Consider the following 71,006-nt stretch of genomic DNA (forward strand, 5'->3'; position numbering starts at 1 on the left):
AATGTTTATGTATGTGAGTACACTGTAGCTGTGAGCCCTCATGTGGCTGTTGGGAATTGAATTTTTAGGACCTCTGCTTGCTCCGGTCAACCCTGCTTGCTCTGGTCAGCTCCACTCACTCAGACCCAAAGATTTATTTATTATTATACATAAGTACACTGTAGTTGACTTCAGACTCACCAGAAGAGGGCATCAGATCTCATTATGGGTGGTTGAGAGCCACCATGTAGTTGCTGGGATTTGAACTCTGGACCTTCGGAAGAGTAGTCAGTGCTCTTACCCACTGAGCCATTTTGCCAGCCCTATTTTCATCTTTGAAGACAGGTTTTTTTTTTTTTTTAAGAAATGACACCACAGGGTGGACTTTATTTTAAAGCTCACGAGGTGTTCACAATGATCACATGATCCACACGTGTGTCTCCCATGTCACACCTCCACAGGACAATGCACTGTGTGGTGATAGTTCACAGCCCTGCTTCGCATGCTGCTACGGTTCACTAGCTCTGTTGTACTCTTGATTTGGTAATAATGAAAGCAAAATCACTCTACTGGACAGACTTAATTTTTGAAAGCCCTTATGCAAATCAGACTTAGTCTCATTTATAAACAACCACAGCCACACACATGCGGAAATGAAGAGCAAAATGCAAAACAAAACAAAAAACCCTTGGCAAGAATAACTGCTTAAGATTCTGATCCCAGCTTGTGACCAAGCAGTGTAGTTCATATCCTCAGAAGAAGACCCCACCTCCTCAGCGTATGAGCAGAAATACTGTACAGAGCTCAGTGTGGGGCACAACTCCACAGAACCCTGTCACCAAAGTCATTCTCATTTAGGGTCAGAAACTACAGACTCAAGCTTTTCCTTTTTTCCCCTCATAATACACAAAATTTCTAGACAGTCTTAAAAAAAAAGGAAAATATAAATAGACTCAGTCTGTTATACAGAATCACATACTATGGCAAACACATTTCATGAATTGGAGGAGGAAGCCAGCGCAGAGCCTAGTCCAGGTCCATGTTGTCAGAGCCCTTCTCATTAGGGTGGCATTTGCCATTCTGATTCGGAGCTTCAGCACCAAGATTATTTTTGCCTTCTAAATCTTCTTTCTTGAAGACAGGGTTTTTCTGTATAGTCCTGGTTGACCTAGATCTAGCTGTGTAGACCAGGTTGTCTTCAGACTTGGCCTTGCAAATATTTTAAACTCCCACAACCACCAAAACTTTCCTTAAAGATCCTAGTGCTAAGAATGGTGGCACATGCCTTTAATCCCAGTATTCCAGAGGTAGAGGCAGGTGGGGCTCTCTGAGTTCAAGGACAGCTTGATCTACAGAGTTCCAGGACAGCCATGGCTGTGTAGAGAAACCCAGTCTCATAAAGAAACAACAACAACAACAACAAAACAAAACAAAACATACAAAGAGGGAAAGGGAGGAAGACACTTCTTCACACATCTTTCTGAATTAGCCAATAAAAACGATACTGTTTTAACCTGAGCCAGTTAGGGATAGCCTAGGTACCTCTTGCATTAGGGATAAAAAAGATAGAGGCCATCTTGGCTACATATCACAGGGTAACTCAGTTTGGTATATGTAGTACCTTTTTTTTATTTTTAAAGAAAAAAAACTTACCTCTCCAATTATCTTTTGTTCTGGTATTTCTTTGTGCAACACCAAGAATATTCTTTTCTAAGACACCCCAAGTGAGATACAATTTGATACTAGGGTTCATTCTATCTTAACTGATCTAACAAAACTGATTGCCCCCAACCCATATCCTGTCCTAGGGATTGAACAAAAGTTTTCATACATGCTAAGTATGAGCTCCAAAAAGGGGTTTGGTGTTTTTGTTTTCCTTCTGTTTTGTTTTAATGTGCTGGCAATCAAATCCAGGGTCCTCTACCACGGAGCTCACTCTTAGCCTTTTTGCTTTGTTTTACATCTTAAACTCCCAATCCTCCGGTATCAGCCCTCAATGTAGCTACACATGATTTTGTTGATTTTATTTTAGACAAGTTTAGGCTAGCCTTGAACCTCAAGGATGACCTTGAATTCTTAGTTCTTCAATGTTGGTGTTACAAGCATGGACTACTCACCACACCCAGTTGATTTTAGACTAAGGGCTGAATCCAGAGATCCTAGCCCCGTGTTTTGTTTTGCTTATTTATTTATTTATTTATTTACTTACTTATTTGTGAGACAGGGTCTCACTTTGTAGCCTAAGTTGGAATAAAACTATGTAGAATACACTGGCCTGGTACTCAGAGACTTGCTAGAATTTTCCTCTCAAGTCATGGAACAAAAGGTCTATGGTACCACATCCAGCCCTTGCTTGTTTGTTGTTAGTTTTTTGTCGTGCCTCCCCCTGACCCCCCAGATCAAACAGGGTACTCTGCATACTAGTAACGAGCTGTACTACATTGATCATATCTGGTTGTTTTTATTCAACAGTATTGTTGGGGGCCAGGAGTTGTCCCACAAACCACACCAACACCGATCTCAGCCAAATAGGGAGAGTTTACTGAGCATTTGCCCAAGGACTGATCCAGCTGCAAACCAGACTCGGGAACTGACTGACCACAAACCAGAATCCAGCAGAACTTTTAAACCTGAAATCTACAAACATCTGTGCCAAGTTATTTCACCAATCAGGATTTAGGGATAGGAGACTTCTTAGGAACATGTCTTTCTTGCACATTTATCCTGTTTCCATTGATTGGAGTATGGTGGGGGACTTGCCTTGCCTAACATTCATGTCTAATTTGCCAACTAGGATATCAATTACCCAGGGAAGTCTTGGGAACTTAAAACTTCATTCAATGACTACTCAAAATGTAATTTTTTTTCTCTTATGTTGGGGTCCATCCTAGGGGTGAGAGGCCAAACCTACTCCGTTTTGAGACCAGCCTCAGTTTTAAAAGAAAAAAAGAAAAAAGCCTGAGAACTTGACCTGCAGCTGAACCCAAGTTGCACATAAGTACCAGCAAGGACCCCATGGCTTGGCCCATACCCCAGAATTACTCCCTAGCAACAGTAAATCAAAGATTAGTCCCATTGTTGTAGATGTGCTTTCAGACTGTTTGTGATTGTGCATGGCTTTGCTTCAGAGCACTTACAACAGTCATTTTATTAGATGCTTGCCAGGCTGGACACCCCCTCGCTCACTTCCATTTCCTATAAAACCTTGTCCTGCTGAGGGTTTAAGGCTGCTCCGCCTTCCTGTCCTGCTGTGTCAAGGTTGGATTGGAGAGCCCTGATGCAATTGCACCGGAAATGGCTCCTTGGTGGTCTTCTGGGGTTCAGGAGTGCTTCCTCGCACACCAGAACAGCCTATAGGTGCAGGAAGTGGCTGCCTGGCAGTTGGTTCAGGGCCAAGTTTACTGTGGCTAACTGTTATATGAAGCAGTTCTGTATGACCTCTAATTGAGATTGGTTTCCAAGAACACCAAAGCAGAGAACATATCAGAATATACAATCAACTCGGGCACGAGAAAGTCTTAGGTGAGCCACTTAGTAATAGCATGTGAGAAAATTTTCTTGTAACAGTAGCAACAGCATAAAATGGCTATCTGAAGGTATAGTTTATTCTTTGTCTTTGCTACATAGGGTTCTGTTCTAACCAGTACACAATTAACTGGTTATTTTACATATTTGAAATGAATGTGACAAAATCTGTTTATTCCGTTTTGTTTTACTAACTTGTGTGGACCCCTTCCCTCTCTAAGCTGTAAGGTTAATCTCTTGTGTACTGTGTGGAAGCCTCACCTGTCCATAAAAAGCTGATGGCCAATAAGCTGAGGCAGGACTAAAAGGTGGGCTGTCAATCTCTGGACTCCGAGGAGTTGTGGCAGATACAGATTAGTATGAATGGGATAACTGCATCACCGGCTAGTCAGGGAGCAAGCTTAGCTCAAGGCCTAGGCATTTACTAATAAAATATAAGCCTGAGTTTATGTGGGAACTGAGGCATGGGTGGAAAAGCCATGGTTACACCAACCTCTTCCTCCTTTATAAATGGGGCTTCACTATGTTCATTCTGCTGCCTAATCGTTTGCCAAGTTCCATCCTCCTACCTCAGTCTTCCAAATCGCTAGTTACAGGCCGCACTGACTATCTAGGTTCCCTGTTCTAAATCTAGAGATTCAAGGGCTGTTCATTTGCTTACTTGACTTTAGTTTGTCCTATTTTTTTGGAAGAGGGGTATAGGTTGAGGCAAGGTCTTTGTAGGTAGCTCTGGCTGGCCTCAAACTCTTCTCTCTCTGTGCATGTGTGTGTGTGTGTGTGTGTTTGCGCACACGTGTGCATGTGTGCACATTTGAGTAGAGATCAGAGGTTAACTTCTAGTGTCTTTTTCTATCAGTCTATTCTACTACCAAGACATGATAACACGGCAAAGACAACTTATAGGAGTTTATTGGAGGCATACATGGGATTGCCATGAACATCAGGGCAAGGAGCATGGTATCAGGCAGGCAGGCAGGCAGTAGTTGATCTAGCCATGATCTAGGAGCCTGCCTCTACTGACACACCTCCTAATCCTTCCCAAGCAGTTCCACAAACTGAGGACGAAATGTTCAAATATATGAACCTATAGGGATCATTATTACTCAAACCACCACACATACTAACCCTCCATAACATCATTATACAACGTTTTCATAAGTGGATATAAGATACTTATATGATCCCAGCACTCAGGAAGCTGAGGTCGGAACTGCCTTAAGTTTGAGGTCAGTTTCAGACAATGAGTTGCAGGTTAGCCTGGGCTGTAGTGTGAGACACTAGTCCTGTCTCTAGAAACAAACAACCTAGGCTTGGTGGTGTATTGTCTTTTATCCCAGCACTCTGAAGAATCAAGCCAGAGTTTTGGGTCAGGCTGATCTACATAGTAAATTCCAAGTCAGTTAAGGCTACAGGGGAAAACCCTATCTCAAAGAAACAAATATAGGAGCAGGGTGTGGTGGCTCACCTTTAATCCCAACACTGGGAGGCAGAGGCAGGCAGATCTTAGTTGCAGGACAGCCAGGGCTGTCCAGAGAAAACAATCAACCAAGTAACCAAACAACAACAACAAAACAACAACAACCTAAAAAACAAATTCAGGTGGCTAGAGAGGTGTCTTAGCAGTTACTGCCCTTTCAGTTCAGTTCCCAGCACCAACGTGGGGGCTAACATCTACCTTTTCTAGTTCTAAAGGGATCTGACATCCTCTTCTTGGCTCTGTGTGCACTGCATGCACATGGTACACACACATACACCAAGATAGAACACTCATACACACAAAATAAGAATAAATGTATAAATGTTTTTAAAAGCCAAATAAGTGAATAAGTAACAAAAACCCAATCTAACAAGGCTGGATCTGGAATTATATCAGTGATTCCAGAGTGAACTCATGGAGTCATGACAGTATACTTTTAGCTAACTTTCAAGTAAGAAATTATAGAAAGGCAAACATCTGGGTGGTAACTAGGAAGGCCATGTCACAACAGATTAGGGCTGCAGGTATAAAGCTGGTACCACCCAGCCCCGCTGAATGAGATGACATTGAAGTGTAGTTGGTTGGTTTGTTTTTCTCTTTTTCTCTAAGGTATAGAGCTGGTACCACCCAGCTTTTGGGCATCTTCCCTCTTTCATTACAGTGGATTTAGATTATATTAGATTTCTGTATTAAGTAGCTGGGCAGTGGTGGCAAACATCTTTAAGCCCAGCACTTGGGAGGCAGAAGTAGGCAGATTCTGAATTCAAGACCAGCCTGGTCTATAGAGTCCAGGGCAACCAGGGCTGCACAGAGTAGCTCTTTCCGGGTGAGGGATTTCTGAATTTAATGCAGAAAACCAGAAACATCACCACTCTTTGCATACTGAAGGCATTGTCTCAGGTTTTTCCTCCTGATCATAATTCCAACCTGTTTTCCTTTTTCCTGTGGTAGTAGTGGGGTAGTACAAACTTGTACTGCATGCATGCAAGGCAATGCCGTACTACACAGAGACATCATCAGCCCTATTTTGTCTCACATTTTCATCAGTTCTGTTTATTGCTTGTGGAGATGACATTGAAGTGTAGTTGGGTTTTTTTTTTTTTTCTTTTCTCTTTTTCTTTAAGTTCTGTTCCCTGCCTTTCAGCATCAGTTAAAGACAACATCTGGACCCTCCTTCTCAAGAAAATTCCTTTGACCATCTCAAAGCAACAACTGTGTTTTTAATTTGAGGGCATTTTAAGTCCAGCTTAGTTCTAATATTTACCTCTTGGCAGCTTGATAACCGGGGAGCAATAATAACTCCCTTAGCTCTGGGCTGTTTAATGACTGTATAGTACTACCCTGGGAGCAATAGACTGAGGCCATTTCCCAAATGTCGTGTTTTAAAACATTCAGCCAGAAAAGAACTTCATTGTGTGAAATTTATTTTGATTAAAACTGGAATTTGCCTCTTCATTCAGAAGAAAAAGAAAACACAAAAACATGATCTCAGGTTTTCTGCCTCCTGCGATTCTGGCTCTAAGTCATGATCATACAGTTTTCAGTTCTTCAGGCACCAGGGAAAGTCAGACACTTAACAGAAGCAAGCACTTCAAGCCTGTGATAGGAACTGTGAAGACTACTGTAGGGATTACATTTAAGTTACCCCCCTTTCTTTAAAGCATAGGGGTGATATCTTTGGCTCTAAAAGACGCTGAATATTCTGTTTCCTTGGGTTTTGTTTCCTACAGGTAATTAATGTACTATTAAATTTTATTTCAAGCATCAAGTAGACGTAGTTTGTTGGAAAGCTTCACTGTTAAATGATTTATATTTTAAAGCACCGTTCTTTGGTCTTTTGAAGATAAACACATTAAGCATGCCTTCATACTATTTTAGAAAAGCAAAACGTGCTTGAGCCACTTGAAAAAAAGACTTAAAAAATGTGTATGTTTATGTTTATATGCAGCTCATGTGTGTGTGCAGTGCCCGGGAGGCCAGAGGAAGGTGGTCGAGCTATTGACACTGGAGTTATAGGCAGTTGGGAGCTACCTTGTGGGTGCTGGGAACCTGTCTTACTCAGTCTGTGGAGTTGCTTAGTCCTTTTTTTTTTTTTTTTTTAAGCCGAATCCTTTATAGTGGGTATTCTGCTGATGTCATCTGGGGCTTCTGGTGATGCTGAACTACAGACGGGAGTAGGTGTTGCCTGGGCCATCCCTAAAGCTGAGTCAGCCTGCCTTTCTCCAGTGCAGTGGGAAGCTAAGGAGGCCAGGTGCCAATGTCTGACATTCAGCCCGGCACACTCCACATGGGCCTGGTTCTGGCAATCTTTGGCTTGATCTAAGCTGTGCACTTCCACGCCGCTTTCGAAGGCGGAACTCGGTCAGGCAGAGTAATGGGAGCGTGGGCACATGGGGAGAAAAGCCGTTGGCAGCTCCGATTGGCATCGCTAACGTGGGCGACTGCTTGGGGCAAGGCCGTAGCTCCCTAGGCGGCAGCTTGAAGTGCCACCTGCAGCCTCCCGGACAATGCCGTTGCGCGACCAGAACTACAACTCCCGGCGTGCTCTGCGCTGCGGCCTGGCTCCGGCGGCCAGGCAAATTTGCAGCGGCCGGCCTGACATCGGGTGAGCCGAACTGGTTGGGCTCCTCACCCTCAAGGGGAGCCCAGTAGATTTCAGGTTTTCCCGGAGAGACTCGCTCACTGCCATCTGCGTGAGCCTCGGCCCCCCACAAATGAAAACAGTTGCCTATACGCTAAGCAGCGCCAATCACAAAAATGTGCGGACTAGTGTCACGTGACCAGTGGGCGGTCCTCCCAGAGCTTCGGGATCTCTATGGTTCTCACCGACTCGCTAGAGGACGTTTGGTCCACTGGAGGACTCCCTACATTCTTCCTCCATTACCTCACTGCCTCCGGTGGCTGCTGGGATAGAGGAGGACTCGGGTCCCGACTCGACTCGGTCCTCCGCCCGCCCCGGGAATACCTCTAGCTCTCCCCGGCCGCCACCGCCCCGCCGCTTCCTCCTGTGCCCTCCCGCCGGCCTCCTTCGGGTGTCCTCACCCGTCTTGGGACTCTGCTTTTCTCGGGAGCCTCCACCTAGGCGCATGGCTCCATGAAGCAAGAGGAAGAGAAGGCAGAGCGCGAGAGGTCCCGTCCGCCCCGGCTGTGTCTGGGTCAGGAGAGAAGGTGGGGAATTCTAGGGGGCTGTGCCGGGCTTTCTCTTGCCAGGCCTTCTCGAGGCCTGCTCAGTTCCGAGGCGGACAGTACCCTGGAGAGTGGGGTCTCGAGGTGCCCGGCAAGGGGGTCCCGGGGCACAACGAGGGGGAGGGGCTCATGGAGGCGGCCACCGCGGGTAGGCAAGGCCTCCCCGGGGCTGCCTGTCCCCGCCGAGGACCAGCGGGATCCTGAAGCCGTGTGCCCGAGTTCTGGGTGGCAGCGGTCGCCCCTGGCCAAGGAGGCGAGGCAGCAGTTGTAGCCTCAGTGCCTGAAGTCCCTCCAGGAAACAGTCGGAGGAAAGTTTGGTGGTCTCCTGCGCCGCCTGCTGGCCCCCCACCCAGAGTCCCCTCCCCCGCCCGGCGTCTGGATTCCACCCCCGCGGCCCAGACCCAGTTGCTCTACCCGTCGCCCTGTCGTTTCCCCAACTCCCACTGCGCCCTGTACTCTCCTGTCCCACATCCTCCTTTTCACCTTTTCCTTCTGCCTGTTAAACCCCTTCCGGCTCCAGCCTCTTCTTTCCCTCTTGTCTCAACGTTTTCTTGCTTAACTCTATTCTCTCACTTTTCTTTTTTCCTCCTGCTCCATCTTCCGCATCTACTTGTACCCCCCTCCCCCGACCCCTTGCCTACTAACAACCCTCCATCTTAAACTTTGGGTCTTATGCCTGTCCTCGAAGCTGTGTGTTTTGCCCTTCATTCCTTGCCCTGATCTGACTCCTGTCTTTGCTCCCTTATCCCTCTGGGCCTATCTGCTTTCAGTGCCCTCTCTTAGCATTGAGTGGGTGGGGCCTGGAGTTTCTGCTTTGCATAAATTCTGTAGTACTGGGGAAGTAGGAGAGGTGGAAAAGATTGTGAAGAGATTGGTGCAAAGCTGAGTAAGGATGAATGGCTCCACCGACACTTACCATCGCCTCCTGGCACAAGGTGCCTTGTCCTCAGGGGCCTAGCATGTTGTCCGGTAATTTTTAAGATTTGGGAGTATGCTTGTATACAGAAACCTGTGGAGAGCTCGAAGTGATAGATCCTGGCTAGAGAGCAAGTTTTGGCCTTTGTGTGTGTGTGTTGGGGGTGGGTGATTAATAATGTATGTAGAATACAGCCTTTGATCCCTGGTGGGACTTCTGTTACTTGTCTTGAAATCAAGAGAGTTTATTTCCAGATGGTTTTGCTTGTTTGCCTCAGAGATAGCTCTGTTAAATTGTAACTTGATCCTGGCGCATACCTTTAATCCCAGCCATCTGAAAATCTTCTCAGTGGTAAAGTCTCTTGGCTCTTTGTTTGCCCTAAAATATAAGCCTGATTGTAAGGCTGGCTTTACACCCATCTTGAATCTCACCACTTGTGAGGCAGAGGCAGAGGCAGAGGCAGGCAGCTTTCTAGAGTTTAACCCCAGATTGACTGGTCTAGCTATAGTGTGAGCTGCCGGTCAGAGAAACTGTGTCTGGAAAAACAAGCAAACAAAAACTTTGTAACTTTTGCAAAGACTCCCATACTGCCTAAACATTGTTCACTGCACCTGCATTTCTGTCTTAGGCATTGGAAGAAGGAATGGAATTGGAAGAAAGAAGATTCATTCCAGAGACAAAATAGCTTCCCTTTCCTATTGTAGCTGTTTCCTCTGGGACTATAACCTTTCTGCTTTCAGTGAGTATTTCCTCGAGCATACTTGAAGTGGGGTTTCTGTTGGCTTGAGTCTAAATTTCAGGTGTAAGTGTACTTCATTTCTATTTCTCAGAGTCAATGCTCCTAATGTTATTTAAGTTTTAATTACTTAGTGTGTTTGTCCACATGTGTGTGGATGTTACCACAGTGCATGTGCTGAGGAAGTTAGAAGACAACCTGAGGGAGTCAGTTCCATCCTTCATGTGGGCCATGGGTGGAGGCTTCAGGCTGGCTGGCAAGTGCCTTATCCTGCTGGGCAATATTGCTGGCCCTCCACTTGAAATTTTGTGTTTCTTTTCTTTTCTTTCTTTCTTTTTTTTTTGGGGGGGGGGGGGCGTTGGTTTCAAGACAGGGTTTCTCTGTGTAGCCCTGGCTGTCCTGGAACTCATTTTGTAGACCAGGCTAGCCTCGAACTCAGACATCCGCTAGCCTCTGCGTCTCGAGTGCTGGGATTAAAGGCCACCACGCCTGGCTTTTGTGTTTGTTTTTAAGATGGGTTTTCTCAGTGTAGCCTTCCTCACACTGTAGACTTGGCTGGTCTGGAACTCAGTGTTGAGCCTGCCTCTGCTTCCCGAGTCCTGGGATTAAGCCCAGTTTTCAATTACTCACTTTTTAAAGACAACCAAAGAGGCCTTTTCCTCCCTGGGCCTCTTAATGATTAAGATCATTAGGTTAATTGATTCATGGACTTAGGATAGTGGCTCACCTTGTATGAAAGTGCATGCATATTATATTTTCATTTGAGAAATGAATCTGAAAGATGGGAAATAGAGGTCAACTTGGGCTACATAATGAACTTAGGCACACAAATTAACCAGTTCCCAAGTTAACTAACGCAGTTCCTGAACAGTTCTCATTTTGACCTAATCTGCTGTGGTGCCTTTTATTAAATCCCATCACACATTTGAAAAACAAATTCTACATGTAAACCTTGAACGTAGTTCTTGTATAAAAGTCAGTGCCTCATCCTTTTGAGTTAAGTAATGATGCCATGCTTTGGTTGAGGACATAGCCCTGTGAGGAATACTTAGCTAGAATGCTCAGGTACCTATGATGTATCTTGTACAGTACGGTACCTGAAAAATCATTCTACTTTATTACCAAGCCTTTTGTGAGGGAAACAGAAGAGCAAATGTCTTAATTTTATAAATGAAAAAGACGGAGGCCCACAAAAATATGGCTCCATGCTGTAGGTCATAGAAATGGGGATGGTCAGGAGCAACACAAACTATTAGCTGGAAGAAGTGGGAGCCCTGTAGGCAAATCACACACACACACACACACACACACACACACACACACACACACACACAGAGTTACACAGAAAAACCTAGTCTTAGAACTGCTATAAGGATATAGACTTTGTTTTTCATTGTTACTGAGACAGGGTTTCAGTAATCCTGGCTTTCCTAGAACTTGCTATGTAAACCAACCAGACTGGCCTTGAATTTAGGGATTCTTTGCCTTACGTGGGGATGTGTTAAGGGAAAGGTGTGTGCCACCAAGCCCGGTGAGGCTTTATTTACTTGTTTTTGAGACAAAGTCTCTATGTAGCTCAGGCTGGCCTTGAACTCACTGCAGTTCAACTTAATACACATACCCACCCCCTCTCCAGTTCTGGGATTACAAGAGCCATATGCCTACCTCAGGTTGTAAGCATTTTGCTGCTTGTTTGTTGTTTTAAGTTTCAGGTATTTATAAATAGGTTGTAAAATGATTGCATAGCTTTGTATTCTGTGAGGAAACTGTCCATGTATCACATGCTCAGTGTGTTTATATGGCAGATGCATTTTTAGTGTTAGAGTTGAGACAATGAGGCAGACCCTCTTGGAGCCCATACTGGCCTCAGACTCTGTGCGGTTAAGGGTGTGTGTGAGCTTGTGAAACTCCTAACTTTTGCCCCTGACTCTTGAGTTTTGGGACTATAGGCATGTGCCACCACTCAATGCTGGACACCAGAATACAGCATCTCTCATCTGACTTTCTTGGAACAATACCATAAATAGCCAGGATTGCAGCTCCTGCACCACACCAGTACTGTACTCATGATATAATTATTCATGAGTATATAGTGAAACATTGGGTTTCACTTCAACTATTCAGGGTTGGGAGAAACACCAGCCTGTTCCTGTATAAGGAAGGCTTTCTTTGAGGACACTCAATAGTGACAGAAGCTTTTCCTCTCTGTCCCAGGACTTTATAAGGTCTTGCATGTCCTCTTCAAACATAAACCCAGATAAGTTTTCTCTGAAGACCAGGTTGGCCTGGAACTCAGAGATCTGCCTGCCACATGAGTGCTGGGATTAAAGGTGTGTTCTACCACACCTGGGTAGACTTATTCTTTATATCTAGATTTATGATTACTGTTTGAAATGGAAACCATTGACAAAAATTTCTAGCTTCCCATTTGTATCAAGATGTTTATGGTAATAACTATTAGCAAGTAGCATTTTTGTTTTTTTCTTTTAATGGTCCCTGCTTTTTTGGGTTTATTTCTACAAAGTTACAGGAATAGAATAATTTCAGTATTTACCCAGGATTCATCCCCCCCCCCCCCCTCCCCAGACATGCTTTCTATGTAGCCCTGGCTGGTATAACTGCATGTAGAATAGGCCAAGCCTGAACTCTTCCTGCCTCCTGAGTGCTGGGATTAAAGGTGTAAGATAAAAAACCAGTTTCATTCTATTTTTTTAAGATAGGGACTCACTTTGTAACTAGCTTCAAATTCTTTCTTCCCCTTCCTTAGTCTTCCTGAGAGACCTCCAATGTTCTTTATGGCTTCTGCCATCACAGAATGAAAAGAAAGCAGAAATGGTTTCTTAGAGGCCATTACATTTTAAAGTAGAAAAGTATCAAGGTAGCTGTTAGAGAATTAATAGTAATTATGTGCCAAAGAACTGCTAGGTTCCTTTCATGTCTTTGGATTCAAATAGCTCTGTGAGGCTGGGCATGATGGCCACACCTTTCTGGAATCCCAGCACTCAGTAGAGTTGAATGCTGTACCTTCTGGTGACGCCTATAAAAGGACATGAAAGGAAGCCTTTGCATTTTGCCTGCTTGCCTTCATTCTCACTGGCGAGTTTATTTATCCTATTGCTGAGGCATTCCCTTACTGACCTTAGACTCTCCTTCAGGATTCAATGTAGACTGAATTCCAGTAGCTCTCTGGGAATTCCCTAGTACCCTGAACCAGGTTGAGACTCCTGAGACATCAAGTCTCATAGCCTGAACAATGACCAGAGTCTTAATCTTTCTGTCAAACCCAGACCAGAGCCTGTGAACTGCTCTAATGAATCATATGTATATATGGCCTTGAGTTCCACCTACCTCTGCCTCCCAGTGCAGGCATTAAAAGTGTGTGCCACCAACTTCCAGCCATCGAGCATAGTTAAAATAGAGTTCTAGGACAGTTAGAGCTATGTAGAGAGACCCTGTCTCAGAACAAACAAACCCCACAAGACCATAAAATAGTCCTTTGTGGTAGCAGGTACACAAAAGATGTTACTGCTTGCCTGAGTTTGCAGTCAGACTTTGGATCTCAGAGTTGGAATTTGAGCCAGAGTTGGCAGCTAGATCGTTACCTCTAAGCCAAGATTCTGTCCTCAGAAGGTGGGGGCGTTTCTGGTTGTTTTGTAATGGGCTTTTTTTTTTGAAAGAGACACACAGGGAAAAAGGAAGGCCATTTTGCTTGTCCATGTCAGTCAGTACAGCCTTGTGTTCTTGAACTAATACTGGCTTTGATACTTAATTATGAATGATACTTAATTATGAATTATGAGAAATTATTTGTTAATTCCTGAAATCATCAGTTTCCACCCAGGCAAATAAATACTATAATGGACCACTAAAAGTTCCAGCATTTAAAGCTTTTTTTTTTTTTTTTTTTTGAGACAGGGTTTGTCAGTATAGCTCTGGCTGTTCTGCTTACTCTGTGACCAAGAGGGCCTCAGAGATCCACTTGCTTCTGCCTCCTCAGTGCTGGGATTAAAGGGGTATGTGTCCATATCTGGCTTTATATCAGGCTTATTTAAAATAAGTCAAACAAGAGCCAAATGACTTTACAGCTGAAGCATCCAAATTACTGGGATAAGCACTTCTACTAAAGGCACGGACAACCATTGGCTGAACCAATGTTCTTAACTGCTGAGACAAGACCACCTGAGTACTGGGACTAAAGGTTTGAGCCACCAGTACTCACGTTATTTTCCCCAAGTTAGGTTGTATCATCTATGCAAAGTAAGCCTTTGGGTCATCTCAATAAAGTGGCACCTGTGGCTAAGTCCAGGACTGAGTGGTCATTCCAGGATAAATTGGATCAAGATGAGAATTTACAAGATAAGATAATTGGCCTAATTTTTAGAATGAATGTTCAAATTGTCCCCTTTTGTTTCCTTTAGCTTTTTCTTCCTTTTCTTCCTCCTCCTCTTCTTCCTCCTCTCCTTCTTCCTCCTTCTCTGTATACATTGCAGGTATGAGCATGTATATGTGTGTGTGTATTATAATGTGAGTGCTAGAGAACCATGTTTCCAGTCCCTCATTTGGTTTGAGTCATGGCCCCACCATATAACTTTGACTCTTCTGGGACTTATAGATCATGCTAGCTTGAACTTGAAGAGACATTGAAAAGGTGTGGGCCATCAAGTGTGATGTATATGCCTGGGTGTTATAGAAAATGTTTAGGTTATGTCAACCATGTAAGCCTATATACTTCTGAAAACTCTGAGTTCAGTTTCCCCAGTAAGGTGTGAATCATTATTTTGTTCATGTTTGTTTATGTATGTCCACATTTGTCTCATCTGGTGTACAGGAGATTGGACGGGAAGCTGATACTTCAGCAGCCTATAGGGGAAGGGACAGGGTCTTTGAACACTGAGGGCAGGCCTAACTATTTGATATTTGCAATAAGAGAAATGTATGAGAAATCATTTCTATTCCTGAAATCATAAATTGCCTACTACTACTTCCCTTACTTCATGTTGAAGCGTGGGCAGTGTCTCCATCTGGTGGATCTCCGTGTTAACTACTGTGTTCATGTTGATGTGGAAGCTGTGTAGCAAACGATGACAACTGCTGACTTCTGAACTTGGTCCAGGGACTTTACAAGGCATCAGCCAAGGCCTCTGGGTCACAGTGTTGCATGCTTTGTTCAAGAGACTGCTTCTGTACCCAAGGCCACAGACCTACTGTGGTTACAGCATTGGTAGTTGTTGTGAGGCTGCAGACCTACTGTGGTTACAGCATTGGTAGTTGTTGTGAGGCCACAGACCTACTGTGGTTACAGCATTGGTAGTTGTTGTGAGGCCACAGACCTACTGTGGTTATAGCATTGGTAGTTGTTGTGAGGCCACAGACCTACTGTGGTTACAGCATTGGTAGTTGTTGTGAGGTTTGGGAAGAGCAGCAGATTCACACAGATGGCAGAACATTTCTTAAAGGATTTGTTTGGGGGGCTTCTCTTGTTTCTGTGGTACTAGGAAAGGATCCCAGAGTCTACAGTGGGCTGATCCCCACTTTCTCTTACTTTGAAGTGTCTTAAGCTTTATGTAGAATTCCATGCTTCAGGAGTGCAGATGAATTGGTCCCTGTAGACTGAGGTACCTGCTGAGTATGGTTAGAACTACATCTTAAACAGAAAGATATTTTGTTTTGTGTATGTTTATGGTTATTGCTTTTTAAGGCCTATGTTAAAATTCTATTGTGAGGAGACATAATCAAAGCAACTCCTTTAAAAGAAAGTATTTGTCTGGGATTTGCTTACAGTTGTAGAGGGTTAATTCATGATCATCATGACACAGGAAGGCAGGCATCCCACTGGAACAATAGCTGAGAGCTTTCCCTCCTGATCCATAGTCAAGGGACAGAAAGAGAAAGACATTAGGCCAAGTGTCTTTTGAAACCACAAAGTCCATCCCCACCTCCCAGAGACACACCTCCAACGAGACCACATCTCCAAATAGTTCTACTAACTGGGGCACAAGCATTGAAACCTGAGCGTATGGCTATTGTCATTCAAACACTAGAATGTGTTGAGTGTACTTGCAGGCGCTTTCAAAGGCCAGGGTCCTACTGAAATTGAACTTACAGGTGGTTGATGTGAGAGCTGGAAACCAAACCTGGGTCCTGAAAGACCAACCAGTGCTGTTAATTACTGAGCTGTCCCTACAGTCCCTAAGAAAGAGGAAGTTTAATACAATTGGCAGGTAATTGTTAATGTTCTTTGTATTGATGCTGATAACAGTTGGTGGCTGAGATGTTTTCTGTCGGTACTCTGATTCATTTTACCTTTTAAAAAAAATATTTTTGTTTATACGAGTACACTGTGTCTGTCTTCAGACACACCAGAAGAGGGCATTGGATCCCATTTACAGATGGTTGTGAGCCACCGTGTGATTGCTGAGAATTGAACTCAGGACCTCAGGAAGAGGAGTCAGTGCTCTTAACCACTAAGCCATCTCTCCAGCCCTCATTTTATGTTTTTTACCTTCTAGCTTAATATTTGCTTATTTTGGCAGATAAATAAAGGTAGGCTCCTTAAATTGTTTAAAAGAAGGAAGTAAGCAATACATCCTAAGTAAAGTGACTATGCATTAAATGTTGTCACATGGCCAAGCATAGGAGCAGAGGCCTGGAATCCTAGCATGGGAGGTTGAGACAAGAGGACAGGAGTTCAAGGCTGGGTTGGAAGCATAAACTTTGTACCAACAAACAAAACCAAAGGCTGGGAGGGGTATATACTGTTCTCACAGACTACCCAGGTTCAAAACTACCTCTAACTTCAGATTCAGGGCCTCTGATGCCCACCATTAGCTGACCTCTGCAAACATTTAACCTCACTTGCACTGCTTTCTCCACATAACACAGTTAAAAACAAGCAAAACAAAATCTTTGCAGTGGCGGGGTTGGGGGGGGGGGGACTCAACAAAACCAAGACAATAAAAAAACCTGTTAGCAATCAGTTTCAGTATAGGCTCATTTGACTCCTTAGTCACCAGGGAGTGGAGCGCTCAGAAAGAATTAAGAATTGTCTTGGTCATGGTGGCTTTTCACAGCAATAGAACAAAGAGTACAGTTTATTTTTATTTATTTATTTATTTATTTTTGTTTTGTTTTTTGAGACAGGGTCTCACTGTGTAGCCCTGGCTGTTCTGAAACTCACTATGTAGACCAGGCTGGCCTTTGCCTGTCTATGCCATCTGCCCGTCTCTGCCTTCCAAGTGCTAGGATTAAAGGCATGAACCACCATGCCATGCCTTAAAAACTCTTTTGAATGAAATAATTCCTAGGTTTGAGGCCAACAACAGACAGAAGTTACCCAGGGAGTTTTTTGGGACTTACTGGCTTGCTTGCGTGCCAGTCCTGACATCCTTTGATCAACAGCAATGTGGAAGTGTAAACCGAATAAACCCTTTCCTCCCCAACTTGCTTCTTGGTCATGATGTTTGTGCAGGAATAGAAACCCTGACTAAGCCGGGCGGTGGTGGCGCACATCTTTACCCCAGCACTTGGGAGGCAGAGGCAGGCGGATTTCTGAGTTCGAGGCCAGCCTGGTCTGCAAAGTGAGTTCCACAGCCAGGGCTACACAGAGAAACCCTGTCTCAAAAAAAAAAAAAAGAAAGAAACCCTGACTAAAACAAATTGGTACCAGCAGAGTGGGGTATTCCTGCGACAACCTGACCATGTTTTGGGGAGGCCTGTGGAAGGACTTTGGAACTTTGGGACAGAAGATCCATTTGGTGTTAAGAGCTCTGTGAGATGTTGTGTAGGAGCTTGGAAGATAATGTTGAGACCAGTGCAGAAAAATGGAGGCCTGGCTTGTGAAACTTCAGAGGGAAAATTAAAGACTTTTCAGGGCCATTGCTATTTTGGATTGTGAAGATTCTGTGGTTCTGGTTAGCTGGGGCTGAAGAATCAGCTGTGATTAACAAGATACCAGAACTACTAAAGTGAAAACTTGGCATTATTGGGACTATTGATGCTGGTTAGCTGGAGCTAAGAAATTAGCAGTGATTAAGAAGAGACCTGCATCATTGAGGTGACATCTTCAGGGAAGTGTTTTCTGAGAGCACAGAGGCTGTGTTCCAGAGATAGCCAAGGTTGTACCTTCTGCTGTGGCTGGAGTTAGTAATGTGTAAGAGTTACCCAGGTGGTGCTGGTTCTGAAGGCATGAAGGGGTTACGCAGAGAAATGGAAAGCAATTGGAAGCCTCAGTTGCAATTGATGGCCCAGGACTGAAGGGGTCATGCAAAGAAGTTGAGGCTTGGCACCATGAAGAGAGCCTATGAGAGGTTGTTGGTGAAGCCTAGTTACAGCGGAAGACAACAGTGTTTTGGAGATGCCAGTACCATGAGATGACCACCAAGAGCAGCAGCAGCAGCAGCAGTTGGAGTACAGGCAACTGGAGCCTAGAAGACAACGTGTGTGCTACAAAGGGCAATGTTGGAGAAGTGACCCAAGCCTTTGGAGAAGCCCAGAAGATCCCGAGTTGGATCCCAGATATTGGACATTTGGGAGTTTGATTTTGCTTTTCATTGTGACTGTGCCCTGATGCTTTTTCCTCTTGAAGTATTTTAGTGGAACCCACAGTTAAGAGACTTTTAATTGTAAAGACTTTGAATTTTAAGAGAGATTGAAATTTTAAGAATTTGCAGACTGTGAGATTTTTAGTTATTTACATCTTGGGGATGAATAAGAAACTAAAGGTTGAGGCTTAATAGTGATGTGTTTGTGTGTCAAGTTGACACAGGCTGGAGTTATCACAAAGAAAGGAGCTTCAGTTGAGGAAATGCCTCCATGAGATCCAGCTGTAAGGCATTTCCTCAATTAGTGATCAAGTGGGGAGGTCCCCTTGTGGGTTGTGCCATCTCTGGGCTGGCAGTCTTGGTTCTATAAGCTAGCAGGCTTAGTAAGCCAGGGGAAGCAAGCCATGGGAAGCAAGCCAGTAAAGAACATCCCTCCATGGCCCCTGCATCAGCTTCTGCTTCCTGATCTACTTGAGTTCTAGTCCTGACTTCCTTGGTGATGAATGGCAGTATGGAATTATAGGCCGAATAAACCCTTTCCTCCCCAACTGCTTCTTGGTCATGATGTTTGTGCAGGAATAGAAACCCTGACTAAGAACCAAACAAGTGAAAAGTCCATTGTGAGTGAAGCTCAGTTTTAGAATGGCTATTCTAAGTAGAAGAAGTTTGTTAAAACGTATACACTGGGGATCTATCTAATCTTGCTGAGTAATGATTTTTATTTGCAAATGCTTTACAATAAAGGCTTGTTTATTTTGGGTCTCACTGTGTAGCTTAGTCTGCCCTGGGACATATTATGTAGACCAGGCTGGCTTTGAACTCAGATCTGCCTGCTTCTGCCTCTTCTTTACAGGTACTGGAATTAAAAGCTTGCATCACTTTGCCTAACTTGTAAAGATGGTATTGTCCTCATCTAGTTGCATCCTATCTCTGCCCACTTGCCTTGATAGTATTTTGGGATAGACAGCTACTCATTGCCTGCCTCTCTCCATGGTGGCTATAAACTTTATAGAAATTCATTAGGAAAATTTAGGACAGGTCAGATTCCTGTCTAGAACTTTTTTCTGGTTGAAAAATTGACAGCTTGAAAAAAATTCTTTTAATTGCAGTTCATTTCTGCTAGGGGGACTGGAGCAAAGACTGTTGTGCTGTGAGTGTCAAGGTCAGAGGATAACTTGTAGCCAGTTCTGTCCTTCCACTAAACAAGTCATAGGGGTTCAACATAGGCCATCAGGATTGATTGGCAGGCAGCCATCTTACTGGTCCTTGACAGCTTTTAACTGATCCATACAAACAATTTGTGTTTGATTTGTTTTGTTTGTGATTCATTCCATTAGTACTTACCTGTTCTCTTTTGTAGGGTTCTGCAGCATTCCAGATCACGAACACCAAATCAGGATGGGAAAAAGACGTTGTGTTCCTCCCCTTGAGCCCAAGTTGGCAGCAGGCTGTTGTGGGGTCAAGAAGCCCAAACTATCTGGAAGTGGAACACACAGTCACGGGAACCAGTCTACAACTGTTCCTGGCTCAAGTTCAGGACCTCTTCAAAACCACCAGCATGTGGACAACAGCAGTGGTCGGGAAAATGTATCGGACTTAACTCTGGGACCTGGAAATTCTCCTATTACACGAATGAATCCTGCATCTGGAGCCCTGAGCCCTCTCCCCCGGCCCAATGGAACTGCCAATACCACTAAGAACCTGGTGGTGACTGCAGAAATGTGCTGCTACTGCTTTGATGTACTCTACTGTCACCTCTATGGCTTTCCACAGCCACGACTTCCTAGATTCACCAATGACCCCTAGTGAGTAAATTAGACATGGGACTATGTGGGGGGCATGGTAACATCTTTCTGGAGTTACTCTCTAAATAGGGTCTGCTTAAATGGTTCTGGAAACACATTTTTGTTGTTGGTGGTTGTGGTTATGCAACACAGCATAGGTTAGGTAGAGAAGTCACTGGGAACCTCAATGTTGTCCAAGTGAAATCCAAGTGAATGTGAATCGGTGTTTGAGGGTCAAGCAAGCTAGAGACTGGGAACTCTCATTCATTGGGAGCTTTTAAGAAAGATTGCTTCTTTCTTGTCCATTTTCCTGTATATGCATGTGTGGGGGTAGCATGCATGTGTTTGTGCAAGTGGCTCAAGGTTGACGTTTGCTTTTCCAGCTTAATTCAGAGTTGACCTCACTCTAACCCAGAACTGGTGGGTATGGCTAGTCTGTTAGCCAGCTTGGCCAGGATATACTGTCTCTACCTCTGAAGCCTGAATTACAGGTGGGCCACCACACCCACTGTCATTTATGTGGATCCAGATGCTAGTCTTCACACTTGAACCACAAAGCTCTTTGAACCACTGAGCCATCCTCTTCTTATTTAAGGAGTACTTTTATAAAATATCTTCTATGAAGAAAGGCATGCCAATGTTTTCTTCAAATTGGAGCTACTTCTGCACTGCTGCCAGGTAGTGGTGGTGCACACCTTTAATCCCAGCACTTGAGACAGACTCAGGTATCTGGAGCTTTGAGTTCAATGCAGCCTGGTGAGTTCCAGGACAGGCTAGAGCTACACAGAGAAACCCTGTCGGGGCGGGGGGGGGGGGGGGGGAGTACTCTGCGTTTGGGTGTTTGTTTCCAGGGCATGCTTTGGTGTTCATTCCCTGGGTTGATGCTGTGCTGAGGGTTCTTCAGAGCCTTGAGCAAAGCTGGAGTAGAAAGCAAAGGCCCTTGTCTTTGGGAGACACATTTGAGTTGGCAAGCAGCTACACACCGAAATGTAAGGGAAGTTACCCCGTAAGTGTTCTTGGAGGAAATGTGGGGGAAAATGACTTTTCAGGGAATTTTATTTATTTTGAGACACAGTCACACTATGCAGCTCTGACTGTCCTGGAATTCACTGTGTAGATCAGGTTGGCTTTGAAAAACTCAGAGGCGTGCTTCTGCCTCCCAGTGCTAGGACTAAAGGCATATGCCACCACACCTGGCTTCCAGGGAATTTTTGATGTGGGGTGCTATGATCAGATACAACAGAGAAGAGGAGATTCAAGCCTGGGAAGATATATATATATATATATATATATATGGATGGGGTTGTATTCAGAGCCTTGAATTTTTAACCTGGGGGTGGCTGAACTAGACTTTGAGTAGGTTTGGCACAGTAGCTCTGATATGGTGCAAGTATGTTATTGAAAGGAAATGAGAGTAGGTGAGAGATCTGTCTGAGATAAAGATAATAGGTAAGGGCTGGTAAGATGGCACCTTGCTTAAAGTGTTTACAAGTGGGAGGATCTGACTTCAGAATCTCAGAACCCACAGAGAAACAGACAGTTGCTTGTCTGTATTCTTAGTACTCCAGTGAGGTGGGACGGGAGAGTGTATAGAGTTTGGAGTATGCAGCAAAGAACAGGAGACCCTATTCCTATTCCTAATAGAAAGTCTATTAGCCAGAGCTATTTGTAGATTGCCAGTAGTTACAATTGTGAGAAAAATGACAGAGAATGTTGTAGCTAAGGGTTGTACAGTATGGGCCAGGTGTGTCATCATGAATGAGAGAGCTGCTCAGTGAAACAGTAAAGGAGGAGAGGATATGAACAGTTGGAGAGGGGAGATTGTTGGGTGCTGCAGAGCATGCTTGTAATTCCAGTAGAGAATTGGGCAGCTTTGAGTGATAGTTGAGTTCAAGGCAGGAAAAGCTTATACCTATGTGAGGACATAGCATAGGAAATGGGACACAGCTTCTCCTGCCACCTCTTGATGCTTTCTGTGTTTTTAGCCAGGGCTGAGCAACTTTCAGAAAGAGCAGAAATGAAAGGAAATGTATCTAGAATTAATCTAGGGCTGGGGAATATGTTTTATGTTTTGTTTTTGTTTTCTGTTTGTTTTGTTTTGTTTTGTTTTTTAGTCCTCTCTTTGTGACCTGGAAGACAGGGCGAGACAAGCGGCTTCGTGGCTGCATTGGGACCTTCTCAGCCATGAATCTTCATTCAGGACTCAGGGAATACACATTAACCAGGTAATGCCACAAATACAAGAAAATGTGCACAAATTGACTAGAATTGAAAATAGCTGTGTACCCTCATTTCTTCAAAATGTTTAATAGAGTCTCGACATTCCCTTTTTGAAGGGGAGAAATGTAAGAATTACCCCCAAGTTCCTGCAAAGACAGTTCATACTGACATTAGTGTTAGATGCTGGGAGATGCTGTCAGAGGACCTCGGGACTCAGCTATGTGGGCTCTGTGGCATGCAATGTTGTCTAACTGGAGGCAGCCTCACTTATATTTTCTGTTCCCTCTAGTGCACTTAAGGACAGCCGATTCCCTCCCCTGACCCGAGAGGAGCTGCCCAAACTTTTCTGTTCTGTCTCTCTCCTTACTAACTTTGAAGATGCCAGTGACTACCTGGACTGGGAGGTGAGAACAGCTGCATTTGGAACTCTGCATTTGGGTTCGGGTCAGTACATGGTAATGTATCTCCTTCATTGAGAGAGGCCTCAGAATGACAGAAAAGCTCTCACACTTTGCTACGAGCTGGGTGTGGTGATAAACATCTTTAATCCTAGCACACAGTGGATCTGTTAGTTTAAAACCAGCTTGGGCGAGTCAGGACTGCATAGTATGACCATGTCTGTCCCCTACCCCAGAAAAAAAAAAAACCTCTCTGCTATTTTTTTCAAGTCTGATCTATTCTAGATTAAATAAGATCCATCTGATCTTTCTCCTATGTTTAGTTAAGAAATAATGAGATACCAGGTATGGTGGTGCTTGCCTCATCACTCAGGAGGCAAAGGCAGATGATCTCTATGAGACCAAAGCGAGATCAGAGAAACCCTGTCTTAAAGAGGAAAGAAAGAATGAGAACAAGACACTCTAGGTGTCTCTGGAGAAAAGTTTATTAGAATTGAGATGATTTAGGAATGATGGTGTACACCTTTAATCTAGTACTTGGGAGACTTGAGTTTGAGGACAGCCTGATCTACACAAAGAAACCCTGTCTTGAAAAGCAAAAAAATAAAAATAAAAATAAGAAAAAGAAAAAGAAAGAGAAAAAGAGGAAAAAGAAAAAGGAAAGGAAGAAAGAAAGAAAAGAAGAAAGAAAATGCCTCTAATGTATCAGTCAAGAGGTGGAAGGAAGGGGATTGCAAGTTCTAGACCAGTTTGGACTATATAGTAAGAGACACACACACACACACACACACACCCCACACACAAAATCCAAAGGGAAACAAATTTGAAGAAAAAACCAGTTTGATATGTTCATATAGTAGAGTTGGGCTAGAAGTAAAATATTTAAGCTGTTTAGGTATGCTATTTCAAGAATTTTATTTTGCAACCTTCATATTCTCAGAGGTACAACTACATATATATTTTGACTGTCCCTTTGGTTTCTATGCTTTAGAATTAATTATTCATGTAAAAAAATGTCGTCTTTTCCCAGACTTGGGTCAAGCAGCTCAGGAGACAATGTGATTATTATGATTATTGTGACTATTATGTGGGTGATATAAGTGTTGTTAGAGTCAGAAAATGCCATGTACTTGGTCATATTTTTCTGTAGGTAGGGGTCCATGGAATTCGGATTGAATTCATCAACGAAAAAGGCATCAAACGCACAGCCACATATTTACCTGAGGTTGCTAAGGAACAAGGTGAGTTGGACAGATGGCCACTGAACTGTGTAGCTCACAGCCATGCCAGTTAAAGGGCAGGAGAGAGAAGTACTCAGCTCAACTGCCACCAAGTATGGATGTCCTTCTTCCTCTTAACTCTTCCCAGATTCCTGTAGGACAAAGGCAAACTGACATAGACATTAGGAACTGGGGATGGGAGTGAGTGGGGTGCAAAGGAGGAAAATAGCTTTCTTACTTGATTATGGCTTCAAATGGTTCCTTCCAATGAATAGTTCTATTTCTTTGTTCCCTTAAGCTTCAGTGAAATCACAGAAACTAGCTTGACAGTGTTTTATCTTTCATTATAAAGAAAAGTGCTGTATTTCTAACTGAAATCTGTACATGGTGTTTTATTTGGTAAAGTATAAACAAACATCTTCTATTGCTTCTATTGCTTTTTAAGAGCTCAGTAGTTGCGAGATGTGGTGGCACATGACTTTAATCCCATCATCAGGGAGGCACACACAGGGAATTTCTATGAATTCAACACCAGCCTGGTCTACGTAGGACTGGAAAGCCAGTCAGGGTTACATAGAGAGACTCCAGCAAACAAAAGCTCAGGAGTTAGTGAGTTCTAATGATGGGGACAGTAAAGGTAGGAAGTGGGTTGGGCACATTTTCTCTTTGAAAGAGTATCTAGAATTCCTTTCTTGTACTTTCTGTGATATGTAACCCCATTTTCTTTCTTTCTTGGAATTAGTCTGGTTTTGAAAATAATATGTGAAACACAGTAATTGTTGGGTGTGAACCTGGAATAGAGAAAAATATCCAGTTAAGTATATTAATGAACTACTTATGTGGAAAGCGATCGCCTTGTTGGTTTTCATTGTGGTTGTGTTTAAACTTGTTCAAAAAGCAGTGTGTATGTAGCATAAAAAGGATGAATTTTAAGATATTTTGGTTAGGTCATAAATCCAATATGTTCCTGTTTAAAGAATATCAAACATAGTTTTTAGTAGTTAGATATGAATTTTAGCTCAGTTAAATAATCAAATTGTTTCTCCCATTTTAAATTTGAGAAAATTTAAAATTGGGAAGGGAGTTTCTATAGTAATTGGGAGGATGGGGCTCAATTTGCTGCACTTTATTTGTTTGTTTGTTTAGCTTAAACTGTGTAAGGCTGGGGGCTGGAGAGATGGTCCAGGGTTAAGAATGTGTGCTGCTCTTGCAGAGGACCACATTTTGGTTCCTAGCAACCACCTCAGGTAGCTTACAATTGCCACCTAACCCCACTGCCTTCCTTGGGCTCCTGGATACATACCCACATACACACACACACTGTGTGAGAGACATAAACTAAAAACAAATGTGAAGACTGAGGTGCGCCCAGTGGTACACATTCAAGTCCTGATACTCAGGAGACTGAAGTAAAAGGATCTCCTTTTTTTTTTTTTTAATTTTTTTTTTTAAAAGATTTATTTATTTATATGTATGTACATTGTAGCTGTCTTCAGACACTCCAGAAGAGGGAGTCAGATCTCGTTACGGATGGTTGTGAGCCACCATGTGGTTGCTGGGATTTGAACTCTGGACCTTCGGAAGAGCAGTCGGGTGCTCTTACCCACTGAGCCATCTCTCCAGCCCAAGGATCTCCTTTTTAAGTTTGAGCATAAATTGGGGTATACATTACAAGACCATGTATCCAAAACAAACAAACTAAAACAAAACCCAAAACCAACCAAACAAACAAACAAACAGTAAAGGACATTACTACAGATGTGAAGAACTTTTCTCTCTTCACTAAGGAAATAATTTTCTTATTGCTATCAGTTCTGTCATACCAAGTATCAACCTGAAGGAAGGCTGTTCAAGGCAGTAAAAGCCACATAATTTAATTCTTCCTCTTGGCTGGTGAATGGCTCAGCAAGAGAGTCCTTACTGCTCTTCCAGAGAACTGAAGTTTGATTTCTGGTTCCCAAGTGTGCTTCCATGGGGATCCTTTGTTTCTGGCATCTGGGGTCTATGCACTCTGGTTCACATAGCCAAACACATACAAACACAATTTAAAATAATTTTAAAAACCCTCTACTGTAGTGACACATGATGCCTGCAGTGTTTCATCTGCATAGGAGGCCGAGAAATTTCTTGGAGCTGAAAGTTCAAGGTCATCCTAGGTGTGGCTCAGTGGTTGAGAACACTGGCTGCTCTTCCAAAGGACTCAGGTTCAGTTCCCAGCACCCACGTGGCAGCTCACAACTGTCCATAACTCCAGATTCTAGGGAATCTGATGCCCTCAGACATACATGCAGGGAAAACACCAATGCACATTAAAAAAAATAGTAATAACAAAATGAAAACAAAAAATAAAACCCAGATAATAGTAGTAGTGCATGCCTTTAATCCCAGCATTTAGAAGGCAGAATGATCTCTGGGTTAGAGGCCAGCCTGGTCTACAGAGTTCCAAGACAGCCAAGGCTACACAGAAAAACCTCGTCTTGACAAACTGAAAATAAAATACAAAGAGTAATTCTTACTGCTTTGCAGTGGACCTAGATTTGCTTCCCATCACCCATGATGGGCTGCTCACCACCTATAACTCCACTTTCAGGGGACCCTACATCATCTTCTGTCATGTGTACATACCACCAACATACACATACCCAGAGATAAAAAGTAAAATAAAGTCTTAAAAAAAAAAAAATCTAGGCAATGTAGTGAGACCCTGTCTTTCTAATCTGCCTTTTTATAGAGCAGCCCTGGGTAAAACATGATCTTCAGTAATATCTGGTAAGAAAGAGAGGAGACTTGGACAGAATCATGGCACAATGAGTTATAATGTACATGTCAGGGTCTTTGCTGGACTGTTAGTGAGGCTGATTGGCTTCCAGTGTGTGGGACCATGGCCCAGTGCTTTCTTTTCCCCAGCACACTCTGTTTCTTGAATCCCATTTGTCTTCCTACACTGGTCATATTGGAGCATGTTCCCCCCATGTTTTGACTGTGTACTGACCCTATTTTGGCTTGTTTTCCTCAGACTGGGATCAGATCCAGACAATAGATTCCTTGCTCAGGAAAGGTGGTTTTAAGGCTCCAATTACCAGTGAATTCAGAAAATCAATCAAACTCACAAGGTAAGCAGCTGCCCTGTTCTCCTTGTTAGGTGTTCTTAAATGGGGGTTGAATACAGGATCTGTGGTGGGAAGGAGAAGAAAACAGTAATTTATACCCCTAAGCCAAAGGAGTTTGTGTAAGATAGAGCTCAGAGGATATATATAGTGGCTGCAAAAGTGGAGACTCCCCAGCTATTCTTGGTTTCCATAGCCAGTCTAACAGGATTGAAACAGAGTTCAACCTGCCAAGGAGATTTAGGGGGAGGATGGATTTAAAATGTGAGGCCTCCAGCAGTGTAAATCCAGGGTCACTTAAAGGTGGTCTTCCTAGTCACCACAGTCAGATGGCAGAGAATAAAGCAGAGGCATATTTACAAGGAGCCAAAAGGATCCGATCCATTTGGGGAATAGTACTTCTAGGGCAAGCTGACTATAGTTTTATAGAACACATACTAACTTGGGTCTATATCCTAGGCTTAGTTATTTATTAGCTATGTAACCTGGGAAGTTAGTCCATCTCCCTGAACTGTTTCCTGTCTGTAGGATGCAAGTTGTAATTCTTTCAGGTTTTAAGGTAAGGTATAGTGTTTTCAGCCAAGGGTAACACTGGAGGTGTTCAGTGGGTGTCAGTGTTCTACCCCTTTGTGCTGATGTTGGGAACAGAGAAGTTAGCTTTGGTGGGCCTTTGCTATGACCCTCATCTACAAAATGCTGAGTCATCGTATGCTAGCTTCACAGGTTTGTTTGGAAGATAACCCAGTGTTTTTGAATGCATTAAATTCCAAAAAAATCAAGGGGCTGGGACTGCGGCGGCTCAGTGGTAGAGCTTAATATATAGCATGCTCAAGGCCCTGGGCTTTTTCTCCAGCACCAAAATATAACAATAGTAATAATAGTAATAATAAACACTGCAAATACAAAGCATTATTACTATTACAATTTATTTGAACAGCCATTTCCCTGTCAAAATTCAGGAATAATCACCTTGCAGTGGAGAAGTGATTACAGTGGGAAAGAGATGGCTCTGGGTAAGGATTGTCACCCAGCTCCTGTGGTCTGTAGTAGGCTCCATAGGTTTGTAACACCCATGCTTTGCATCCTGACTCATGGCTCTTTCCAGAGCAAAGCCAAAGTGCTATGAATTCTGTTCTGATGGCCCCGTGATGTGGCATATTCACCTGGGGATTGAGACCTTCCTATAGCCAAGGATCCATTAACCTGCTTCATCAGAGTTTGACCCAGAATTAGGTATCTATGCCCCTTTTAGTTATAACTTGTTTGTTGCTCTTCTACAAATTGAGGTTGCATTTCTGTCAAATTTATCTCATTTTTAACCTGAACGTAGATAACGCAGTTTACACTGGGTTTTGGTGAAGCCATCTTCCAATCTATCACCCATGTAATTTGACTTTGAAATTCCTCATCCAGATCCTGGTAGCAGATTGCTTACCAGCAGCCTGTTGATAAGCATATGTAGCGTTTTGAGGTGGGATGTGCTGAGATACATTCTCAGGGGTGAACTGTGACTGTGCTTTCTCATCTTGTTCATTTGTAATAACAGCATCATTTTCTTGTGCCGTCTTTTCATTTTCTGTAAGTAAGATTGCTCTTGGTCTTCCATTTTATTCTTTGGAACTATGGGATAAGCTTTTAGTTTTCTCTACTGAGTGACTCTTGACACTGAGATATTTGGGGTTCTTAACACTTTGCCTGTTTCCTCATACAGGTATCGAAGTGAGAAGGTGACAATCAGTTATGCAGAGTATATTGCTTCTCGACAGCACTGTTTCCAGAATGGCACTCTTCATGCCCCGCCCCTCTACAATCATTACTCCTGACACACGGCTACATGACCAGTCCCACCCCCCTGTGGCCACCAATGGCTATGACATCATTGGAGCAGATGCCTCCTCTTCCTGGTCCAGTTACTTCTATTACTGCACCATTTTATGATGCTAGCTTCCGTTGCCAAGTCTGCCTCCTGCTGACTGGAGGGTGTGGGGATACATTGAATGCAACAGAACATGAGGGGCCCAAGCCTTATATCAGCCTTTCCTCAATCTGGGGTTCTGTTGGATCAGGGCTCCCCAATAACCAGTGAGAATGGCTGTGTGGGTTCAGAAGACGTCTGGTGATTTCCCACAAATATTGGCCACACACTGAAAACTGGAATTGACTGTGATCCATGGAGGCTTCTTCCCCAATCCCCCACAGCCCACCACATCAATTAGGTGTACTCCCTGGCAGTCTGGGCAACGGAGACCAACATGAACCACTTTTAGGTTGTTTTAAATTCCTTTTTTTAAACTTCCAGTTTATTGTGTACCAAGAGTTGATCGATCCACAACCTCCATGCTTCAGAAGTGAACACCATGTTAGGGTTGAACGTGGGCACCATGAGCCCCTGTGAGTCCTGGATAAGATTCTCAAACCAAGATCAGAAGTCCTGTGATGGCATTTCATCGTACAGTAAGCTGTGAAGGTTTTCATGCTTACCTGACTCTCAGTGGACATTCTGGTACTCTTCCTGCATTGAGTCTCCTGGTGTGAGCTCTGTGGCATAGCCTGCTGAGGAATGGAATGGAGATGCCTATAGAGGTCCCAATGTCATCGTCGTAAGCAGGTGTGAAAGGAGAGATCTCTTCCTCACCACCCGGCTACCTCAACTCTTTTCTGGTAGCAGTGCCTATGTAGCTGCATCTAGGTTCTCAGAAGCACAGACATGTAAACAGGTGGTTGGGTTGGGCTTTAGGACATACTGTCACAGGAGAGCTTCCAGGGTCTCTGAGCTGGTTTTCTTCACAGGCAGACATCCCGAGGGACCTTTAAGTAGGGGAGATCTTTATTCTGATTTGCCTGCAGAAGTAGGAAGACTTGCTACATCAGTCCTCAGTAGGACTAGAACAATGCTGTGTAATAAAACAAGGTGAACCTTTAACTTGCCTACCATACTGGGACTCCTCACCTCACCAGTGCAAATGTCCAAACTGTTTGTGTTGCTCATTTAAACTCTTGACATTCCCGCTCCCATCTTTACTCATTCCAAAATAGCTGATAGCAAATTCTTTTCATTCACTTGGTGGCAAAACATGTAGTACTAGGAAACTAGGGAGGTGCTTTGACAGCTCTGTCTCAAAGGCACTGCTCAGGCAACTCAAAGGAAACGGCCGGCTGGAAGAAAGGCTCCTGAGGATGGCGCACTGGTTTTCAGCAACGTTCATAGAGACTCGGGAGGCAGATGTGGCCTCAACTTGGTGAACATCTGTTTTGATTTCTTTTTTAGGATTGATGTGGTGATGGTGTGGCTTTCCAAAATGGGCAAATATTCAAGTCGTAGCTCATCAGTTTCTTGTGCCAGGAATGGAGGAAGGGAAGTAGGTCTACTTCCATATGTGCTATTCTAGGCATCACTTCAAAGTTCCTGTGGTTTTTGTTTTGTTTTGTTTTAAAACTGGGCAGAGAGGTTGTACCAGGAGTGATGACAGACCTGGAATGGATGAGGGAAGTGCTGATAACATTGGAATGCCCAGGATGCATGGCCCTTACTGCCAGGGTGGGTTCCTTCACATACCTAGGATGAAGGGGTCTCATGCTGCCTGCCGAGGAGAATGAAGGCTATGTTATCGACATGTGACAGCAGGTGCTCTCAGGTGCCATGGATTGATGCAGGGTGCTCAGCTCTGGACTGAGGTACCCACTTCCAATTTGTAAAACAGTATTGATACATAGGGCTACACTCATTACTGTTCAAGTGTTCTATGTTAAGAGTTGTTTAATTTCTAAAGATTTAAAGCAAAATGCAAAAAAAAAAAAAAAAAAAATGGTGCTAAACTTCACCCCTGAGCACTCAGTGAGACTGGTCATGCAAGCATCTACAGTGCCATGCTCCTCAAGCCTGTTTTTCTTGTAGAAATGTTGCCCTATCTTGTCTTTCCCAATGTATAGTGTGTATTTTGTTTTATTGAGGGTGGGGTAGAATACTTGCCATTTAAGAAAATGAACAAAAAGACCCAGAAAGGTGGGGTTGTGGAATCCAGCTGGCAAGGCCCAGCATCACACTGAAGTGGGCTCAGTGGTTTCAGAGGGAAGAAGCCTTACTCCTGCACATTCCCTCCTGTTCCCAAAGCAGTTCTGCAGTGCAAATGCTCAAGTTCCTCCTGCCTTGTCAAGGAGACCCGGAAATCAGGCAAGGGAAATTATTTGCCCCAAAAGACATGGGCTCTATTGGTGTCAGTCCTGACTTGAGCATAGGCATTCACAAGTTGAAGTACACAGTCTTGGTCACCTCATGGGAACATGTGGCAGATAGCTCTCAGGAAAAAGCAGTTGTGGATTGTCCACTTGGGAGCTTTGCATAGGGAGGTAAAGCTCTGAATTAGAACTGAGCTGCCTTTCATACATTGACCAAAGCAGTGATAAGGGTGGCCAGTTAGTGGTGGTAGTGGAAAGGGACTGTTTCCTGCCCTGGGTTTCCTTTAGCTATAGGCTGCAAGATCCCCACTGCTCTCAGAGAACCAGCTAAACTGCTGGCTTGGTTTGGAATTTGTTTCATCCCTAGCTGTGAGTGCCTTTTGGTCTGGAAAGTTGGCTTGTCTCATCATACCCACAGCTAGGACATATACTCTGTAATTATGAATTGTCCTTGTTTTCCTGAGCTAAAAGCGAATGTCTTTGATCATTAGAGTTTGTTAGTGTTGGGTTGTTTCCACTGTGAGGTTCTTAAAATGTTTTTGCTTCCTAATGTTAAAATAACTCATGTTAGAAACCCTGTACACATGAAAAAGGGTTTGTAGTTGAGACATATTTTACTGTTTATAATAAATCATCTATACAAAAGTCTTGGGTGTTAATTTTAATATTTTGAGCAAAATCTGTTTTCCATGCTATGTTAACATCTACAATTCACTAATGGTGTTACTTTCCATTGATTTCTGAAGCCTAGAAAACTATGTTTTTTGTGTGTTTATTTTTTTGTTTCCCCGAAGAGATTGTATGGCCTTCACTGCAAAGACTTCAGACCAATTACTTGTATTACACTTGGTTGCCTCATGGCTATATAACTTCTGAGTACATGTCATCAAGAGTCCTGAATGAAGTATTGTAGAGAATAAATCATAATGGACAAAAACTGTCTTCTGCCTCTGTGTAACCAGCTGACTTGAGTTATTGGAAACAGATTTTCTGTTATTTTGGTCCTCATAAGAGATCTGTCTGCCTCTGCCTCACAACTGATGGGAATAAAGAGATGGGAAATAAACCAATAAACCAATCCCAGTGAGATTACTTGTTAAAAAGATTCCTATGAGCTAGGTATGATAGAGCCCATCCTTCAATCCCAACATGGGAGGGCTACACAGTGGGAGACTGTTTCTTAAAAAGCAAAACATCAAAAATTATAGGTGAGATGGCTCAGCCCATGAAGGACATTGCCACCAAACCACCTGAGTCAGTTGGAGAACCACGCTGTCCTCTGCCTCTATATATGTGGTCTGGCACAGACACAGACAAAATAAGTGGTGTGATAAAACCTTAAAGATTCCTATCATTTGAGATTAGAGGTGCTTAAATATGTGGTACAAAGATGTCCTTTATTCTCTGAGGTTAATGGTGCTAATTCTTGGTGAAAGAGGGGTGGTTAGATACTTTTAAAGCTCTTTCCAAAACTAGGCATGGTAGCTCAGGTCTGTAACCCCATGATTTGGGGGACAGGAAGATGGACAAGAGTTCAAAGCCAGGATGAACTGCAAAATGAAATCTTATGCCGCACCCCCATCCCTGCTCCCCCCACCCCCCCCCCCAAAAAACGTTGATTTGTGGCACATGCCTGTAATCTCAGGCAGAATGACTGCTGTGAATTTGGCTATAGAGTAAAGCAATCATCATCTACACTGGAGAAATGAATGGCTCAATGGTTAGGAGCATTTGTTCTTACTGAGGACCTGGATTTGGTTTTCAGCACCCACATAGCCATCTGTAATTCTAGTCCAGGGGATCTGACACTCTTGTAGCTTTCTTAGAGACTGCACACAATATACTGATAGACATGCAAACACCAGGACAGGTGTCCCAAGATGCACAGGCAGGCAGAACTTTGAAAGCTCAAGGCCAGCCTGGTTTACAAAGTTGTAGGAGTGTCAGCTAGGGCTACAGAGTGAGAACCTATCTCAAAAACACAATTCCAGCCGGGCGTGGTGGCGCATGCCTTTAATCCCAGCACTCGGGAGGCAGAGGCAGGTGGATTTCTGAGTTCGAGGCCAGCCTGGTCTACAGAGTGAGTTCCAGGACAGCCAGGGCTATACCAAAAAAAAAAAAAAAACAAACACAATTCCACTCCAGACTCCTGGCATGTTAAATGGAATTCAAACTCCAGGTTTATGATTGTATAGTAAGGGTTCCTGACTATCTTGCTGTCTCTTGTTCACAGAAGACATTGGGAGAAATGGCAGAAAAGCATGGGGACAGGCATCTGAACAGGACCACCCATAGTGGGAAGAGGAGACCCCAGAACAGTGTGGAGAGAGAGCCATGTCTTTAACCCTAGCCTGTTGGAAGTTCTTTAGCCAAGGTCCAGTACATAATGCCAGGGCTGGATGGCTCTCTAGCCGTCTGGATTGTCATAATGTTGTATATAAAGTGGGATTGTGGGAAAATGGCAAACCCTTTATCACAGTAGTTCTCAACCTTCCTAATGTTGTGACCCTTTAATACAGTTCCTCCGAACCATAAAATTATTTTCAGTGCTACTTAATAACTAATTTTGCTGTTACGTCTGTAGTGGCTATTCCTGATTGTCAACTTGACTATATCTGGAGTGAACTACAATCCAGAACTACAAGGCTCACCTGTGATTCAGATCTTGAGGCTGGAAGACACAAGTTTCTGACCTGAATCTTGGCATAGAGCACAGTGGCCATGAAAAGCTTAGGCCCAGGCAAAGTAAGAGGCATGGAGGTCTCTAAGTTCAGGTCAGCTTGGGACAAAGCAAGTCCCAGATCCAGGTGTGGTGGTACACACCTTTAATCTGGGTCACACCTTCTGCTGGAGACCTACATAAGGACATTGGAAGAAGGAAGATTAGCTCTCCGTCTGCTTGCCTTGTGGGACTGAGCAACTGCTAGATCCTTGGACCTTCCATTCACAGCTGCTGCTGACCATTGTTGGGGAGCTGGACAACAGACTAAGTCAACAAATTCCTTTACTATACAGACTACCCATAAGTTCTGTGGCTCTATAGAGAACCCTGACTAATACAGAGTCTTAATGTAAATATGTTTGGAGATAGAATCATTATCCCAAACTTATGGGGTCCAGTCATAACTTGAGAACTGGTGCTTTACAACCTGGGCATGTACAGGGAGGCAGTGTTTATGTTTCAAGTCAAGAAAAGCTGTCAGAAGTTGCAGACAATGAAACTCTGGGCAAGTCCAGTTTGGCAAAAACTAGTTTATTAGGGTTACTGACTAGAGTATGGCCAACTCACAGCTACACTACTGAAAACTGCCCACACTTGTGGGGTGGTGAGTTGTGACAGGCAGCCTGGCCCCTGGTCGAGCAGTGTTCAGAAGTGTAACAAGGGTACTGGTGGCCATCTAGGAGACCATCAAGCTCACTCCCTGATGCTGGCCACCAGGGAAAGACAGAGGACCAAGCCCTGGAGAATGGGAAAGTGACACAATTATCCCTAGGGATAAAAGCCTACAGCTTGGAAACCCTGATGGACTCTGGTTTGATAATTTTCTAGAGCCCCTGGGGTCTCCTCTTCCCACTATGGGTGGTCCTGTTCAGATCTGTCCCCATGCTTTTCTGCCATTTCTCCCAATGTCTTCTGTGAACAAGAGACAGCAATCTACGGGAGCCTGCTTTTTCTTTTCTTGTCCACCTCTTACCCTCAAACTGTCTCCCAGATGGAATTTGGGTCCTCATGCGTATAAGGACAAGCACTGTGGTAACTAAACCATCTCTCCAGTTCTACTCCCTACCTTTCTTTCTTTCTTTCTTTCTTTCTTTCTTTCTTTCTTTCTTTCTTTCTTTCTTTCGAGACAGGGTTTCTCTGTGTAGCCCTGGCTGTCCTGGAACTCACTTTGTAGACCAGGCTGGCCTCAAACTCAGAAATCTGCCTGCCTCTGCCTCCCAAGTGCTGGGATTAAAGGCATGCGCTACCACGCCTGGCTACTCTTCTTTTTTCTCTCTATGCCTGGTGACTTCTCTCCTCACCCCTCCCTCCTCCATCTCTTTCCCTATGTGTGTATGTGTGTGTGTGTGTATACACTGAATCTCAAGCCCATTTCTACTACCTAGATGTAGTATGATATAAACTATTGTCCTGAATCTCTCTGCAGGAGTTCTGATAAGCAGAGCATATCTGTTATAAAGGTTTTTGTTTTGCTTTGCTTTGCTTTACAGTTTATTTATGTGTATGGGTATTTTGTCTACATGTATGTCTACACACTACAACCCCATGGGACTATAGTTATAGACCGTGTGAGACACCATGTGGAAGCTAGGAATTGAATCCATGACCTGTGTAAAAGCAGCGAATGCTGGGAGATCTCTCCAGTCCCTGTTGTGACTTCTTACATGCTGTTCAGGAAAGCATTGTGAAATGGTTAAAAAGCCCCATCAATACTATATAACCATTTATTTTAATCAATGCATTCCTTCTACAAATACAGATACACAGCAGTTTTGTAAAACTCACTTTATTTACAAATCCAAAGACTACCTATTCTTGGGTCAGTGCGACCATGCAGCAGATAAAGGCCCTTGACATTCAGTACTGATGCCCTGATTTCTATCCCCGGAACCCATGTCAGGGTGGAAACAGAGGACAAATTCCACAGAATCACCATCTAATCTTTTTTGTGCACCACAGTATATTTGGCCCCACATAATAAAAATATATATTTTTGTCTTGTAATAAATACTTCTACCAGTTTTTAAAAATTTACTTTCTGTGTATGTGAAGATTGTGTATGGTGTGTGTGTGTCCTTCAAAAGAGACCAGAAAGTGCTTTAGATCCCGTGTAGCTGAAGTCACAGGTGTTTGTGAGCCATCTAGAGTGGGTGCTGGGAAACGAACCCACGCCCTCTGAAAGCATCAAGTGTTAATCACAGAGCACTCTCTCTAGCTCCTTCAATCCATTTTTTTTATTAAGTTAGCAGAATTTACCAGTATTCACTACTAAGCCAAGCACTATAGAGTTTCCCCCTTATTGTACAGATATTTGTTTCTCTTTACGTTGAAAATAGCGTCACTTCTTCATTTAGTTTCCTACTTGCTATTCAATGTCCACCAACAAGATGAGTTCTCAGTATTAAGTTCACCTGCTCAGAATTGTCTTTTCAACAGGATGGTCTATAACCTAAACTAAGTTAGCATGGATTCAGGGAATTTGCTAAATAGCCACGCCTCTCTGTGAACATTTTTAGAGACAAGGTCTCACTATGTAAACCGGGCTTATCCTGAAACTATCACTTTGTAGACCAAGCTAGCCTCGAACTCAAAAAAGATCGGCCTGCCACTGCTTGCCTCAGGTATGCTGGAATGAAAGGCGTACACCACTACAAACCGATCTCCTTCAACTCTTTATCCTCGCGCCCAGTGGTTTACTTCATGACCACCACACCAGGGTTATTTTTTTGCTTTTTTTTTTTTTTTAACATAATCAAATCATTGAAAGAGATTTCAGTATGTTTCTGTAGTCACCTACCCAGCTTTTCATCACAGGCCATTCCTTGGATCAGGCACTTAGTTCACTCCTACCTCACTTTCTTCTGAAATGGCTTACTTGACTCTCTGTGGCCCCATGTCAAGCGGGTGTTGCCGGAGATAAAAAAAAAAAAAACAATCTCCAAGCCGGCACTACAGAACCCCCACCTCCAACGACCAGAAGCCGCTAGGACAGCACCGCGACTGCTCCCCTCGCGGGCAGTCTCGCGGGTTCCACGCAGTGTAGTCCTTGTCCGACCTGCCCTCCTCCGCCCTCTCCGCTTCCTCGGCCCCGCCCATTCACTTGGCCCCGCCTCCGAGCTGGATTGGTTCTTCTCCTTGTAGGAGCCCACCCTCGCGGCTTCCGTCTCCGGCGGTGGCTGTGGCGGCACGTCCTAAAGTAATGGCGGCAGGTGGAAGCGATCCTCGGGCTGGCGACGTAGAAGAAGACGCTTCCCAGCTCATCTTTCCCAAAGGTAGGATCCGGGACAGTTCGACTCTGAGGTGACATAGTCTTTGAGTTATAGACCTTATCCGCTCCCTGGCCACAGGGAGCATTCGGGTCTGGCTCTGGCACGGCGCAGGCTAGCGAAGGGCTATGCACAGGGGATTGATTGGTTAGCATGGCACAAGTGAGAATGAACCCTTGCAAGGTTTAGTTAAATCCACTACACCCAGCAGGTTTTGTTTGTTTGTTTGTTTGTTTCTTGCGGGTGTCTTATTAGGTATTCTAAGCTAGTCTCCACCGTATCACATTCCTGTCCCATCCTCTTAGAGCTTTAAAATGAAAGGCATGAACCATCACGCTTGATTTTTAGGGGAATTTAAGTTCTGTCCTTTGCCTGTCATTCAAAAGACAGATCTGGAGCAGAGGTCTCATTTCCAAATTGGCAGCTAATAGAGGCAGAGTTGTGGTCCTCTCACAGTGCTGGTCAAAGCATTTCAAGAGCTGTGGCTCAGAAGTGGACCCTGCCCTGGCCTCTTTGGAGAAATGCTGTTGCCGTTGGTTTCTGGACCCTCAGTAGCTTTTCAAGTTAGGAAGAACGGATGGAAGCAAGATGGGTTCCAGTTTGGGATGTCTGGTACCTCCTTTTGCTGGATGTGTGCCAGCCTCTGGGCATAGTGCTCTCTGTACCTGCTACTTGGAGCCTTCGGTAAGAGAATAAGTTTGACCCCAAAAGTTCAAGGCTAGTTTGGGCATTACAGTAAGACCCCCAAGATTCATGCTGTGCTGTTGTGAGTTTTGTTTTGAGACAGGGTCTCAAGTAGCCCGGACTGGCCTGGAACTAGATAGGAAGGCACCTTGGACTTCGCTTTCTCTACTTCCACAGAGCTAGGTTTACAGAGGTGAGCCACTCTGGCTTAGAGGCTATTTTAAGGGTTGTAGCATTTGGTTGAGAATCACTGGTTTAGAGGGAAGAAAGGAAGGTGGAGATGACGTAATCATAATCTCAGAAATGAAAGAGATAAGCCAGGTGGTGGTGGCCTTTAATTCCAGGGCTCTGGAGTCAGACGCAGGCTGATCTCCATGAGTTTGAGGCCAACCTGGAATTAAAAAAAAATCACAATAAACCTGGCAGTGTTGGCACACCCTTTTCATCCCAGTACCTGGGGCAGTTGCCAGGTGGATCTCTTGAGTTCAAGGCCAGCATGGTCTACAGGAGTTCCAGGATAGCCAGAACTCCACAGAGAAACCCTATCTCAAAAAAGCCAAAAACACACTAAGAAAAATAATTGTGGGCATGAGCATGTGTGTGTAAGGCCCAAGGTATCCCATTCCCTAGCGCCTTGGTTATGGGCAGTTCTGAGCTATTTGAATTGGATGCCTGGAACTGAATTTGGGTTTTTGCCCTCTCAATTACAGTCGTTGTCATCATCCATGTCTCCCTCCACCCTTTCATTCTTTGAGACAGAGTCTCATGCAGCACTGGCTAGCCTCTTTCTCTGCCCCCAAGTTAAGGGATTACAGGCATATGCCCAGTGTATGTGGTGCTGTGGATGGAATTTGTTGCTTTGTGCATACTGGGGAAACGTTCTACCTACTCGCTACACTGCCAGCCTGTGACATGTACTTATTTGTGTGTGTTTATTGTGCGGTGTGTGGGGCATATGTTCGTGCACAGGTGCTTATAGGGGTGTAGAGTTGCTGTTGAGTAACTTCCTTGATTCTTTTCCACTTACGGAGGCAAAACCTCTTGCTGCACGCAGAGTTCATCAGTTTACCTAGTCTAACGAGTCACCTTGCCCCAGGAAACCAATCCCCGTCTCCTCCTACCAACTGCTGGGTTATCGGAGCCCTCTACACCTATTTTGTGGCTTCTGAGCATCCTGACTCTGCGTCTCACACTGGAGTGGCGAGCACTTTATCCATTTAATCACCTGCCCAGCCCCAGAAAGTGATGCTACCTTTTGTCTTTTGTGTCTTTTTTTAATTGAGATGGAGAATCTCTTGTTTTACAATTTTTATATATACAGATTATTTTGCTTCCATGTATGTCTGCATGCATGTGTAGTGCCCATAGAAGCCATGAGTATATGTCGGATCCCCTGGAACTAATGAATGCGAGCCACCTTGTTGGTGCTGGGAACAGAACCCTATCCTCTGGAAGATTAGCCAGTGTTGCTAGGGGCTGAGCTGTCTCTCTAGCCCGATATTACTGCTTTAAAATTAATTTCTTTTTAATTGTGCAGGCACCCGAAGAGGCTAGCAGTACTATGAGGTGTCTGATGTGGGTGCTGGGAATTGCTTTCTAAGAGTAAGACATGCTCGTATCTCCAGCCTTCTGACTGTCCTGGAACTCACTTTGTAGACCAGGCTGGCCTCGAACTCAGAAATCCGCCTGCCTCTGCCTCCCAAGTGCTGGGATCAAAGGCGTTCGCCACCACACCTGGCTGGTGTTTGTTTTTTAATCTCTATATATTTCTGGCCGTTCTGCAGCTCACTAATAATAGACCAGGCTGGCCTCAAACACAGAGATCATCCTGGCTCTGCCTCCCAAGTGCTGGGACTTTCTCAGTTCACACTTCCTCTTCTTGCAGAGTTTGAGACAGCTGAGACTCTGCTGAACTCTGAAGTTCACATGCTCCTGGAGCATCGAAAGCAGCAGAACGAGAGCGCAGAGGACGAGCAGGAGCTGTCGGAGGTGTTCATGAAAACCCTCAACTACACAGCCCGCTTCAGCCGGTTCAAAAACAGAGAGACTATTGCCAGTGTGCGGAGGTGGGTACTAAACACATTCAAAACCACAGTCTACTTATGGATTGTGGGTGTTTTAGATGCTTGTATGTCTGTGCATCATGTGTGTACAATACCCACAGAGGCCAAAATAGGGTGTTAGATCCCCAGAACTGGAATTACAGACAGTTGTGAGGACTGTGTAGGTGCTGGGACTCAGAACCCAGGTCCTCTCCGGCCCTACAAAACAGTTTTACTATTATAGACTCTCTTGAAAGATAGAGGCTATAGGATCCAGGAGTCCAAGGTCATCCTTAGCTACATAGTAGGTTCAAAACCAGCCTTGACTACGTGAGGCTCTGTTTTTAAAAATGCTGTTTTAAAACAAAATAGGGGCCAATGAGATGACTCAATAAGTAAAACATGCTTTAGCCAGGAGGTGGTGGTACACCCCTTTAATCCAGCACTCAGGAGGCAGAGGCAAGCATATATCTGAGTTTGATGCCCGCCGAGCCTATAGAACAAGTCCCAGGACAGCCAGGGCTACACAGAGAAACTCCGTCTAGAAACAAATGCAAACAAACAGTGCTTTCTGTGTAAGCCTTATGACCTGAGCTTATATAGAAACCCAGATGCACCCAGAAGCTCTGAGAATGAATTCCCAAAAGTTGCCTTCTAAGCATTAATGCTTACACACATACACATACAAACACACAAATACTGAAAAACACTCTAACTGGGGTGCTGCATGCCTTTAATCCCAGAATTTGGTTGACAGATAGGAGAGTCTCTGTTTCAGTCCAGCCTGCTTTACATAGCAAGTTCCGGGACTACATAGATAGAACCTATTTTTATTTATTTATTTATTTTTGGTTTTTTTGAGACAGGGTTTCTCTGTGTAGCCCTGGCTGTCCTGGAACTCACTTTGTAGACCAGGCTAGCCTCGAACTCAGAAATCTGCCTGCCTCTGCCTTCCAAGTGCTGGGATTAAAGGTGTGCACCACCACCACCCGGCTTGTTTTTTTTTTGTTGTTTTTTTTTAAAGTTGGGATGGCTCAGCGGTTACCAGCACTGTCTGCTCTTCCAGAGGTCCTGAGTTCAAATCCCAGCAACCACATGGTGGCTCCCAACCATCTCTAATGAGATTGCAGATGCCCTCTTCTGGTGTGTCTGAGGACAGCTACAGTGTACTTATATATAATAAATAAATAAGTCTTTTTTAAAAAAAGTAATCTGGAGCTTGAAGCTGCCCCCACCCCACCCCCAAATTTTGCCTACAACAAAAAAGCTCTCAAAAAAAAAAAAAAAAAAAAAATTAAAAAAAGCCGGGCGTGGTGGCGCACGCCTTTAATCCCAGCACTCGGGAGGCAGAGGCAGGCGGATTTCTGAGTTCGAGGCCAGCCTGGTCTACAAAGTGAGTGCCAGGACAGCCAGGGCTACACAGAGAAACCCTGTCTCGAAAAACCAACAAAAAAAAAAAAAAAAAAAAAAAAAGCTCTCAGCCTTGATTCAAAATCAAAATTTTTTCCTTTGCATCACAAATTCTGGGGTCACTAGTATATGCCATCATGCACTCTCTACACAGGTAGAATTTTTTTGTATCTATTTTTTTTTTTTTTTTTTTTTTTTTTTTGGTTTTTCGAGACAGGGTTTCTCTGTCTGTCCTGGCTGTCCTGGCACTCACTTTGTAGACCAGGCTGGCCTCGAACTCAGAAATCCGCCTGCCTCTGCCTCCCGAGTGCTGGGATTAAAGGCGTGCGCCACCACGCCCGGCTTGTATCTATTTTTATTTTATATACATATATATATGTAAATGTATACACACACACACACAGATTATTTCTTTGTATAGCTTGGCTGTATATATATAAGTTTTTGAGCAGTGTCTCACTATCTAGCCCTGGCTGGTTTAGAACTTGATATTAGACCAGGTTGTTTTCTGTCTCACAGAGAACCACCTCCTTTGAGATTAAAGGTATCCAGCACCTTTGTTTGTTTGTCTGTCTGTTTGTTTATTTTAGAAAAAATTATATTATCATCATCATCATTTTGTTTTTAAATATTTATTTATTCTATGTATATGGGTACACTGTAGCTGAACAGATGGTTGTGAGCCATCATGTGGTTATTGGGTAATGAATTTTTAGGACCTCTGCTTGCTCTGGTCAACCCTGCCCTCTCTGGTTGGCCCCACTCACTTCGATCAACTCCACTTGCTCAGTCCTTGCTTGCTCTGGCCCAAAGATTTATTTATTATTATACATAAGTACACTGTAGCTGTCTTCAGATGCGCTGGAAGAGGGCATCAGATCTCATTATGGATGGTTGTGAGACACTTTGTGGATTTGAACTCAAGGCCTTTGGAAGAGCAGTCAGTGCTCTTACCCGCTAAGCCATCTCGCCAGCCTTATTATTTATTTATTTATTTATTTATTTATTTATTTATTGGTTTTTCGAGACAGGGTTTCTTTGTGTAGCCCTGTCGCCAGCCTTATTATTATTATTATTATTATTAACTACTACTACTTCTACTTCTACTACTGAGACTGATTTGTATCTCTGTGTAGACCAGGCTGGCGTGAGCGTGTGCCATCAGGCACAGCAATTCTTTTTCTTTCTTTTTTTTTTTTTTTTCTTATTTTAGTTTTTGGGTTTTTTTGTTTTGTTTTGTTTTCCGAGACAGGGTTTCTCTGTGTAGCCCTGGCTGTCCTGGAACTCACTCTATAGACCAGGCTGGCCTTGAACTCAGAAATCTGCCTGCGTCTGCCTCCCAAGCACTGGGATTAAAGGTGTGCGCCAACACGCCTGGCTAGCAATTCATTTTTTATGTTATGTTGTTTATATGTATATAGATGCTTGTCTATATGTGCACCATGTGTATTCAGTGCCAGCACTAGCAGAGGCCAGAGAGGAGTTGTAGACGTGTGGAGCCACCCAGTGTAGATGCTAGGAACCTAACTCGGGTCCTCAGGACGTTAGCAGATGCGTTCCTGCTGAGCCATCTCACCAGTCCTCTAGAGTATATAAGTTCTTACTACATACGTTTTGAGACCAAACTTATTCTAGTAAGCTTTATCTTATAGTGTAGGTTATGGAAATCCTGAAGATACATCTTATACACAGATTTGCTCTAAGAAGAGTTTGGTATATTTATTTTCAAAGTTAAAGGAGAGGTGTTTCCACATCAACATACTTAATAGACTAGCCAATCGGATCTCTTGTATTGTTTGACTTTAATTTATCAAAGGTACAGACTCAGTCACTTCGTGGAAGCAGACGTTTTAATATTTATTAAATTGTTCAATTTTTATTTTATGGGTACGAGTGTTTTGCCTCTGTACCACACGAGTGCCCAGTACACACAGAGTCCAGAGTCCTTTGGATCTGGAATTTCAGACTGTTGTAAGCCATCGTGTGGATACTGTGAACTGACCCTGTGACCTCTAAAGAGAGCATCTCTTAACTCCCGGGTCCCCTCTCCAATGCAGCATGTATACGCCGCCTTACCCTGCTGGGCTCTCTTCAGGGTTCTTGGCTCTGCCTGCTGTTTTTCCTTTGTTTTTTTTTTTTTTTTTTCTGGAACTTGTTGATTTTCTGGGGTAGGAACAGGAAGTGATTTCAAAGGAGGATTCTGATGCCCACATAACCATAATCAACTATTATAATCTCCTTTTTGCTATTGATGAATGATTAGCGTTTGACCAACACTGAATGAGAACATAATTTTTTTTTGTTTTCTTCGAGACAGGGTTTCTCTGTATAGCCCTGGCTGTCCTCAAACTCAGAAATCCGTCTGCCTCTGCCTCCCGAGTGCTGATATTAAAGGCGTACGACACCATGCCCGGCCTAATTTTTGTTTTTTATTAGCATATAACTACACATAGTAATGGTTTCCACTGTGACATTTTTATTCAAGTATATAATATATTTTGATCATACTTATTTCCCCCCATTACTGCACACTTCATCACAGTCTTTCTGTGTTTTTATTTTCCCCTACAATCAGCTTGCTTCTCCAGAAAAAGCTACATAAGTTTGAGTTGGCCTGTTTAGCCAATCTTTGCCCGGAGACTGCTGAAGAGTCCAAAGCTCTGATTCCAAGGTTAGTACCGGATGGGATAGATTTCTGTCTATTTTATATAGATTTCTATAAGTCAAATTGCTAGAACTAAAAGTTGTATGCATTTAACATTTGGGTTGATGACATGCCAGCATTGAATAGGAATGTAATTGAATGGTGTTTGAGATAGGATTTAGGTGTTGGTTTTGTGGTTTGTTGGTGGTAGTCTCAGCTAACCAAGGCTTTCCTTGAACTCTTGATTGTCTTGCTTTCACCTGTCAAGGGCTGGGATTACAGGTGTGAATGGTCATGCTGGTTTAAGAATAGTTTGAGTTGCTGGGCTGTGGTGGCGCACGCCTTTAATCCCAGCACTTGGGAGGCAGAGGCAGGCAGATTTCTGAGTTCGAGGCCAGCCTGGTCTACAGAGTGAGTTCCAAGACAGCCAGGGCTACACAGAGAAACCCTGTCTCGAAAAACCAAAGAATCCTTTGAGTTTTTCCCATTAATTGTTTGTGTACGTGTGTGTATACATGCATGCCTATGAATGTCTCACTAAACAGGTGAGGGTCGGTGGACAATTTCCATTTACTAGGTAGGTTCCCAGATCAAACTCAGGTGGTTAGATTTGGTGGCAAACAACCTTATCAGCTGAACCATCTTCAAGCCTGAGAATAATAGTCTTAATACCATAGCCCAGGAAGAAAATGGAACAGAAGAGGGTACTAGGCATATGTATCTCAGTAGTAGAAGTTTTGCCTCTTGTGTGTGAGGCTCTGAGTTTGATCTCCTAAGACCTCACAGAGAAGCATTAGAAACAGGCAGAATTCTCCTACAGTACAGGCAGTAGCAGATCATATAACTCTATCTAGTGAAAGCAATGTGACTACTCCCATCACCCACAAGGTCTTCTGCTATTCACTGCTGTGGTATTGGTAATAACAGATATTGGACACAATCATTAAGTCACTCAACAAGTGAATGACTACAGACTGAATCATTGCAGGGCCTGGCAGTGTGTGTTTTAATCCCAGCAGAGGCAGACAGATCCCTGAGAGTTCTAGGGTAGCCATGATTGCATAATGAGACCTTGTCTCCAAAAAAAAAAAAAAAAGAAAGAAAGAAAGAAAGCCAAGCTAAAACAACCAAACAAAAATTTAAATTTACAGCCGGGCGGTGGTGGCGTACGCCTTTAATCCTAGCACTCAGGAAGCAGAGGCAGGTGGATTTCTGAGTTCGAGGATAGCCAGGGCTACACAGAGAAACCCTGTCTCAAAACAAAACAAAACAAAACAAAAAATTAAATTTACATCATGTGTGACTGTTGAAGCTTTTAAAAATCTTTTTTCTATTTACAACTCTTTAGTGCTTATATAAAGGAATGTCAAAAACATTCAGTTTAAACTTAGAGGCAGTAGAGCTAAGCGAGCTGCTCGGAGATGCGCCTCCTTTGACAGACTTGGGGGAAACCGCCAGCTGCCGAGTCACTCACATTTCTTGGTTTTCCTACAGCCTGGAAGGGCGTTTTGAAGATGAGGAGCTGCAGCAGATTCTCGATGACATCCAGACAAAGCGCAGCTTCCAGTACTGATCCACAGACATCACTGTGCGCCTTGGGTCAGCTCCAGACAGCAGCAGTCTGAGCCCTGGGGAGGCCTCATGCAGGGATGTTGCTTCAGACGTCGCTGGAACTCCTTTCGTAGTTTTTGCGAGAGAGTGGCTCTCCAGTTCTCATAACAGTCCTCCTGCCTCAGCCTCAGCCTCCCAAGCGCTGGGATTACAGGTCTGAGCCAACACTTTCGGCTTGGCTTCTGGAGAGGAAAGAAAGGCTGGCTATTGATGCTGTAGGTGCTATCTTCACAGTGACTGTTGACCATCATTACCATCTGCTCTCCTTGCAGCCTTTCAAGGGCTGCTGTGGTCAAGCAGGCTGCCATCCTGAACTGGTGAGGTAGAATGATGTTACAACATTCATTGACTACTTCGTACCATGTTTTTTTGGACCCCATGTTACTATTTTTTTGTTCTTCACATTTCAGATTTTAATGTCAATTATTTTGTAGTTTTTGAAGCTAAAATGATATATAAAAAACTTGTATAGGGGAGGAGTGTTTTCACGTGGTTGGAGAGGGGAGAAATAAACCAGAACACTGTCATTATTTGATTTTTTTTTTTTAAAGAATTGTATTTATTTGTTTATGGGGAGAGGGTACATGATCCATGGCACATGGGTGGGGGGCAGGAGTCAGTTCTGTCCAAAGTCTTGTACATACTAGAAGAGTGCTGTTCCACTGAGCAACACTCTAGCCCGGAAGTTGCTTGTGTGTGTTTGTGTGTTGTGCATATGTATATGCAAGTGTGTGCGTCTGTGTAAGGAGACTAGCAGAGGACATTGTGTGTATACCCACATTTCTGTTCTTTGAAATGGGCTCTGTCTCACTGAACCTATATCTAGGCTGGATGACCAAAAGCCCCAACAATCCTGTCTTCACTTTCTCTTTTTGCTTGTACCTTGGGGTTCAAGGCGTGTAAAGTGGGAACACAGCAGTCTTTTCACTAACTGTAGTGCTAATGGACAGACTCAGGTCTTCATGCATAGCACGTACCCTTATTCACTGAGCCAGTCCCCAGCCACCCTGCAATGTTTAAAGAGTGAGAAACAGTTGACTGAAAGAACTTTGCCACCATTCTGCCTGCCCTGGACACAGGATGGAAGCTCACCATGGGGAGCACTTACCGTCTAGGGTCCTTAGCCTTGTGGTAGACATACTTCATCTTAAGGGAAAGGGGGCTGTCTTGGAGAATGTTATTTGAAGTGGCCTTGAAGAGTTCATATTGTCACCTTCAAATTAAGATAGGTCAGATTGGAAGACCTAAACACTAAAGACTCCTCATAAGGTAGACACCTAATCCAAACCTCTGGTCCAATACTGAGTGACAGGTATTCTGTTACAGAGGTGATATGGAAGGGGAGTGAGTGACTGTGCTCCTGTCTCAGTGCTAGAAATCAGGACCACTGTGTCTTATCTTAAATCCCAGCCTGTGGAGTTTGAAGTCAGTCTGCCAGGGCAGCCAAAACATACATACATACATACATACATACATACATACATACAAGGTTGAACTTCTACCTCTGACCCTCCCAAACATCCCTCTCCCCCATCCTCCACCTCCTTTCTGGAGGGAAAGTAAGGGGAAATAGTAGAGACAGCTCGTGAGTCGTGTGAGGGATTAACATTAAGGGATGCTAGCAGGCTGGATCTCAGGAAGTCCTGTCTCGGATCATGGGCTACTGTGATTCAAGATGGTGGTGCTTGTAGCCAGCTTGGAGGAAACAGATACATGGCAGGAGAAAATGAAATAGACAAGCTAGGTGTTTCCGATTAATGATGGGGAGGGAGGAAGAGTTGAAATTGCCTAGTCAGACTGCTCTCTGGAGGCTAGAGGAGGGGATAAGGAGGCAGAAGACCCTGCTTCCCAAAAATGAAGATGTGATGGGCCCTAGGCAGGAGTGGCTACAGAGGAGATTCTGGGTCAGCATGGAACTATGGAGAGAGGAGCTGGAAGACGCCGTGAGGGGACAACCAGGGAGCTGAGCTGCAGAGAGCTTGTCTGTGCTTAGAAGAATGAAACAGGGCTGGTGAGATGGCTCAGTGGGTAAGAGCACCCGACTGCTCTTCCAAAGGTCCAAAGTTCAAATCCCAGCAACCACATGGTGGCTCACAACCACCCGTAATGAGATCTGATGCCCTCTTCTGGTGCGTCTGAAGACAGACAGCTACAGTGTACTTACATATAACAAATAAATAAATCTTTAAAAAAAAAAAAAGAAGAAGAAGAAGAATGAAGCAAACACACAGAAGGTCACTTTCTGAAGTGTTGAGAAGAAATGGGTCCAGCGGCTACTGGGAAGGCCAGCAGGAGCAGGGAAGAATGCAAGGGAGGTGGAGAGGGTGCCTGCATGTAGACAATTGATAGATTGAGCCCTTGTTAAGCAAGTATCACAAGGTCCCTTTATGTATCCGAGACACTTACTGGGCTATCCAGCCAAAGAACATATTTAGCTGGAATTAAGGGCATGAGCCACAACACCTGCCTGCGGGGTTTGGTTTGGTTTGGTTTTGAGACAAGGCCTGTAATAGTAATCTGCTTGCTTCCTGAGTGTTGGAATTATAAGAGAACATACCCGGCCAATCATTTCATAATCTTTATGGTGCTGATGCAATAATACAATCTACCAGAAAGAGGTGTGATAGGAGACAGTATGAAATAATCTTTCCCTGCTTTTTAAAAGGCATGGTCTATGCTGGCCCTCTTTCTGATCTTCCTCCAACTTTAGACTGCTGAGATTATGCCACCATTCCTGGTTTTCCTTCGATACTGAAGATTGAACCCAGTGCCTCTTGTGTGCTAGATAAATGTTCTGCCGGCTGAACTACAGCCCCAGCCATGAAATAGCCATTTGTAAAGCTGTAATCTCAGTACTTGGGATGTAGGCACAAAATCAGGAGCTCAGCCATCCTCGGCTACATAGCAAATTAAAGGCAAGCCTGGGCTATGTGAGATCCTGTCTCAAAGAAAAAAGTGACCCCTGTGGGCGGGTAGCCTAGAAAACTATAGTGCTATAGTGCTGAACCTGTATGCGATGTCTAATAGAGGTAGCACTTGGAAAGCAGAGGCAGGTGGATTTCTGAGAGTTCCAGGTGAGCCAGGGCTACAAAGTGAGACCCTGCCTTAAAAAGTATCCTCCTCTAAAAATAGAACAAAGTGGGGTGTACTGGCTAGTTTTGTGTCAACTTGGAGTTATCACAGAGAAAGGAGCTTCAGTTGGGGAAATGCCTCCATGAGATCCAGCTACAAGGCATTTTCTTAATTAGTGATCAAGTGGGGAGGTCCCCTTGTGGGTGGTGCCATCTCTGGGCTGGTAGTCTTGGTTCTATAAGAGAGCAGGCTGAGCAAGCCAGGGGAAGCAAGCCAGTAAGTAACATCCCTCCATGGCCTCTGCATCAGCTCCTGCTTCCTGACCTGAGTTCCAGTCCTGACATCCTTTGGTGATGAACAGCAATGTGGAAAGTGTAAGCTGAATAAACCCTTTCCTCCCCACCTTGCTTCTTTGATCATGATGTCTGTGCAGGAGTAGAAACCTTGACTAAGACAGGGGTTAATGATTAGGATCTGAAATATGAGTGCTATGAAGATCCTGTGTCAGGCTTGGTTCCAGAGTGGGCTGGGCCCTTCCCTGTCAATCATTAATCATGAAAAGACCTCTACAGATTTGCCTGCAAGCCAATCTGATGGAGGCATTTTTTCCAGTGTTCCTTCTTCCTAGATGACTAATTTGTGTGACGTTGACAAATTACCCCTTGTCTAGTAGACATAAACTAATAACCTGAGTTGGAGAGATGGCTCAAGAATTAATGCCAGCTGCTGCTTCCAGAGGATCTGGGTTTTTGATTCCCAGCACCCCCCTCGTGGCTAAACCATTTTAAACTCCGGTTTCAGGGGTCTCAGATCCCTTCTGGTGTCTGGGGGCACTGCGTGCAAGTGGCACACAGACTTATGCAGGTAGAATACCCACATATAAAACAAAAATTCTTAAAGCCTTTAAAATTCTAGATTTTGGGATCCAGTGGTAAACTTGCAGAAATCTGAGTTTGAGGCCAGGCTGTTCTACATAGTGAGTTCCAGGGCAGCCAGGAATACATAGACCCTGTCTCAAAAACAAAACCAATACCTTAAAAATCTAATAGCTGTTCATTTGTTATCCCAAGTGTCATGATCCTATCACAATATAAATACAGTTCACTGCTGGGCATGGTGATGCATGCCTATAATCCCAGCTCTTGGGAGGCAGAGGCAGGCAGATCTCTGTGAGTTCAAGGCCTGCCTGGACAAGGAAGTTCCAGGGCAGTTAGGGCTCCAATGGGGCTTTGTCTGAAACAAACCATCCCCTTCCAAACCAAATAATAAAAAACAATAAGCCAAACCAAAGAAAAGTCGCTCGGTTGGGGCTGTAGAGAAGACTCACTAAAAGCGCTCTTTGTTCATAGAGAGATGAGCGGGTTAGAGAAATGGTTCGGTGGATGGCTAAGAGCAGAGCGCTTGCTTGCTGTTCTTGTAAGTGCAGGGCCTGTATTAAATTCTCAGCACCTACACGGCAGTTCAGAGTACCTATAACTTAAGGTCCAGGGGATCTGGTGCTCTCTTCTGCTGCTCCTCAGACACCAGGCATGCCAGTGGTGTACATAAATTCATGCAGGTAAAACAGTTATACACATAAAAACTTATTTTGTGCTGGAGAGATGGCTCAGCGGTTAAGAGCGCCGAATGCCCTACTGAAGGTCCCGAGTTCAATTCCCGGCAGCCAAACGGTGGCTCTCAGCTGTTTGGTGTGCTCATCTGGTGTGTGTCTGAAGATGGCTACAGTGCACTCAAATATGTAAAATAAAAACTTATTTCAAGAGGTAGGAACGGCACAGTTAAAATCCTCTTCCTGGGACTCACGCCCAGTCTGGATTGCAAAGGCCTGGTGAAGCTCCAACTCTACCTATACCTCAAGGTTACACTTCTACTAATTGCATCTCAGCCTCTTCAGGGACTGACCCTGCCACATGCACCAAGCCTCAACTTCTTTCCCTGAGCTCTTCAATACTCGTGGCTCCACTGTAACTGGTGAGGCTGCACCCTCACCAGTGGACTCCTGCCTTCTGCAAGACTTTAGCCTTGCTATATGACACGAAGTCTTTCGTGCTCTTCGCTAGCCCTTCAAGCCTTCAAAACAGTAGCACGTGGGAGGTGCTTACATATTACTGAGTTCAGCTGCTAGTTTCGGGGGTGCCATGACATACGTGTGTGTATACATATACAAATATCTTTTTAAAATATAACAATAAAGGGCTGGGGAGATGGCTCAGTAGCTAAGAATGCATACTGTTCTTGTATGAGTTCAGTTCCAAGGACCCATGTTGGGTGGCCTGTAACCTCCTGTAACTCCAGTTCCCGGGATTTGACACTTGAGGCTTCCAAAGATACTTGCATTCATGTGTATGGGCATTCATACAGACACTCACATGTATAGTGAAAATCATAATCTTTTAAGAATTTAAAAAATTAGGGCCCAGCATAGTGATATAATCCTTTAATTCTAGCACTTGGGAGGCAGAGGCAGGCAGATCTTTTTTGAGTTTGAAGCCAGCCTTGTCTACAAAGAGTTCCAGGACAGCTAGGGCTACACAGAGAAACCCTATCTCAAAACACCGAACAACCAATCAAACAAAAACGTTTAAAAATTAAATAAATATTCTAAGGTATTTTGTCGTGGGGACAGAAAGGTGACTACAGTAGTGAACTAACTCTCAGTAAGATTTAACTTCTTTAAACACCTTGGGGCATGCAGGGGTGCAGCAACAGCTGAGATCAGGCAGACAGCAAGAGCCTGTGCACACGTTTGCCTGGGTCACTTTTGCCTGGGTATGTCCGTCCACAGGCAAAAGCCTGTTGGCTTCTGATTACTCCTTTTCACACATCTGTCAACTGAGGATCGTAGGCAGTCCTTGGAATCCAGATCCAGGACCCGAGGGAGCACCTAGCCTTGTAGCTAAGGATAGACCCCCAACTGCCTATGTAGCTAAAGACTGCCTCAAACTTGATTCTTCCTGCCTCTCTGCACCCCAAGTGCTGGTATTGGCATGTCCCACCATGCCTGGTTCATGTGGTGTGGGAGAAGGTGAAGTCATGAGTGCATGTGTGTTGTTGGCAAACACAGCTATGTCCGGGACTCCGATGTCTCAGACCCATGGTGTCTTAGTGAGGGTTTCTATTGCTGTGGTAAAATGCCATAGCCAAAAGCAGCTTGAGGAGGAAAGTTCTCAGATACTTTCAGATTACAGTCCCTCACACCCTGCGGGAAGTCTGAAAAAGAATGAAAGACAGCAAGACTGATGCAGAAGCCATGGAGGAGTGGCTCTTCGCTCTCCATAGCTTGCTCAGAGCGTTTTCTTTTAGCTGGCCACAATGAGCTGGGCTCTCCCACATCAATCATCAATTAAGGAAGTGTACCACCAGCTTGCTTATAGACCAATCTGGAGGGAGCATTTTCTCAGCCGAGGTTCTGTCTTCCCAAATAATTCTAGCTCGGCAGGTCATCTATCCAGCACAAGACTGAAAAGGACAAGTAGGGGAGGATAGTTAGGAAGCAATTCCATCATTTAAATAAAAACGACTGACTAGTGCAAACTCTGGAGAGCTTTGCGGTGCTTGTGTGTGTGTGTGTGGAGGCTAGAGGTAAAGGGTGTCTTCCTCAATCATTTTCTTATATATATTTTTCACACACAAAACCATTTAAGGCTGGGTATAATTCCAGCATTTGGGAGGCAGAGGCAGAGAGGCAGAGGCAGGTGGCTCTCTGAGTTTGAGGCCCACGTTGTTTGTTTGTTTGTTTGTTTCTTTCTTTTTTTTTTTTTTTTCCTTTTTTCTTTTGATTTTTCGAGACAGGGTTTCTCTGTGTAGCCCTGGCTGTCCTGGAACTCACGCTGTAGACCAGGCTGGCCTTAACTCAGATCCGCCTGCTTCTGCCTCCCAAGTGCTGGGATTAAAAGCGTGCACCACCACGCCCGGCGAGGGCCTGTCTTGTTTCTTATTGAATCCTAGGCCAATCAGGGCTACAAGGGAGACTCAGGTCTTCTGCAAGAGCCTTGCTCACAATTTAATTCTTGCATTGAAGGATGCCTTTGAACTTCTGTCCCTGCTGTCGTCACTTCATAGGCTTTCAAACCCAGTTTATGCAGTGCTAGAGAAGAAAAAATTCTGGGTTTCCTACATGCAAACGCTTGACCAACCGGTACATTTGTTGGGAGACTTTGTATTTCTTTCTCACCATGTAGGACTGGGAATCAGACTAAGATAATCAGGCCATACTGCTGGCTCCTTTATCACAGGCTTATGCTCTGGTTTTTCGACCTTGAACTCATGGTAATCCTCCTGTCTCAGCCTCTTTTTTTTTTTTTTTTTTTTTCCAAAACGGGGTTTCTCTGTGTAGCCCTGGCTGTCCTGGAACCCACTGTGTAGACCAGGCTGGCCTCAAACGCAGAAATTTCCCTGCCTCTGTCTCCCAAGTGCTGGGATTAAAGGTACGCGCCACCACTGCTGGGCTGTGTCTCAGCCTCTTAAATGCTATGATTACAAGCATGAGCCACCACAGCTGGCTTTAACAAGTATCTTATTTAGTTTTGTGAAATGGGATGTTCTGAGAATATGCAGGATGCCTCATGTGGTAAGGAATGAAAGACGAAAGGTTCCAGCACTATGATAACTCCATCAGCCGCCAAGATGAACTCAAATCTTTGGGCGCCGTATCCAAGCCCCACCCCTCACCTGCGCGCATGCTCTATTCGAGCCCTACCGTAGACCTGCGGCACAGGCGCGCGGGGCGTAGCGCCGTGAGGCCGTGATGACGCACAGGCGTACGCTCGGTGGCTCCTCGGGTAAGATGGCGGCTGCATCTTTGAAGGAGAGGAATTGAAGAGTGAGGAGAAGGGAAGGAGGGCCAGACCGGAGAGACGTTCCCTGCGGCGCCAAAGGACGCCGCGCTCGCGGTTAGGAGCTCCTCCCGGCCCCCCACGGTAAGTCCGCCGTGGGACCGGTGAGGGCCGCGGCCGGTCGCGCTCCGCCATTTTCGGGCCCGGCCGTTGCGTGCTTCGGGGGTCCGGAGGGGACAGGTCGCGGGAGAGAAGAGGACGGACGTCCGCCAGGCCGGCCGCGGCCGGCGGGGGCCCTAGCGGAGGAACTCTGCGGAGGAGGCCGTGAGGCAACCTAACCTAGGCCCAGCTGGGACAGCGAGGCCGGCCGCAGAGACGCGAAGTTCGGAGGAAGGAGGCGCGTTGGGTGCAGAGGGGAGTGGGACCAAGTGCGGCTTTGGGTTCGGCCCAGAAAGGGGCTGGGGAAGTTCCCGGCGAGCCCGAGAGACAGCTGCAGAGTCAGCCGGGGTGCTTTCGAGAATCGAGGTCCATGCAGGGGGCGGGAGGCAGGCAGAGCCTTGCCCTTCTGCAGGAGTTTTATTCCTATCTGGCTGCATGCAAATGTCCCATTAAGCACTGATTCTCAATTTCCCGCTGGAAATTAAATCCTGGTCTCAGAATATGAGAAAAACAAAGGCTTCCTGGCATCTAGATATTTATGATACTAGAAAGTGTGTCTCCCTTTCTCCACCCCACCCCCATTTCCCTCCGTTCCCCACCCCTCCCCCAATTTCTTTGAGACTGGCCTAGTTATATTGCCTGTGTTCACCTAGAATTTCCACCCTTTCACCTGCCAGTCCAAGCGAGAGATGATAAGAGCGGGCTTCCTCCCTGGGCTAGCGGTCTCTTTTTTTTGTTTGGTTTGTTTTGATTTTTTTTCCCCTATTGATACAGGGTTTCAGTGTGTAGCCTAAGTTTCGAACTCAGCGGCTTATTAATCATCCTGGCTTTATTATCCCAACCGTGGGAATGGTTATGAGCCTGAGCCCCACTAGACTTGGCTGTAACCCAGGCCAACACTAACTTCCTACGTAGCTGACCTGGCCTTACTCTTTGATCCTCTTCTGCTTCTCAAGTGATGGGATTTCAGGCCTGGGGCACCCACCCACCACACGTGGCCTACAGAGAATTCCTGTGCTTTATTTTTTCTTTCTTAAGTGAAAGAGTAGTTAGTGTGTGAGTGTGTGTGTGGTGGTGTTGGTGGGGGGACGGAGAGAGAGAGAAAGAGAGCGAGCGCCCGCGAGCGAGCGCTTAAGCTCTCTTGTAGGTCTGAGGAAGTTTCCTGGAGAATGCCTTTCCACCAGAGGAGTCTTGAATTTAGGTTGCAGTAGGTGGTTTAACTGCCGAGCCATCTAATGGGGTACATTCTCCTGTCTGTCTGTCTGTTTTAAAACAGAAAGTAAGTGTTGATACTTGGTTGTAACCCTGTGGCTCTTCTGGAGTAAATAAGTGAGAGGCTGGATTGCCTCCTTGGGTTGAGACTCAAAGTCAGAAAAGTCTTAGCGTGTGTAAGGACTGTTAGGAACGCTTTAGTTTCTATACAAGAGGCACTAGCGTTTCTGGAGCGTTGGAAGACGGGAACCAAGCCACAGGTTACATACATCTCTTGGGAGCAAAACTTTCACGTACACTCTTGACATAATGCAGGCAGCTTTTTGCCCATGAATGTTTAACCCAAACAAAGCACTTAGTGACTGTTAAAAGAAAACACTTTAATTGTTTCCCTGGTGGCACTTTTTTCTTTCCTAATCTTAATTGCATTTGGGACCCACCTTCTGTTACTGTTAGGTACATGTGCATTTTTAATTCATTTCCTTACCTGGTAAAAGGCAGTATACTGTACAGATTTGGGTTTGAGCCAAAACTTGAAGTTTTGTATTTAGTTTATTTACTGTAGAGACATGGGTAGCATTTTTGATACCCTTTTCCCAGGCCTGGGAAGAAGTTGGTTTATGTCACGTTGCATTAGAAAAAGTAGATTTGGCTGTGGCGGTGGTACATGTGCCTCTAATTCCAGCACCTGGGGAGGCAGAGAGAGGTGCATTTTCCAGTTGAAAGCCAGCCTGGTCTACAGCTTGAGTTCCAGGACAGCCAGGGCTACACAGAGAAATCCTCCGGAAAACCAAAACCAAACCAAATCCCCCACCTCAAAAAAAGAAAAAAAAAGAAAGAAAGAAAGAAAAAGTAAATTGCTATTTATGAAGCTGAAAGCTTAGTTCTCATTCCTTTCTTTGGTTGGTAAAAATATGAAATGACTAATTTTGTCATCACAGTATTTTTTTAAGATTATATTTATTTATTTAATGTATGTGAGTACACTGAATCTGTCTTCAGACACTGCCATCATGGTTTTATCGTGACCTAAACCTTTAATAATATTTTTACTGCCCTCTTAAGTCCTATATATTCAGAGCTTGCTTTGCTAAGTAACAAAAAGTCCATTTTTCTTCTCTCATTACTTTTTTTGTTTTTAGTTTTGGTAGATATTATTTGATTATGGCTAAGCTCAAACTTTTGTACTTTGGTAACGTTTCATAACTCCATCAAAGATACTATTGAAAGGTTTAATTATAAATTTATAGGAATGCACTTATGTAATACTTTTGAGGTTATATATCATAAATTTGGTATTTCACTTGTATTTTTAGATCTTAAGTAAAGTAGTATTGAAGGTAAGTGGTCAGTATGAAAACATTCTGTGTTATGGGTGTGTGTAGAGGTCAGAGGACAAATGAGAGGAGTTGGTTTTCTCCTTCCACCATGTGGCTTCTGAAGTTGTCAGCTGCCTCTACCCACTGAGCCCTGACACACCTGTCCCTGGCCAGTTACAGTACTTACGAGTTTTATCTTTGTTCTTAAATGTGGCTTAGTTTTAAGGTTTCAGCTTGCACATGTTCTTTGGTGACATACCTTTCTCATTACAAAACATTTATAGATACAGAAGCTTGTCAGCATATTGGAGAATATGGCATATATTACTGTTACTCCTTCTGGACTGTAAACATTTCAGTAATTCTCAGGTGGAGTAACAATTTGAGTATTTATAGATTCCAAGCCTGAGGGAGATGTATTGGAAAGAAAATCATGTGGGTCTGTAGTGGGTTTGAAAGCTAACTTTGTAGTGAGGATGTGGTGAGTGTTGAAACTGGGGGTCTTACCTATTGTAAATGTGTGCTCTGTCATTGAACTGAACCTCCAGCTCTGAAGCATTGTTTAGAATGGACCAGTTAATTTAACACTAGGAGTTTCAGTCTCCTTACATATAAGCATGCTAATTGTCACGGCTTCAAGAGTAACATGCCTGTAATCCCCAGCACTCCAGGAGATAGAGAGAGCAGATAGGCAGTGTGAGAGCAGCCTGCTCTACAGAGTGAGTTCCAGGCCAGTCAGAGCTATGTAGTATGAAGCCCTGTCTCAAAAAGACAAAAAAACAAAAAAGCAAAAATGATTTCACCATTTCCACCCCAGTAAGAAATATGAAAATGTATTGAATGTGTATACTGCATGTACTCAATGCAGAGCCAGTGAATACAGGCTGCCTCGCAGAGATCTTGTCTTTGTGTTCTTCCACTTCATTCATTTGTTAATGGACCTCTAGATTGGTTCCATTCCTGCCTATTGTGAATAGCACAGAGAGTGCAAGTATCTCTGGTGTATACATTTAAGTTTATACATATGTACCTAGCAGTGGGGTAGCTGGGTCATCACAAGTTCTTTTCAGTTTTTGAGGAATTCTGTAGTGACTGTACATGTTTACATTTCTTAACACACACACACACACACACACACACACCCCACCCCCAGACAGAGTTTCTCTGTGTAGCCCTGGCTGTCCTGGAACTCACTTTGTAGACCTCATTTCTGACCTGGAACTCAGAAATTTGCCTGCCTCTGCCTTCCAATGTGCCACCACTGCCTGACATGTTTACATTTCTACCTGCGGATTTGAATTAGGTTTCTTCTCAAATCACATCCTTTCCAGCATTTTTTGTTGTTAGTCAGGGTCTCATTTTGTCACTCTGGTTTGTTTGGAACTCACTGACATCTGCCGATCTCTATCTATGACTCCAGTGCTGGGATTAAAGGCCTGCTCCACACTCTTGGCTGGCATTTTTTTTTTTTTTTTCCGAGACAGGGTTTCTCTTTGTAGCCCTGGCTATCCTGGAACTCACTTTGTAGACCAGGCTGGCCTCGAACTCAGAAATCCGCCTGCCTCTGCCTCCCAAGTGCTGGGATTAAAGGCGTGTGCCACTACTGCCCAGCGTAACATGGTTTTTAGCTGACAGTGTAGTTGCTGGGAATTGAATTTATCTTTTTTGTTTTTGGCCTGGCCTTTTTGATTGGAGTGTCGTGGAGTCTCACAGCAGTTTTAGTTAGCATTTTCCTGACTTTGTGTATTTTCTTCATTTAAGAATTTGTTTGAGGGGCTGGAGAGATGGTTCAGTGGTTAAGAGCACTGACTGTTCTTCCAGAGGTCCTGATTCCCAGCAACCACATGGTGGCTCACAACTATCTGGAATGGGGTCTGACATACTCTTCTGATGTGTGTCTGAAGACAGCTACAGTGTACTTATATACATAAAAATAAATAAATCTTTAAAAAATTTTTAATTGTTTAAGTTGACTGTGATGTCACATATCTATAGACTCAGTACTCAGAAGGCAGTGGCAGCAAGAGGTTTGGGGGATTGATCCAAGTTCAAGAGGCCAGCCTCGTCTACACAGTAAGTTTCAGACCAGCCAGAGCTACATACTAAGGCCCTCCTGTCTCAGAAAAAAGAAAAGAACCATCAGTAAATCAAAGGAATAAGCCGGGCGTGGTGGCGCACGCCTTTAATCCCAGCACTCGGGAGGCAGAGACAGGCGGATTTCTGAGTTCGAGGCCAGCCTGGTCTACAGAGTGAGCTCCAGGACAGCCAGGGCTACACAGAGAAACCTTGTCTCGAAAAACAAAAAAAACAAAACAACAAAAAAAAAAAATCAAAGGAATAGTTTTTGGACTAGAGAGGCAGCACTGGATGCTCTTCCAAAGGACTCTGGTTCAATTTCTAGCACCCACTTGGCAGCGTCTGTAACTCCAGTTCCAAAAAATAGACACCCTTACACAGACATATGTGCACATACTTTTTTTTTTTTTTTAAAGGAATCAAAGAGAATAATTAAATATGCTTTAAACATATAATTGGTAACTGTCAAGCTGGAGTGATGGCACAGATCACTGCAGATTTGAGGTCAGCTAGCTAGGTAATCTAGGCTATAAAGTTAAGAGCCTGTCTCATTTGTGGTGGTGCACCCTTTAATTCCAGCACTTGGGAAGCAGAGGCAGGTGGATCTCCAAGTTCAAGCCCAGCCTGGCCTATAGAGCAAATTCCAGGACAGCCAGTGCTACACAGAGAAACTCCATCTCAAATAACAAAAACAAACCAACAGAAACAAAGGATTGCTTCACTCAGTGCTCTTAACTCCTGAGCCATTTTGATTGGGTAGCCCAGGGTAGTTTCCATGAGATAGACTTAGCCTAATATATACCTTGCTATTTTGTTATTTTGTTGTTTGAAGTCTTAGACTACCTTGTGCATGTTAGTCAAGCACTTTTACCATTAAGCTATATATACATTTGTGGACTGTTTTTTTAAAAATCTTGCCGAAGCTTATCCTGAGCTCAAGTGTTTCTCCCAGTTCAGCTGTGCTGTTGTGTATCTTAAAAAAATTTTTTATGTGTATGGGTGTTTTGTTTGCATGTATGTCTGCTGCAGAAGCTAAAAGAGAGTATCAGACCCCCAGAACTGAAGTTACAGACGGTTGTGAGCTGTCGTGTGTGTGCTAGGAGTTGAACCTTGGTTTTCTGGAAGAAAAGATACTGTTCTTAACCTCTGAGCTGTCTTTTCAGCTCCCGGGTGCATATTTGTTTGAAGAAGATCGTCCTGTGCATGGTGCCATGTGTGTTTAATCCAGCACTGGGGAAGCAGAGGCAGGTGCATCTGAGTTCCAGGCTAGCCTGGTTTCCTTAACAAGTTCCATGCCATCGAGTGCTATAGCATAGTGAGACCTTGTCTAAAAAAAAAGAAAGGAAGGTCTGTTGTCCATTAACACGATGAATTATTTCTCTTCTTTTAATTTTTTTTTTTTTTTTTTTGGTTTTTCGAGACAGGGTTTCTCTGTGTAGCCCTGGCTGTCCTGGAACTCACTTTGTAGACCAGGCTGGCCTCGAACTCAGAAATCCGCCTGCCTCTGCCTCCCAAGTGCTGGGATTAAAGGCGTGCGCCACCACGCTCGGCTTCTTTTCATTTTTAGTTATCTTTATTGTGTGTGTGTGTGTGTTTTGCTTCTATGTCTGTAGTCTATATGTGTACTATGTGCCAGTTGGGGTCAGCAGAGGGAACAGGGTCACCTAGAGCTGGACTTAGAGATGGATTGTGAGCCACCATGTATGTGCTGGGAACTGAACCTTAGTCTTCTGCAAGAAAAGCAAGTGCTCCTAACTGCTGAGCCATCCATCTCTCCAGCTCTTGATTAATTTTCTTTTTATTACTGAGTTGTAAGAGTTCTTTACATATACTAAATCGCCTTCACCTTCCTCCCTGCCTCCCTCTGGGACAGAATCTCATTAGTTTTCCACATGCTGAGATTATACACATGTGCTGACATGATCTGATGCAAGATTCTCATTAAATTTATGATATTTTCTCTGTAGGTTTTCATTTCATTTTTTTGTGTTGTGTGGGTAATAACCCAGAGCCGCCTCCCACATGCTAGGCTGTGCTCTGCCACTGATCTGTGCTGTATCCAGCTTTCTTTGTCATCTATTAAAAAGATTTTTTTTTTAACATGCTTTTCCTGCATGTATGAGTGTACCACATGCATTGAGTACCTGCAAAACCAGAAGAAGGTACCAGATCTTCTGGAACTGGAGTCAGTTGTGGGCCACCGTGTGGGTACTGGGAACTGAACTTGGGTCCTCTGAACAAGAACACTAAGTGTTCTTAACCACTGAGCCATCTCTCCAGCCTCACTTTTTTCTTTTGTGTGTTTTATGTGTGATATGTATGCGACATGTATGTACGTGTTTGTGTGCATGTGCGCACACACGCAAGTTATTCTCACTGACACTGTTTGAGCTAGACTGCCTCTCCCCATGCTGGAATACATATGCACCTTGCTGTGCTTTTTCCTGGGTGCTGGGAATCTGAGCCGTCTCCCTAGCCTCTCTTTTTTTTACTTTCTTTGCGTCACACATGTATGTTCCTTTTCATGCTCATGGGAAAGGGAAAGAAGAATGTCAAGTGTCTTATTCTATCAGGCCCTCTCTTTAATTCCTTTGAGACAGGGTCTCACTGACTTTAGAGCCAAACAGGCAATCAGCAAGCCTCAATAATCCTGTCTTTGCCCTCCACAGTGTTTGGGGTTATAGATATGTATAACCCCATTTGGCTTTTCAGAAGACTCACTGTATATACTAGGATGGCCTTGAATTCAAAGATCTGCTTATGGAGTGGTGGGATTAAATGTGTGAGCTACCACACCTGGCCATTTTACAAAGCTTAAGCATCGGCAGCTAATATTCTTGTTGCTACCAATAAGTTTTGCAACTGTATCACCCCCTGCCCCTACCTTTTCCCCTTTCAACCTTGGACTTTGTACTTATTCTTGTACACATCTTTGCTGGAATGCATAAATTGCAGTTATCTGTCAGTTCCAAGGCAGGATTTCTGCAGTAAAAGGGCTTCATCTTTTTGGACTTTTAGCATTAAAATTACACTTGTTACCTATGCCAGTAGCAATAGCTAAAGACTCCAGGGTTTTAGTTTTGATTTATTTTGTTTTGTTTTGTTTTTTTGGGACGGGCCCTTCTAGGCTGTCCTAGACTCACTGTAGAACTGGCTGGCCTTGAACTTAAGAGGTCCAACTGCTTCTGCCTCCCAAGTGCTGGGATTAAATCATGTGCCACCCCCATCTGGCTGTGTGTGTGTGTGTGTGTGTGTGTGTGTGTAGAGGTTGTGGTTGTGGTTTTGGTTTTTTTTTTTTTTTTGTCATCTGGCAATATGGGAAAATTAGAAAATTATTACTACATCATTAATCTGTTTATATGTATCCGATGTCATTGTCCGTATGTGGAGCTCAGAGGACAACTTTTGAGAAGTGATTCTCTCCATCCACCTTTCACTGGGGTTCTCAGGATCAAACTCAAGCTGTCAGGCTTGTGTGACAAGGGCCTTTACTCTCAGAGCTCTCTTGCTGGCCCTAAACTGAGTTATATATGTATGAAATTATTAAATAGTAGCCACAAAACAAATTAAGTTTTGGAAGATAATACACTTGATACAAATTCAAAAATTACAGGCTAAGTTCCTTTTCACCTTTTTCCTAATTCATTGAATTTTTATTTATTTATTTATTATTTATTTTTTTAAAAGATTTATTTATTATTATTATATCTAAGTACACTGTAGCTGCCTTCAGATGCACCAGAAAAGGGCATCAGATCTCATTATGGATGGTTGTGAGCCACCATGTGGTTGCTAGGATTTGAACTCAGGACCTTTGGAAGAGCAGTGGGTACTCTTTTTTTTTTTTAAAGATTTATTTATTTATTTATTTATTTATTTATTTATTTATTGTAAGTACACGGTAGCTGTCTTCAGACGCACCAGAAGAGGGCATCAGATCTCATTACGGGTGGTTGTGAGCCACCATGTGGTTGCTGGGATTTGAACTTTGGACTTTTGGAAAAGCAGTTTTTTTTTTTATAAAAGCATATTTTTTATATGCTACTAGCTTATTTTATGTAATTATTTCACATAACCAAGGTTGTGTTATTATTAAATATTTGTTATTCATTTGCTTGTTTGTTTTTTGAGACAGGGTTTTTCTCTGTAACTTTGGCTGTCCTAGAACTCACTCTGTAGACCAGGCTGGCCTCAAATTCAAAGAGATCAGCCTGCCTCTGCCTCCCAAATGCCACCACCACCTGGCTAATTTTTATTTTGTTTGCTTTCATTTGCCATTTAAAAATTACGTTTATGATATTTTGTCTACATGTTTGTATATATACCCACCATATGCATGCCTGGTTCTTGTAGAGGTCAGAAGAGAGTATTAGATCCCCTGGAACTGGAGTTATGAGTGGTTGTGAACCACCATGTGGGTGCTGGGAACTAAACTGAGGTACTAATGAGCAAGAGCAACAACTCTTCTTAACTGCTAAGACTTCTCTCCACCCCCTTTATATACATTTTAAGGTACACTGTCACTGTAATGTATTCAGGTGCTTAGTCTTGGTTCTCCTGCCTCAGAGTCCTAAGTGCTGGGAGTACAAGTGTATATACCATCATATCTGCCTCATCCTTAGCTCTTTTGACAGTGTACTTGTATTTACTCTGTAAGCCTAGCAATGGATAAAATAATACGACCAACCTATTCTACCAGTCACTGTTATTAATTCCTGTTTCTGGAATATTCTGGACACTAGTCCAGATATTCTCAACATGTGGGGTTTGGCCCCTTTGGGGGTCAAAGGACCCTTCTACATGGGTCGACTTAAGTCTACCAGAAAAAAACAGGTATTTACATTATAATTCATAGCAGTAGCAAGATTATACTTACAATTAGAGGTGTTACTACAACAGGAGGAATTGCATTAGGAAGGTTTAGAATCACTATACTAGTAGGTATAAAAAAAAAGCATCATTAATTTTTAAAAGTGCAAAAAATTGTTATATTAAGTATGTTTAATTTTTTAATCTTTGTATGCATTCATCTGCCATTACTCATAGTATATTTGGAATCCAGAGGTTGATGTCAGCGATCTTTCTCTACTACTCTCTATCTTATTTATTTTTATATAGAGAGGGTTTTACTATGTAGTCCTGGTATGTGGGACTCTGTCTCCCTAGTGCTGGGATTAAGAGCGTGCACCACTGTCTGCTTGTCTCTGTTTCTGTGATTGTCTCTGTCTGTCCTTACTATGTACCTTTCCTCTGCCTCCTGAGTACTGAGTTTAAAGGTGTGTGCTATCACCTACACCTGCATCTATCTCATTCCTGAGTACTGAGTTTAAAGGTGTGTGCTATCACCTACACCTGCATCTATCTCATTCCTGAGTACTGAGTTTAAAGGTGTGTGCTATCACCTACACCTGCATCTATCTCATTTTAGAGAGAAGAGTTCCCTTCCCCCTGTTTGTCTTGAGACAGGGTCTCTCTATGTAGAGCCAGCTGGCCTTGAACTCATAGAGGTCTACTTGCCTCTGCTTCTCTAATGCTGGGATCATAGGTGTGTGCCACCAACCCTAGCTGAGACAAGTCTCTTATTGAGCCTGGGGCTTGTAGTTTTGGCTAGATTGGCTGCCCTGCCCGTTGAGTTCTAAGGATCCTCCTGTCTCCCTATCTCCCACCTCCATAGTAGTGGGCTTGTAAATGTGCACTTTTGTGCCTGGCTCTGTTTGTTAGTCTGCATATTTGCCATAGTGTGCATGTGGAGGTCAGAGGACAACATGGCAAAGGAAGTCAGTTGTCTCCAGCTCCAGTACCATGTACTTTTTTGAGACAGCAGTTCACTGTGTAATCTTGGCTGGTGAACTCCCTAGTACACCAGGCTGGACATAAATTTAGAGATCCTTCTGCATCTCACTGAGTGCTGGAATTAAAGGAGTGGACTACTGAGGCTAGAGAGATGACTTAGCAGTTAGGAGCACTTGTTGCTCCTACAGAGGACTTGGTTCATTGACCACCACCTATGTGGTGGTTCACAACCATTGGTAACTCCAGTTTCTGGTGTTCTATGCCACATTCCGACCTCTGGGCCCTAAAAAATACACATGGTACTTGAGCAGGGAAAACACTCAGGCACATACAGTGGATTTAAAAGACCTTGTACTGCTCTTTCAGTGGACTTGGATCCCCAGGACACATTTGGGCAGCTCCTGTAACCTACCTGTACCTGAGCTCCAGGGGAAATCTGAAGCCTCCTTGAGTATTTACAACATCCCACACAGATAAACATATAAATAATCAAAAATAAGAAAAATGGTCTTTACAAACACAGATAAACATATAAATAATCAAAAATAAGAAAAATCGTCTTTACAAACTGTATGTACTACTCTGTTTTTGTTTAGTTTTATTTAAAAGATTAATTTTTAATTATGTGTACTTGGTCTGTGCAGTGTCCATAGATTCTGGAGAAGGATATTGAATCTCCATGGACCCCAAATTACAGGCACTTGGAAACCACCTGATGTGGGTGCTGGGAACTGAACTCAGATCCACTGGAAGAACAGGAACCACTCCTAACGCACTGAACCATCTCTCTACCCTGTGTGGGTTTTTTTGTTTGTTTTTGTTTTTAAATAGAGTACTTAAGAGAACTAAGTAGCTTAAGTTGGCTTCAAACTTGCTATTTTTCTACCCATCTCTTGAGTGCTGAGGTTGTAGGGATACCACAATGCCTGACCTTAGGTGGTCCCTTTATTGGGAGTTATTGTTTGATTGGTTTTTCCAGACAGAGATTCTCTGTGTAGCCCTGGGTTTCTTGACCTCTCTCTGTAGACCAAGCTGGCCTAAAACTCAATAGATTCTCCTGCCTCTGCCTCCCACGATGCTGGGATTAAAGGTGTGGGCAACTACTGCTGGGCTCCATTAGATAATTTTTGCCAATGTATGAACACCATAGATGGTGCTTACATACCTACCATGATACTATAGGCCAATCTACATGACTCTTTTTTTTTCCTTCCTCCCTTCCTTCCTTCCTTGGCTGTGTTTTTGAGGCAGGGTCTCACTCTGCAGCTCTAGCTGTCCTGAAACTTTCATAGACCTTTCTGTCTGAGGCTGTTACTTGTCATCCTGCCTCAGCTTTCCAAATACTAGGCATGGTCTATGGTACCCAGTATACACACACACACACACACACACACACACACACACACAGATATACATATATTTCCCCTCTAAATAGGAGTACAATTTAAAATAGAATATTATATAGTATACATAAGCCTGTAGTGTCATAGTTTATTGCCATTGTCAACTTCTGTGTGTTGTACATAATTGAGAATTGTATGTGCTTTATTTTTATGTACTTGGCAACATAGGTTTGCTTATACAGCATTTTTACAAATCCAAGTATTGCCTTGTGCTCTGATGTTGGGTTGGCTGTGACTTTACTAGGCAATAGATATTTTAATTTTGATCGTAATGGTAAGATACCAAATTTGTTTATGTGCTGGGAAATTTTTATGGGCATCGGATCAGGAATGAAAGAGAAGAATTTTAGAGAAAATTTTACAGATGTTAATATACTATTGAGCTACCATGAGCAATTGTATGGCCTAGAAATGAGTGACTTGGGAGAAAATAATTTTTTTTAAAGTACAGACCACCAAAATTAACTAAAGAACCAAGAATCAGTTTCCTTTTACAAGGGCTAATTGCATCAGGAGCTAAAGAATTTCTAACAAAACTTCTAAAATAGGATAGAATTCAGGTGGCCAAGGAAACCGTGACTATTATGATTTGTGGCTCTGATGTTATAGCCAGTTTAAATTCCAGTATGAGTCACTTTTGTCTTACTTGGTGACTGCTAAAGTAGGTGGGTTTTTCTGTCAGAGCTTTTGCGTGATGGTAATTTCTGTTCTGCTACATGGTTGTACAATCTACTGGGCCATCTCGAAACATCCAGGATATTTATTGTTTCTGAACACATCACCCCTTCCCCATTTCTACCTCCCTTTCTCACTAACACCCCCACTCCACTCCCCACCCCCATTCCTGTCTCTGTCCCTACCTTTGAGATAGGGTCTTTCTATGTAGCCCCTGGCTGGCCTGGAATCCACTGTGTTGACCAGGCTGGCTTAGAAATTCAGAGATCTGCCTGCCTCAGGGTTGCTGGGATTGAAGGTCTGTGCCACCATGCCCAGCAGAATTTAGTTCCTTTTTTTTTTTTTTAAGATTTATTTATTTTTATGTATGTATGTGAGTACACTGTCACTGTCTTTAGACACACTAGAGGAGAACTTCAGATCCCATTACAGATGGTTGTGAGCTACCATGTTGATGCTGGGAATTGAACACCTCTGGAAGAGCAGCCAGGGCTCTTAACTGCTGAGTCATCTCTCCATCCCCAGAATTCTAATTCGTAAAAACCCTCCAAAAAATAATGAAAATCTATATTTATTCTGCCTTATACTTTGATATGTTATTTTACTTTGTGGTCCTGGGGATGGAACATAGGATGGACTAAAAGTATATAAAGCACTGCTAGTTTTGAAAATAGCTTGGGGGGGAGGGCTGGTGAGATGGCTCAGTGGGTAAGAGCACCCGACTGCTCTTCCGAAGGTCCAGAGTTCAAATCCCAGCAACCACATGGTGGCTCACAACCATCCGTAACAAGATCTGGCGCCCTCTTCTGGAGTGTCTGAAGACAGCTACAGTGTACTTACATATAATAAATAAATCTTAAAAAAAAAAAAAAAAGAAAATAGCTTGGCAGTTTTTCAGAAGTTAATGAGAAATTCAAATGACTCAAAAGTTTCAGTTCTAGGTTTTTACTCCAGGAAAAGAATACATTCATAGAAAAAGCTGTGTTAGTGTTTATAGTAGTTTCATTTAAGTTGCTGAACAGCATACATTTCAAATGTCTCCAGGGAATGGATAAAGTTTGGCTATTGCCATAGATTTTAGCAAGAAAAGAAAGGAATAATTAAAACAGCATGGTTGATTCTTTCAAAACATCATGGTACACTCAAAGGCTTTATGAAATACAATTTTGTTTGCATGATGTTTGTGAACACATATTTTAATGAAGAAAAACATTTCAGTGGGTGCTGTGGTTAAGGTTAGTATTGGAGACTAATACAAGGAACAATTTACGTGGAAATGAGTGTGGTTTTGGAGAGAAGGGGGAGGGAGAGAGAACTTCAAATGATACTACCACCCCCTCCCCCCCTTTTTTTGGTTGGTTTGGTTGGGTTTTAGCTTTTTAAGACAGGGTTCCTCTGTGTAGCCCTTGTCCTGGAACTTCATCTGTAGACCTAGTATGACCTTGGGATTAAAGACATGTACACCCACTACCCACCAATCTTGAATTCTAATTTTCATGTTGCTATCTCTCTTTTTTTTTCAAAATTTTATTAGATATTTTCTTCATTTACATTTCAAATGCTATCCCAAAAGTCCCCTATCCCCTATCCCCTGTTGCTATCTCTTGAGTGCCAGTATTATAGATATATATATGCAACCAAACTTGGTTTTTGTAGTGTTGGGTATCAAAACTAGAGTTTTAGGTATGCTTGCAAGCATTTTGCCAACTGAGCTATATCTTTAGCCCCAGAGTCTATATCTTGATTGTGTCAGTATGTGAAACTAGGTTTGTTAATCGAAATGTATTAAATAAAATAAAACATTAGTATTATTATAAAATTAATTTTAATTATGTGTATATGTGTGCTTGACTGGGTTTGCCCCTGCTTGAGTACAGATACAGGAGTAGGTGTTAAGTCCTTTGGAGTTAGGATTCTGGACCTGTTGATTTAATTATGAGAATTGAACTTGGGTCCTGTGTAAGAGCAGTATATGTTCTTAACCACTGAGCCGTCTCTCCAACGCTCTAAAAACAAGTTTTTAAAAAATTTATATATGTGTAATATTCAAAATAAATTTGGAGCTCAGTATTAGGGATGCTTGTCAGGTCATTTGCAAGAACTCGAGTTTGATTTCCAGTACTTAAAAAGTAAATATAAACAGACAAGCAGTTAAAATTTGTAGATCGTAAGAAAATACTTAAGAGCCGGACGTGGTGGCACACATGCCTTTAATCCCAGCACTTGGGAGGCAGAGGCAGGCAGATTTCTGAGTTCGAGGCCAGCCTGGTCTACAGAGTGAGTTCTAGGACAGCCAGGGCTACACAGAGAAACCCTGTCTCAAAAAACCAAAAAAAAAAAAAAAGAAAAAAAAAACTTAAGAAAGATATGTCACCAGATGTTGCTTACCTTTAATCCCAGCACTCAGGATGCAGAGGCGAATAAATTTCTGAGTTTAAGGCTAGCCTATTCTACATAGAGTGTTCTAGGCCTTCCAGGGCCACATAGACTCTGTCTCAAAAAAATCCAACCAACCAACCAGAAAATCTCTAACTCATTAAGAATATCTAAAACATGCAAAGAGCTCATAAAACATAATTTTTTATAAGTAACTTGATTTTTGACAAGTAGACAAAAAGGTCTGAGTAGAAACATTCCCCTATGTCACATAAGCACGTAGAAGGATGCTGAGCTGGGCATTGTGCTTGTGGACACTTAAAATCTGGAGGCTAAGGCAGAAGACTTGCCTCCAATTTGAGGCCAGCTTGGGCTACACATATATTACTAGCCCAGCTAGAGTGACATAGTGAAACCTTGCCTCAAAACACACAACAAACAAAACCCTCACAGCAAAAGCTACACACTTATAGTACAACAGGAGCAGTCATTCACTTCTGGTGGGAATGCAAAACGATGTAGACACTTTGGATACCATATAAATGTTTCTTATAAAAGTAAGCATCCTTTTACATATAGTATGCCAATTGTACTTTTGAAAAACCAATTGTGCTGTTGAAAAACAAATGTATGTTTCTCAGACAGGGTTTCTCTGTGTAGCTCTGGCTGTCCTGGAACTCACTTTGTAGACCAGGCTGGCCTCAAACTCAGAAATCCGCCTGCCTCTGCCTCCCAAGTGCTGGGATTAAAGGGCATTTGTACTTCTTGATTTATATAAAAGTTGGAAATAATTTCTCAGAGAAATCTGCACTTTAATGTTTATAGCATATATACTGCTCAAACTGGGAAGCAACCAGGATGCCCTTCATTAGGTAACCACGTGATGATAATGTATATGAACTGTAAAAAGATAGTGAAGAGACTTAAAATGTGTGGTGGTGCATTTAATCCCGGCACTGGGAATGCAGAAGCAGGCGAATCTGTAACTTTGAGGCTAGCCTGGTATGTAGAGCAAGTTCAGAACAGCCAGAGCTACAAAGGAAGTCCTGCCTTGAACAACAAACTAAAGAATTGAACTCAGGTCCTCTGAAAGAACAAGCAGTGCCCTTAACCACTGAGCCATCTCACCAGCCCTCTGTTAACTTCTCCTTTTTTTTTAGATTTATTTTATTTATGTGAGTACACTGTAGCTGTCTTTTTCAGACACACCAGATCAGATCCCATTACAGATGGTTGTGAGCCCACCATGTGGTTGCTGGGAATTGAAGGCAGGACCTCTGGGAGAGCAGTCAGTGTTGTTGTTCTTGTGTTTTGTTTTGTTTTGTTTTGTTTTTGAGGCAGGGTTTCTCTGTATAGCCCTGGCTGTCCTGGAACTCACTCTGTAGACCAGACTGGCCTTGAACTCAGAAATCCACCTGCCTCTGCCTCCAGAGTGCTGGGATTAACACCACGCCCATCGCAGTTAGTGTTCTTGATGCTGCGCCATCTCTCCAGCCTCTCTTGTTTCCACTTTTTAAGTGGAATTTAGAAAAAAAAAAATTGTTTTTTTATGTGAGTGCTTGCTTGCATATATATGTGTTTGCCTAGTGCAGTCCTGTAGCCTGTGGAGGCTAGAAGAGGGAGGGTGTCATATCCCTTGGAAGGGGAGTTGGCTATGAGATGACATGTGAGTGCTCAGAACTGAACTCCTAAGTTTTCTGCAAGAGCAACAAGTGCTGTTGCGTATATATCTGCACACCAGAAGAGGGTGCCAGATCCCATTACAGATGGTTGTGCACCCCACCATGTGGTTGCTGGGAATTGAACTCAGGTCCTCTGGAAGAGCAGTCAGTGCTATCAATCTCTGAGCCATCTCTCCACGCCATGGTCCCCATTTTTATTTTTGTCATTTCAGAAATGTCATATAAAATCTTAAGCTCTGTATTTTGTTATTTTAGTTGATGAGTACCTTTTTTTATTGCAGTGTTAGAGGAGCAGGGAGCACTTATGCCTTGTTAAAACAAACAAACAAACAAACAAACAAAACCCCCAAACAATAATCTTAAAAGTAAGAAATAAGAGGTTGGAGAAATGGCTCCGTGGTTAAGAGCACTGGCTGCTTTTTTAGAGGTTCTAAGTTCAATTCCCAGTAACCACATGGTGATGTACAACTATCTATAATAGAATCTGAGTCCCTCTTCTAGCATGCAGGCTTACATGCAAATCACTCATCTATAAAAATATAAATAAAGTTAAAAAAAAAAGAACATACAGAAAGCTAAGCTGGGCCTGGTAATACATACCCTTAACCCTAGCCCAGGAGGCTGATGCAGGCTGGTATCTGAGGTGGAAGTGGGACCCTGTCTTCAAAACAACAAAAACAAAACAATACAAAAAACAAAACCAAAAGATATCATGTATTCTGTAAATGACAACATATATCTACTATCACAGCTAGCATAGAGAATACCATGTCACTGGTGGACCTGCACGCTTGATGCCAAGCCATCTATAAGGATGTCTG

General features: G+C 43.5%; 3 protein-coding genes across 11 annotated transcripts in view; all 3 read left to right on the forward strand.

Annotated features, from left to right (window-relative positions):
• Positions 1-7,785: 7,785 nt before the first annotated feature.
• Ammecr1l (AMMECR1 like) lies at positions 7,786-29,366 on the forward strand. Of its 6 annotated transcripts, XM_029472035.2 has the most exons (9): positions 8,306-9,136; positions 9,712-9,822; positions 19,720-20,164; positions 22,258-22,368; positions 22,653-22,767; positions 23,912-24,002; positions 26,998-27,094; positions 28,194-28,321; positions 28,800-29,366. In XM_029472035.2, the coding sequence occupies exons 1-8, from the start codon at positions 9,064-9,066 to the stop codon at positions 28,273-28,275; spliced, it is 1,125 nt and encodes a 374-aa protein (XP_029327895.2). In that variant the 5' UTR covers positions 8,306-9,063; the 3' UTR covers positions 28,276-28,321; positions 28,800-29,366. The 6 variants fall into 6 exon arrangements, with proteins under 6 accessions (XP_029327897.2, XP_029327896.2, XP_029327895.2 ...); XM_029472036.2 differs by lacking the exons at positions 8,306-9,136; positions 28,194-28,321 and adding an exon at positions 7,788-8,149; XM_029472033.2 differs by lacking the exon at positions 28,194-28,321 and having other exon boundaries at positions 8,312-9,136.
• Positions 29,367-37,144: 7,778 nt separating this feature from the next.
• On the forward strand, positions 37,145-46,165 carry Polr2d (RNA polymerase II subunit D). Its single transcript, XM_021150645.3, has 4 exons — positions 37,145-37,258; positions 39,822-40,002; positions 43,964-44,059; positions 45,527-46,165. The coding sequence occupies exons 1-4, from the start codon at positions 37,186-37,188 to the stop codon at positions 45,603-45,605; spliced, it is 429 nt and encodes a 142-aa protein (XP_021006304.1). The 5' UTR covers positions 37,145-37,185; the 3' UTR covers positions 45,606-46,165.
• Positions 46,166-53,444: 7,279 nt separating this feature from the next.
• Wdr33 (WD repeat domain 33) overlaps positions 53,445-71,006 on the forward strand; it is a 110,193-nt gene continuing 92,631 nt past the window's right edge. For all 4 annotated transcript variants that reach the window (XM_029472111.2, XM_029472113.2, XM_021150218.2 and 1 more), the window contains exon 1: positions 53,445-53,634. The gene's annotated coding sequence lies outside the window, so the exon portion shown is untranslated. The remainder of the gene's footprint in view (positions 53,635-71,006) is intronic.

The sequence above is a fragment of the Mus caroli genome, unplaced genomic scaffold (assembly GCF_978045245.1).
Source record: "Mus caroli unplaced genomic scaffold, Mus_caroli_1 scaffold_19, whole genome shotgun sequence".
Taxonomy (NCBI): Eukaryota; Metazoa; Chordata; class Mammalia; order Rodentia; family Muridae; genus Mus; species Mus caroli.

Coding starts and splice junctions, on each gene's coding strand:
- Polr2d (XM_021150645.3), top strand. CDS start 37,186: ATGGCGGCAGGTGGAAGCGATCCTCGGGCTGGCGACGTAGAAGAAGAC. Junction 37,259..39,821: donor CCAGCTCATCTTTCCCAAAG/GTAGGATCCGGG, acceptor CTCTTCTTGCAG/AGTTTGAGACAGCTGAGACT. Junction 44,060..45,526: donor TCCAAAGCTCTGATTCCAAG/GTTAGTACCGGA, acceptor GTTTTCCTACAG/CCTGGAAGGGCGTTTTGAAG.
- Ammecr1l (XM_029472033.2), top strand. CDS start 9,064: ATGGCTCCACCGACACTTACCATCGCCTCCTGGCACAAGGTGCCTTGT. Junction 20,165..22,257: donor AGATTCACCAATGACCCCTA/GTGAGTAAATTA, acceptor TTTGTTTTTTAG/TCCTCTCTTTGTGACCTGGA. Junction 22,768..23,911: donor GTGACTACCTGGACTGGGAG/GTGAGAACAGCT, acceptor ATTTTTCTGTAG/GTAGGGGTCCATGGAATTCG.